Here is a 71,665-nt window from a genome sequence, read left to right on the forward strand (position 1 = left end):
CACAGGCTGCTCCATGTATACGAATGTCTAACGCATCGTTTGAAACAAGAAAACATGCAAGCAAAGATGTGGTGTCTATAGACCTTTAAGGGTACTAAAGACAGTGACAAGCCCATATTACAAAAACACGTCATCCTTTTCAGCCTGAGACATACAAAACATAGAATAATGGTACCCCGCTGTCGATTCTTAGCACAGTGCAACAACGTACTGATATGGACACAGAATTTATGCTTGAAGAGCTAGACCATTCTGAAAGTTACAGCTCACTTTACAGTTGAAACAGCTGCACGCATGCCAACTCTTTTTGATCCGCACTTAGAGTTCTGTGCTGCTTTCCTTTGCAGCATTTCATTTTTTGCACGCAGTGCAAAGCGCAGCCTACACAACAAAAATTCACGCACAACTTTGTCTGCAACATTGTGACATACAGGAAAAACAGTGAACATGGGCTCCACGGCTGCAATGAGGGTTCTGACTTGATCAATGTTGGCTGTTCCCATGACAAGAGACTCTTCATTCTCCCTGAAGTATGTCTCCACACACTCTATGAGGTGCATAACATTTTCAGATGGTGTGCAAAGAGATTGCTGGTCTGGAACGTAGTTCTTGAGTGCCAAAAACCTATTTTCATTCTTTGCCGGCTGAGCCAATAAAGCTGTGCAGCTCTCACAGAGCTTGTGCTTTTTCTTAATGTTGCGTGCTACATAACCAGCGACATACTCTAGAGACTGCTGTTCTTCAGGCTCAAGGTCTCCTACTTCCTCTGGCATATTTATATTCCCTAGTTCTTCAGCCAAGTCAGGTCGGGAGGAAAGAAAATCTGTCAGCTGAACAGAGTCATCAATGTCGTAAGAGCCATGCCTGCTTGGCTTGAAAAATTGTGCCAGGACAATGACTCTCAAAGTATACTTGAATTCCCGTGCCCTGGGCACGGGCGACTTAACTCTTATCGTGCTAAATAGGTTCTCGAGTGCGTCTTGGCAGAGGCGACTCAATAGCAGAAATTTCAAATTCTTGCTTTGCACATACAGTTCACGTAAGTTCAGTGCAGTTGTAGTTGTTATTATTATGCCGGCCTGGATAGGCTTCCATGTTGCATTCGTCTTTGCTTTGTCAATGATGCGGAGGTTCCTGAAGACCTCCATGAAGTCATTCAGGAAGGTCACAGCTTCCTTTCCCTTTTCAGAGCAGAGGTCACTCAACGCCATAGTTGGCGTTCGAGATGTCATGAGGGAAAACCACTTGAACACCTGGTCCACAAACCATGCTGTCGTTAGGGCCTCTTCGTCTATTTTGCCCTGCTCGACCAGAAGCCGTAGGGCAGATGCTACTGCATGGTTAAATACAGCATATGCTGTGCCTACATTCATTTTTTCATAATGACTTGGATTTAAATGTTTTAACTTCAGGCGTGGAGCAAGCTTCAGGCTATGCTTCTCGTCAATCTCGCATAGCTGCTCTAGGTACTTGATGGAGACCTGCAGAAGAAGCAAATGATCATTGTCGATTTACATGTGTAGGCTAATGTAGCATTTTGTATGTTTGCAGGTGCTTGCCTCTCATGTAATGCCCTCACAAAGGGACTCTTGAGTTATCTGAATAAATAAATAAAACTGTAAAACCATATTTGTATTTATTTGAGCTGAATCCTATACATGCATCACACTGAAGTATGCATCACACTTCATTGCAGATGCAAAAGTCGCAACATTTTTCAAATAATTAAAATCCATTGTGCACGCTGTGTGGTGAACAGCAATAAAAGATGGTGTGAGACTTATGCAGCAACTTACCTCATTGGATAGCAACTTGTTCTTCCGCACCGTGTCGTCGTCTGGAAGGATTTTTTGTTGCCGAACCAGGTGCCCGCGCAAGTTCTTCAGCAGGTGGGGTGCGTCCGCAAAGAAATGGAGGCTTCGGTTGTTTCCACATGGATGGGGGCAGGTGGTCCTTGGACGACCATACTTAGTGGCCATGATTCCACGCAGCCTCCAGATGGCTTGATTTCCTCCACCCATATCTGACGTAATGCAGTCCACCAATAGGCCGATGCTTTCACAGCGCCTGATGATTTCAAATAGCAAGTCCAGTACTTTGGCTGCATCAAAGGATTCAGCTGAAATGAAATTAAAATGCTGAAACCTTTCATTTATTTTTTGCACATTTTACTCATAGGGATATACATACTGATGCTGCATTTATTGCATTATGCTGCTATTAGTGGTGCCTCTCACCCGCTCCACACTTGGCTGGCACACAGGCAACATGGCAGGGCACAAGGCCAAGTCGATAACCACTTTCTTGAAGCCTTGCTTCATTTTTTCATGCTATCTTCGTTCACTCATCAGCCGCTTAGGAGGTTTAGCAAGCAAGTAAACTAAGTACCAGCGATGACATGTCACCAGTAGTCGTGCCAAGGATGCTGCTTTAGTTGTGCGAGACATCACTTCGTATACCTATGTAACAGTCTATACAGTACGGACAACTCATTTCGGCTTTATTCTGTGGGTTGTCATTGCCTGCGACACTAGGTGGTCTTAACCAACATCAACTGCACTTTCTGTAAACCTGCCATGTGCATTAACTCGCTACCATCCAAGAAAAAGTAGGCAGTTCAGTAAAGATTCTAGGAGGAACGTTGCCACTCCATGTTACACATCACCAGCATGCAACTCTTTAGGAATTGGCCAAACAGTCCCTGCAGTTATGCACATATGAAAAGTGAAAACATTGTGTTGTTCCCAACTTTACATGAAAATTCACTTAACACTTGAACTTCCAACTGCTACTTACCTGTGAAATGATACGCGACAGTCTGCTTCCATCTTGATGCAATTCCACCAAGCATGAAAACCAATGCATGTGTGGCCAGTACAGGTTCTGCACTTGGGTCCGAGGAAGGAAGAGTGGGGCGGCCTGAAGAATATTTCAAGAATGCTTATTTGGGGCATAGCAGTGCAGAGCTGTCCAGCATACATTATAAAGTAAGCATGCAGTGTGTTTTATTAGCACAGGAAAGCACCAAAAATAGAATCAAAACAAATATTGCTGAGTTGGGTTTAGTAGCACATAAGCATCTAAGCCTGTCATGCAGCAAGCTTAAGCAAATTAAGTTGGACACCACTTTGATAGCTTTGTTTATCAGGTATAACAGGTTTCATCTAAAACTACACAAATATAAGGTATTCCAGGGATGCTTGAGCGGCTTTCTGTGTGTACCTATACACACACATTTATTCATTAACCCTTAGATATTGAAATTAGTGCAGTAAAAAAATTAGTTGCATTCCATTTTTGTTTCCACACTGCTAAATTAAGTATCACATGCCAGTGCTCATTACTGCATTGGTTTTAGCTGCAAGAGAACTACACTGCCTGATATGTGAACAACAGGCCGCATTTGTTTTTGATGAAGCCTTACCTATGACGGAGCGTGTTGTAATATCATAGTCCAAACCAGGTGTCAGTTGGATTTCGTCCAGCATTAGAACCGCATAACGCTCTTCATTGTGGAATGTTGCCACTTTTGATGCCAAAGCTGGAAACACTTCTTCAAGAATACCTAGAATGGCAAGAAAAGAGCCTTTTATTATGTTTGATAGCTTTAACATTAGTTCAAGGGTATTGTAGAGAGCATAATTACAGTGTATCTTTGCTGAAAAACATGCATGCTGGAATGATCACTGCTAGTTTTCTTTGAAATTCAAAATTACAAGCTTCAGCCCAGTGTTTCAAACAACCTCCCTTGTCACTATCAGAGCATTTATAAAATCTTTTCTAAAAAGATGAGTGCAAGCCTTCTGCTGCCGCCTAATATTTGTAGCTGTACTTGCTATGTGATCATCGGTGAAGTCAATAGCTAGTCCTGAGTTGCACCTGCAATTTGGAAAATGTTGTTATAGAGCTGCAAACATTGCTGCATACCTGGGGTAAACTTGATGTCTTCAATATGCTTCTGAAGTGTGCGTTCAGCAGGGAGCGGCCAGCCATTACCTCTCAGGTACTCATAACCTCTTCCCCCACAGGCAAGTCTGACCTTCAGAGACTCCTGAATTGTCTTCTGAGTCCATGATGACCCTCTCATTGTTCCATTTTGCAGGACACGGAGCTGGTCTTCTGCAAGAAGTTCATTAAAAGAACTTCTCAGGGCGTCACACTCCATTTCCGCCCTTGCACGCTTTCTTCTTTCCAAGTTAAGTTGGCGTTTCAGTACGTCAACTTCACTGAACATGTTGGGAGGTGCATCCTCTTGAATATCAGAGGTTATGGGCACTTCTGTTGCCACATCAGCAGATTCATCATGATCATGTGGCTCTTTTGAAGACTTGAGTCCATCTGCTATGCTGTCAGCAGCTGCAAAAGTTTTCATAGCAATTTTTTGGTTTCCAACACTTTTTGTACCAACATATCCAACTGCATTACTTGTAGTGCTACACTTAAAAGGGCAGTGTTAATGAAATAATTGATGTTCCTCTGTTTGGTCACCGTATCAAGCCATGATTCAGATCGTAAAAAAGTTAGAAGATCAATACCAGTTACATTCAAGTACGAAATTGTCCATTTTGCATTACATGTGGCTACATGATAACTGACCGACAAAGCACTGCTGCAGTGTATGTATCAAAAACACATTTTGATTAGGGGGAAAATTACCTATTAGCAAGTTTTCCTCTTCAGGTTCAGCCTGTTCTTCAGCCAAGTTGTTTGCTGGTGAATTAGGAAGGCGGGTGAATGGTGGCTTTCTGATTTTTTTTTGGCACACGGTGAGAAAAAAATACTTGGCACAGCTTTGTGCTTTAGCCTCTTCTTCCCATCCACTCTAGCCTTCTCAAAGTCTTCTGCACAAAAGTGGTCCTGCAAATGTTGTATGGTTAGAAGTGCGATGCTGGTCACCCAAACGCTGGGCTGCCCAAGGAGGCTCCCAGGGCTTTTTGAATGAAGCTTTGTTTCAGACATGTGAAACAAGAAAAACATGGAAGATAGCTGCAATAACAAGTTTAAAGACCAACTCAAGAGACAAAGAATACGTTAAAAAGGTTCAGAAGTTTACGCAACTAAAATAGCTCATTTGGGTGCAAACGCGCACGTGGCCGCAAACACGCAGCTTTAAGGATTGCTAACATTTAACTCATTTCTATTTTTCTACCCATGCCAACACAACTGCACAGAAAGTGGCCGTTATGCGGACGCATGACATGCACTGACGATGTTTTTATTGAGGGGAACGCCGACTGCGCTCGGAGCGAGCGGACGCATCTTATATGCGGTCTGCGATTTTCCGGCGATTTCACCAGTTTCCGGCTATTTACAGCCACCAATTTTTCACAGGACGGCCCGCCACCCATCCGGCGTCACCTGTGGGACTTTTAACTACTTTCAGGCGAGTGTCTTCAACTTTACGGCCGATTTGCGGCAACGCCCGACCGCGGGAGCTAGGCCTAACGGCTCAGCACGCCTAGTGCGTGCTCTGCTCCCACCTGCGGCGGCGACGCCCGCTTCGCCTCGACGGCGTTTCCCTGCATTTAAAAATGCAGTACACAGTCACCGGCACGGATGTTACCGCCGCGGAGCTGGCCGATGGCACTTGGACGGCGCTCGAAATGCAACGCCGCTACAGACGCCCGCCACCACCGGCAACGCCGCCGGCCAACACCCAAACGCCTGCAGCCACCACTGTCCTGTCAGACCAACGACCCCGCGGCCGTCCACCACCGCCGACTAAAAAACGACCACTTCCTCGCCTGCCTACAGAGGACTACAAAATCGTCTTCCGACCGCAAGGTACCGTCGACCTCAACGCAGTCGGCCCGGCCAAATTGGCGATGGCCATCTACAACGCCGCCAAGATCGACGGCCGCCTTGCAATCACCGCCGACCAAGTCCGCATCCACCCCACAAACAACACTGTTACCATCAGCACACCGGAACAAGAACGGGCGTTCCTGTATGCTAAAATACAAACGTTAACCATTGACTCCAATGCCATCCGGGTAGCCACGTACGCCCCAGCCCCCGATGACTCCGTTCGAGGGATCATATACAGAGCCTACAGTCACGAGACCGACTCTGAGATCCTCGCTGAGCTCCAAGCTCGAAACCCTGATCTCCCCGTAGTCGCCGCACGCCGCATGGGCCGCACACGACATTTCGTGGTGACTATCGCCAATGCCAAGCTACCCCGCTACGTGAGGTATCTCGGCTTCACTTTTGAGGTGTACCCCTACAAACGCCGTCCGGAGGCATGCTTCAACTGCCGGAAGCTAGGCCACAGGGCGGATGTGTGCCCCCACCCGCGACAACCGACCTGCCGACGCTGTGGCGCAGCCCATGACCCTCCTCCAGCTGGCCAACCGCCCACGTGCCAAGCCTCATGCATCGTCTGCAAAGGTGCCCACCCTACAGGCAGCAGAAGCTGCAAATACCGGTTCACGTCCTCCACTCGGCCCAAGTCTTCCCCGTCGGTCACTGACACCGATACCGGCTCCCACTTGGCAAACCCCGGACGCCAGTCCCGGTCCCGAGACCGCAAACGCGGCGACGACAACCTACTGCGGGACGGCTCCTTCCCCCCGCTTGGCAGCGACAGCCCTTCCAGCCGCACTCGCAGCCGTTCCACATCCGCCTCACCCAGCTCTCGGGCCAGCTCTCAAGCCCGGCCGGGGACCAAAGCAGCCAAACAAGTTGGATGGAAGACTCCTGCACAAGTCACCGCTTCTCCACCAGATTCACAGGTAAGGGAGCTGGCAGATATGGTCAAGGAACTACAGCTACAATTGGCCAAAGCAAACGCTAAAATTCATAGCCTAGAATCAGCACAGGCAAACCCCAAATTGCAACCACAGCAGGTGGCTCACGCTCCCACATCCGACCCTGTAGGTGATCCACGCATGGACACTGAGCAGCCTAAGCGCACGAAGCGTAAAGCACCTCTCCCCTCCTCACAAGCAGACATAGATGCCAAATTCGAGGCAGCTGATGCGCGAATGGCCCAATTCGAGGGCGCCCTCCTTCGACTCGCCCCCACCATTGACCGTCTAGTAGAAAGCTGCGCCACAATGGCAGCCAACATCCAAACCCTTCATGCCAGGCTCGATACCCTCACGAATCCCCCGACATCAGCAACCCCCTTGCAGTCGCCAACCCCTCCTAACTACCCAGCACCCATTATTGTCGCCACATCGGAGAGTGCAACCGCGCGCTCACGTGCAGGCGGCATTCTTAAATCACCCGTCGCGCTATCACAGCGCCCCGAACCCTACGGGAAACGCGATGGCTAGCTCCCCCTTCACAGTTTGGCAATGGAACTGCAGGGGCTTCAAGGCGAAGCGGCGAGCCTTGGAGCACACCCTGCAGGCCCAGCCGCACACCCCCCACATCATCGCACTTCAGGAAACATACATGGACACGAAACTTACCAGCTACGCCGCATATAACCAACAAACGACACCAGACCAACGGCCCAACACCGCCATCCTGGTCCACCGAAATTTAGCAGCTAATCATATAGACCTTAGTTACCCCGAGGTTCCGCACACTTTCGTAAATGTCCTACCGAACAGTCGCTCACAAGCCCCACTCCACATCCTTAACGTCTACAGCCCCCCTAGCGACAAAAGCACACGAGTGGCAACCCTCGTTCGTAAGGCCTGCGCGACTGCACAAACAGGGATGCTACTCATCTTAGGTGACTTCAACGCGCCGCATACCGAGTGGGGCTACCCCCGCCAAGCATGCGGTCGTAAGGGAGCCAAAGTGTGGGAGACAGCCCAAACACTGGGCCTGACACTACTCCTAGACCCCGACAGGCCTACTCGCATTGGAAACAGTGTCACACAGGACAGCTGCCCCGATCTCACTTTCGCCCGCAACATCCCAGACGCACGCTGGGAAAACCTCGGCATGAACATAGGTAGCGACCATTATGTTCTCAGCACAACCTTCACGGCTACACAGCAAAGCCCCCAACCGAACAATCAGGCACACTAACTGGGACGCCTTCCGATACGTGCGCGCCAAACGCACTTCGGCCCCCATAGACGACCTGGACGCATGTGCCAACGCACTTCTCGAAGACACCGCCAATGCCACCTCCACGACTACCCAGAACGAGGATGGCCCCTCTCCCGACGCCAAACTAATACACATGTGGGAGGCCCAGCGCAGTCTTAGGGCTCGCTGGCTCCGCCAAAAGCACAATCGACCCCTCAAGCTCCGTCTCGTTCGCCTCGAGCGAGAGATCGAAGCTTACTCCGTCAAACTGAGTCAGGAGCAATGGCATCAAACCTGCGACCGTCTTAACGGCCAGTTAGGATGCAAAAACTCGTGGTTCTTGCTCAGACATTTACTGGACCCAACTCACACCAAATCCACATCTCACAAGAACCTCACCCGTGTCATACACGCTTTTCAGGGGACAAATGAGGAACTCCTCGCTACCCTGAAAGACAAATACATCAATACTTCCACTGATATTCCCATCCCTTCAGGATACACGGGTGCTCAGAACACCAACATGGACGCCGACATCACGGCAGGAGAAGTCCGCGCCGCCCTCAACCAGATTAAAACCACCGCGGCCGCTGGCGACGACCACATAACCAACAAGATGCTTCGTAACCTCGAAGATCAGTCCGTCGAAGCACTCACGGACCTCTTCAACCAACATTGGCATGAGGGTCGCCTTCCAGACACTTGGAAGCATGCCAAAGTGATTTTCATACCTAAGCCAGGCAAACGACTCGAGCTGGGCAACCTTCGGCCCATCTCGCTCACGTCCTGCCTGGGAAAGGTCATGGAACACGTCATACTCAATAGACTCCACACTCACGTAGACCAAGAGGACCTTTTCCCCCCACTATGATCGGCTTCAGAACCGGCCTCTCCACTCAAGACATTATGTGGCAAATCCAACACGACATCCTCGATCCGAGACCCATCCGAGCTACACGAACCATCCTAAGCCTAGATGTCAGCAAGGCTTTCGACAACGTGTCACATGCTTCCATCCTGGCAAACCTCTCACAAATGAATGTAGGCACTCGCACTTACAACTACATCGCCGACTTTCTTCATAACCGTACAGCAGAACTTCATATTGCAGACCTCCACAGTGAGAAGATCACACTAGGCACCCGAGGAACACCACAAGGAGCAGTCCTATCTCCGTTCCTTTTCAACACTACAATGAGAGGCCTCCCTCTGCTCCTGGAAAAGATACCTCACATTAAACACTCAATATATGCCGACGACATTACCCTGTGGACCAACTCTGGCTCTGACGGGGAAATCCAAAACTCCCTCCAAACAGCAATCGATAAAGTACACTCCTTTGTACAGGCGAACGGGCTCACATGCTCCTCCACGAAGTCCGAATTACTAGTCATCAGGGACAGACGAGCTCGCCTGCCTGTCCCCGACCCGCAAGAACCTATTGTGCTTCAAGTCGACACACATCCCATACCTCCGGTCCGCACTATTCGCGTTCTGGATATGTTAATACAGAACAACACGCAAAACTCGAAGGCCATTCAGCGCCTCCGCACCACAGCCAACCAGATCAACGGCCTTATCCGCCGCATCAGCACCCGCCGCAGAGGTATGAAGGAGGATGACCTCTGTCGGCTCATGCAAGCTTTCCTCATTAGCAGGATAGTCTACTCCTACCCCTACTATCACCTCCGCCGGAAGGACGAGGAAGCTGTGAACAGCATTATACGTTCAGCTTACAAAGCGGCACTGGGGCTACCTCAGTACGCCAGCACACAGCACCTCCTCCAACTCGGCATCTACAACACGCTCACAGAACTCATAGACCGCCCAAATCCACCGCCTCTCCCGCACTAAACACGGGCGGCTCATACTTGACCGTCTCAACATCAACCCCATAGGCGACGTCCACCCCACGACGCCCATTGCGATAGGGGTCTATAGCCGCCTAGTTATAAAACCAATCTCCAAAAACATGCTACCTGGCCGCCATGATACGCGCCGTCAGCTGAAAGCCCAAGCACTAGATGCCACATACCTTGCCGACGAACACGCAATATACGTAGATGCTGCACGGCAAAGTGCAAACACATACGTGGCTTGTGCAGCCACGCCACAGTCTACTCTCGTCACCGCCGCCACAGTAGTAGCTCACTCTCCGACAGCGGCAGAAGAAACCGCCATCGCGCTGGCCATCGCTGACCCACGTACGCGCACAGTCCTCAGCGACTCCAAAAGAGCAATACAAAATTACTCGGCAGGTTTTATCTGCCACCCCGCTGCACGCATCCTTCACGGCTGCACTCCCGACCATAAGATCAACCTGGTCTGTGTACCCGCCCACGCGGGAAACTCTGGAAACGAAGGGGTCGACCGACTAGCCCGAGGACTAACCAAGCGGGCGGCCGGCCCCACGGACCCAGACGCTCTTGCCGAGGCTCCCCAGACCTTTGCCGAAATTACCAACCTCTACAGAGAGATGAGACGCCAATTCCCGCCTCCACACCCCGACTTGAACCGAGCGCAAGCCACCTTGCTCCGCAGGTTGCAGACACACTCTATCCTTAGCCATTCTAGACTTTCACTCATCACAGACGGGGAATACGACCCCGTCTGCCAAAATTGTTACCAGGGAGAAATCGCCACCCAGGCTCACATCCTCTGGGGTTGCGCGGGAAATCCGCCCCCTCGAACCTTACTGCCAGCTCCCTCCGAAGATGGATGGAACGAACTCCTCAAAAGGCCAGACAAGAGCATCCAACTGGCACTCATTTCGTGGGCCCAGGAAGTCGCCCCCACCTGGGGGCCACACCAAGCCCACCTGCCCTGAATCCCGCCAATCTATGGCAATAAAGTTGTTTCTCTCTCTCTCTCTCTCTTTTTATTGACTGTGATCGTCACGGTCTGCGAAAAACAATTAGGTGCCATGGATCGAGTGACTCGAGGCGAGAGCGCGCTCACGTGCGCGGAGAAATCATGCGAGTACGTGGTGCACGTGAGGACGCGAAATTCTCGCATGGCAAGTGGACTCTAGACAAGTGTTCCTTCGCGTGCCACGAGCACTGAATAATCGCGTGCGATGAGCAACAAACGCGAGCACGTGTACCCGCGTCAAGAGTGCGAGGCGCTAACGATCCCTGCAATGAACTCCTATTTTCGTAGCATCGCTGACACCGCGTGCACTTCGCTTAAATATCCTCTAAAACAGTGCCGAAAAGCACAAACAAGGTGTACTTACCTCGCACACGCGGGTGTTTTTCGTAGGCTTGAAGTTCTCCCGGCCGATTCTGTGTAGCCACGCAGAACGACGCTCTCGGTCATTTTTCCCGGTCGGATTCGAGAAAAACGTCTTTCCAGACTCGGTTCGGTTGCTGCATCCGAAGGCGCAGCAGCCAGGCATGATTCCTTGCAGTCAAACACGAGTGCGACAATCAGAAAACAAGAATCGTAGGGGACGTGCGATGTCTGCGCTCTAACTCAGCCGGCCCGCCCGGCGCTTGGAAGGTATATGGCAGCCCAAGGTCACGTGGTACGGTTGGGCCAATGAACGCGTCGGCGGCGAGGGGCAAACGAATGCGGTACTCTGAAGTTTTTCCGGTGACTCTAGTTTTTAGTGGCCCATGAACACGTTATGCGCGTTCCGCGGGCGAACGGACCGTCGTGTGAATCGGCCATAGCGTCACGACAAGGCCGCCGAGACGAGCGTTGCAAGCAATATTCTTTGAAAGGTAAAGCCTCGTTAAATCAGTTCTGATATTTTTTCCGCTCAATTAGCCCAATTTTTTGTAAATGACCGCAATGAAGTGCTACGGGGTAGCAGCGCGGCGGGGGACGCTGGAAACTGCCGTTTCCGGCGGCGCGTAGGGGGCTGTTTGGACAGCAGGGGCGTCAGGCAGCTGGCGCCACGAAGACCGGCGGTCGCTTCCTAGAGCGCAGGGCACGGGCCTGGGCGAACCGCTAGGAGCTGCAGCATGCGGCATCTTAAGGTACGAAACAGCGCAACTAACACGAAGAACCAGAAAAAGAAGAAACATGGACACGCGCTTTTTCTGGTCCTTCGTGTTAGTTGCGCTGTACTGAACCTTAAGATGCAATACCAACTCGCCCACTTTGCTGTGTTGCTACAAGCATGTGGCAGCTGGACGGGGTCGCAGGAAACCACACTGGAGGGCGGCGCGACGAGGCCCCGCAAGCACCAGTACGCGCGGGGAGGGCGGAGGGCAGCAGGAAGGCCACTCTCTCATCCGGGGTCAGCCAATACCACCTAGACTAGCTCAAGGACTCCGCACGCGTCCGTGACGTCACACACAGCAGATGTGCCTGGAAGTCAGCTTCACCCCACGCGGGTTTTCCGGTTGCCCGTCGGGCACCCATTTCTCAAAATACTGCGTGTTTTGTGCCAGCGTAATATTAGTATTTAACGGTTTCTGATTAGAATATGTATTCTTCAGGAACAGGCGGGAACGCGAAATAATCGACACCTTCCCTATGCATGTTGCTCCAGATAAGCAATGCGTCAACTCCGCTTCGGTGCTGTTAGGGAGAACTGAATTAAACTACCTCAAGATAAGTAATCTTCGGCTGTTGTAAAGGCACGTGTTGTTCGTTTCTATTCTATTTTATTTCTTTCTTCATATCGCTCTTGTCAGTGCGGTGCGGTCTTCCCTCTTCTGCGCATGGTTTGACGTTAACATGTGTATATATATTCATGTTTCTTCATAGAATAAACAGTTGCTAGAAAGCGCTTTGTCCTGTTTGTTCGTCCCTTCTCGTATTTTGACAGCGCTTATCATCCCCTTCAAGAATGCATTTCCAACTAGCCCCAGTTGTAGCTCCTTTGACTTTTTTTTTAATTCTTCCTAGTCAGTTGTCTCGCATCCATAAAATGATTACACTATTCACTTCCCACTCATAACCACTTCAGTAAAAATCGAACATTCCCTATGCTTTCCTTGGTTGCATTGACTGTCAGCTTCCTTCATATGTTATTCTATACTACTTCACGTTGCACGGATGTTTCACAACAAACTAGCAAGATTTCTAAAAAAATTTGCAACGAATACAGTGAATAAAGAGTTTATTTAAGCACTTCACACTCACACACACATACACAAAGAATATAGCTGTCACCAAGTTGTCTGATTTGGTGAGATGCGCACACAAGAATCCAGTACAATTTGTTCAGTGCCATACTGTATGAAACAGGAACAAACATACCCATTTGCATTTACATGTCCATCATACAGAAAGGAAAAAAATTCGGTACACAAGTTACCACTCACTACAGTTCTATCAAATGTTCTAGAGCTGCAGTTGCTAAGTATGAAAAGAACATGTACAGATTATAAAATGCCTTAATACAAAGCTATCTTTATAATGTAATCAGGTGTGTAAGAAAGGTCCGCCATCTCAGAAACACTTGCCATTAAACGATACAGTCATCAATGCTCAACTCTTTAGAGTTTGCATTTTTCGCTGCCCCTTCGACAGTGTTGTTGTTTTTCGTTTTGCACAGATTATTTAACAGCGTGTTGGCAGCATCACTCAAAAAATGGTGCATGACTTTTTCTTGTGAATGACCAGAATCACACGTATCAAGGTCTCCAGAATCGTGGAGAATGGTTGACACAAGAGAAACAAGGGCCTCCTTCTGATTTGGAAGAGCCAGAAATTTGGATGCATACTGCTCACTCCTCAATTTGTCAAGGACTATTTCTGTATAAAGTACAGCGTTCACTACGACATCTCGTGGAAACTTTAATCCTCCTCTTGTCTTGCCTGAAATGAGCAGTGTGTCATCATGGTCCAAACTGGTGTTATCCAGGACGAGATTGTCCTTGCACGACATACACATGAGCTTTTTCAGTGTTGCATGGGCACAGTATCCCGCAACATACGTAACAGCGGGAATCATCAACGATTTTTTTGCTACACCAGCATTGGTCACTGCTATACTGAACTGTGCACAAAGTGATTCAACACTTATGACGCAGATCGGCTCTGCAATAATGTCAAGATCAGGCATGTCCAGTACTTTTTGAAGCCTTAGCTTGTTCTCAGATTCATAAATCTGCCTGATCGAGACATGGTATTGGGCTCCGGATAGCTGGCGATACTTCCCGAATCTATCCTCAAGGCAATCTGTTTGAAATTTTCCAAGGAGCACATACCGAAATCCCAGCTCTTCCAGGCAGTATAAAGCGATCTCATTCAGAGCGTGGCTCGTGTGGCCAAAAGCCATGTGAGTTTCTTTCGTCAGGTGGCCAGCATCGTGTCTGAGGCTAGCCCAGTAGTCTAGCCACTCTGGTATTTTCCTCAAAAATTCAAGCTGTGGACATGTTGTTGACGCAATCGGAGACTGCATTTCATCACGCAGGCGTTCACCTTTTCTTGGCGTCTTTACATTCACTATTCGCCACCATGTCAAAATGGTGTTTATGAAATCTGCTGCTCCTTTAGCATGTTGTACAGCGGAACATTGCAGTGCAGCTGCTGTCGACTCATTAAAAATCCTGAGAGCAAGCTTAACGTTCTGGCGCTCCATATCAAAAATATAATTTTGTACATATGACAATGAAACTGCAAGAGCATGAACACCAGAAAACACCAATTGCACAGTATCTCCTCAAAACCACAGCAAAGTCTAATGTCATCCTTCTTCAGAATACAGAAAATAGCATTTGAAGCTACAAAGCCTTTCATACGAGCCATAATCAGCAGAGTGAGCCAGGATCCTCGTCCTAAGCACGGAGCTGAGCAGCTGCTAAAATACACTCGGCATTTTGCCAAGATGGCCCTGTATGTAGCATCAACTACCACACAAATATGAATGTGTGCCTATAACCCGCCTAAACAATGCAATCCAAGAACATTTCAAATGCATCAAACTGCTTGAATAATTTTTTAAAAATTGTGTACTATGCATACAGCTTCTTAAAAAAATAACAGCAACAATGAACAGCAGAAACTGGGTTAAGCTCACAAATGTCCTGCAGGCATTTTTTCCCACATAGTGCTGCAACAGGGACTAGACAAAGAGCCACAAGCATTCAATATCTGTGCCATCAGACTCCACTAACAAAGACTTAGTCAGGTTTAAAGAAAAGCAGAACCAGCTTGCAGTGATGAGCCAGGAGTAAAAAATCAATAATCTAGAAATAAATAAATAAATATTGCAAACTGGAATAATTTCGCCTTTGACTGATTCTGGAGGCTGTACTCAGCATGGAACATCACATGTGACCAAATTCAAAACACATTTCACACCAAACACGTATGGCCGTTGTTCTTAGAGGACTATAAACACCTAATTTTTTTGCATGTTCTGTCAGACGATGCATTAGACATTAGAATACATGGGTTAGCGGGTAGTATTTGCCTACAACCGATGAATAATTTATATTTGAATTTCTTCTCTCATGCTGTTTCGCTTTCATCGACCGAACAACGAATTTGATGTCAAGTTAATGTTTTGGCCACGTGATTCACTAAAAGTAATATATGTGCTGATGTGGTTTTAATTCACTACGACATTTAATCCAGCCTTTTCCAAGACCTGGAATGACAAAAAATGACCTGTCAGTGAATACATTAGTTTTTCTAGTTGATCACGTGACCAAAAAATCAACTTGATGTCATAGTCGTCGTTTGGTGAAACTGGAACAGTCAGGAAGAAATTCAATTATAAATTTTTTAGCGGTTGTACACAAATACCACAGGCTACTTCATGTGTACGAATGTCTAACGCATCTTTTGAAACAAGAAGACATGCAAGCAAAAATGTTGTGTCTGTAGTCTTTTAAGGGTACTAAAGACAGTGTACCAAGCTCACATTACAAAAAGACGTCAGTCTTTTCAACCTGAGACATACAAAACGTGGAATAATGGTACCCCACCATCAATTCTTAGTACAGTGCAACAACATACTGATATGGACACAGAATTTATGCTTGAAGAGCTAGACCATTCTCAAAGTTACAGCTCACTTCACAGTTGAAACAGCTGCACGCATGCCAACACTTTTTGATCCGCAATTAGAGTTCTGTGCTGCTTTCCTTTGCAGCGTTTGATTTCTTGCACGCAGTGCAAAGCACAGCCTACACAACAAAAATTCACGCCCAACTTTGTCTGCAACATTGTGACATGCAGGAAAAACAGTGAATGTGGGCTCCACGGCTGCAATGAGGATTCTGACTTGATCAAGTTTGGCTTTTGCTATCACAAGAGACTCTTTATTCTCCCCGAAGTATGTCTCCGCACACTCTACGAGGTGCATAACATTTTCGGAGGATGTGCAAAGAGATTGCTTATTTGGAACGTAGTTCTTGAGTGCCAAAAACTTGTTTTCATTCTTTGCTGGCTGAGCCAATAAAGCTCTACAGATCTCAAGAGAGCTTGTGCTTTTTCATGTTGTTGCGTGCCACATAACCAGCGACATACTGCCAAGGATGCTGCTTTAGTTGTGCGACAAATCACTTCATATAGCTATGGAGCAGTCTATACAGTACGGACAACTCAATTCGGCTTTATTCAGTGGGCTGTCATTGCCAATAGGTTGTCTTAACCAACACCAACTGCACTTTCTGTAAGCCTCCCCTGTGCATTAGCTCGCTACCATCCAAGAAAAAGTGGGCAGTTGAGTAAAGATTCTGGAAGGAACGATGCCACTCCATGTTACACATCACCGGCACGCAATTCTTTAGGAATTGGCCAAACAGTATCTGCAGTTATGCACATACAAAAAATGAGAACATTGTGTTGTTCTCAACTTTACATGCGAAAATTCACTTAACACTAACTTCCAACTGCTACTTACCTGTGAATTGATACGCGAAGGTCTGATTTCATCTTGATGCAATTCCACCAAGCATGAAAACCAAAGCATGTGCCGCCAGTACAGGCTCTGCACTTGGGTGCGAGGAGGGGAGTGTGGCGGCCTGAAGAATATTCCAAGAATGCTTATTTGGGGCATAGCAGTGCAGAGCTGTCAAGTATACATTATAAAGTAAACATGCAGTGTGCTTTATTAGCACAGGGAAGCATCAAAAATAGAAAAACAACCCTGCTGAAAAAGTATGGCTATGATCTATGATCTTGGCAGTATTTTTATGACAAATTACAAAATTGTATGACAACTCATTAAAGATGAATGATACATCATACAAAATATATGACATGATGAAGATTCTATGATGTTCGATTCAGATTGCATCATATGTCATACAGTCAGACATGATACCATTGCAGAATTTACGACTTATGATGAAACTACTACGATGTACGACTCAGGTTTCATCGTATATCGTACAGTCAGACACGATATCGTTGCAGAATTTACGACTTATGACGAAACTACTACGATGTACGACTCAGGTTTCATCGTATATCATACAGTCAGACACGATATCGTTGCAGAATTTACGACTTATGATGAAGCTTCTATGATGTGCGACTCATATTGCATGGTATATCATACAGTCAGACACGATATCATTGGAGAATCTGCGACTTATAACAGAACTTCTGTGATGTTGATTCATCTTGTTGACCTGTCACAAAATCGAACACAATATCACTTGATAGCGATATCAGAGTTTGATGATGTATGTTGCATTTATTTATAAAGTTGTATTTATAAAGTCAGTGTCAGGTGGGTGACATGAATATTGTTGCAATTCTTATGACACATCATGAAGGTCAATTAAAATAGGATTTATGCAAGTAAATCAGTAACTGTCTCTGAACTAAATTGTTTATTGCATCATGTCTGCAGTATCTTAACCAACATTTAACTTGGCCGGCTTTCAGCACGCTAGTGATTGGTGTGCTGAATCAAAAACAACTTTCACAAGGTGAGGCTTTCATTTCATGCATGCTATGCCCGACAATGACAATTGTCCTTACGGTGCATAAGCACTACGTGGTGGCATTGTGTCTCTAATGAATGTACTACCAAATACTTCAGAAACACAAATAACGAGTGAATCTTCCAAATTTAATTGTTTGAAAGCAGTCGAAATAAAGGAAGTTGTAAAGACAAACATATTCAGCAAGCACTCAGCCAGAAATGAACTGTAGGAATAGAAGGTACTTCAATATTTACAATATTATTTCATTTCAGCATCACAAAAAAATTGGAAATCAGTACACTAAATCAAACTGGGCAGCTGGCATGTGGTCACAGATGCAAAGGCACAGAATAGAAGCTACTTCAATATAGTGTATGTACAAAATATGCCTTCATTCCAGGATCACCCCAGTGCCACCAGGTACCCACCGGTGATACAACGGGTACAAGCTTTCCCCTGGTCTGGTGCTCGGCTTTAGAGTAAAACGCTTGGAAAATGTTTCTTTGACCCCACCTTGAGTAGAAGAAAAATGCCTTGTGACATGGTGCTCTTTGGCCACAGATACCCTTGCGCTATAAAAAACCCATCGCCATCATCTCAGGATCGCAAAATACGAGCAGTTTCTTTCAAGCATCAGTGTAGTCTCAATTAAGTTGGCCAACATGCACATCAGTAGCACGGCGAGTTGAGCGAGTTGGTACATACTTCAACAAAAACACCGCACGAACAGGATCAAGAAAGAAGAAGAATGGACAAACGCTGTAGAGCCCACCTAGCATGCCAAGAGGCTGTGCGTGCTTTAGAAGCACATAGTGCCATTAGGGACGCTAAGGCACCCTGGCTGTTAAATAGAGCCGGATTATACATGGAACAGGGCTCAAAGTACAAGAAATGAACTTCAGTAACACGTCGAGTTGAGCGAGTTGGTACATACTTGAACATAAACAGCGCAGCAACATGGATTAGAAAGAAGACTGGACAAGTGCTTTTTTGTCCTTGTTCCTGCGCTGTTTTTGTTGAAATAATGTGCACATGTCGTAGCAGTTACCTAGTAGTTTGAGCATCCACCTCATATGCAGGAAGTGCATCTTTCAGTTTCCAGAGACGCCCACTTGCAAGAACGTACAAGCCCAATTAAGGCACTCTTTTGCTGCTGCTTTTGCATCATAGAAATACTCATCATCAAGATGTAAACATCCAAAGTTGCAAAGTTATACTGAAGAGGCACTTCATAACAACCGCATGAACACATACTGTTTTTTGCCAAATGTAACTGAGAAGCCATGCCAGCAGCCAGGACAGGCTAGCAGCAGAGGGGCGGTGCTGCAATCCCCAATACTAGCTCCTGCAGATGTAAACTAAGTGCACGTCCTCGCTCTCTTGGATGATGAGAAAGCGGGTAGCATATGCGCAGTGCTACTGCGCATCTGAGCAGTTTCCAGTGCTGGAAACCATACCACCATTCAGCTGCAAGCCTGCTTCGACTGCTGGCATGGCTGCTCAGTTGCTTTTGGGCAAAGACTGTACATAAGCCTGCTTTCCAGTGCCACAAAAACACAGGTGACTGTCTGAAGCCAGTCACACTCAATTAAGTTGTGGCAAAGTACACACCTAGGATGTGGCCTCGGCTGTAAAGTCTATGAGAAGGCATTGCATTTCCACATCCGACGTGAGAACAGCAAAGGTGGTAAATGGGGACCGAAAGTATGCTCTAATGTGGGAAGGCAGGCCCTCAACGCTATCGGGTCCCAATTTCTGACACAGTGACAATTGCGCAGCTGTTGCTTTTCTTTGCCTTCTTTATTGTTTGCTATGAATTATACTACCCTGAAAACTTATTCTGAAAAATTCATTCACACTGGCACTGCGTGCACTGCTTGTTTAAAAATCCATTCACTGCCTGCTCCTCCTGCAGTGTTAGGCATGGCTTGAGTGGCACCCCAAACAAGCAGATGTCTCCAATGTGAATTGCCTTTTGTGTACCACAATTACCAAAAATTCGACTACAGAATGATTTGACATTATTGGGCAAAGATAGTGAGAGAAGGACTACATCCAGTGCTTGCTCAACAACAACTCTTCCCAAATTTGCATGGGGGCCCCTTTTGCTGCCTTTGCCATCTTCACTACCTTTCTATTTCCAGTCTCAAATAGAAAGGCAGAATTCTCCCACAGTGTTCCAAGGTTTTCGACATTCTTGGCCAGGTGCAGGAGCTAATGGACGTTGAAGGTCATGAAACGCTGTCCATAATACCCTGCTGCCTTGGACACGCAGTCATGTAGTTGGCTTGCTCAAAAAAGTAGGAAGGCTTTGCTATAACATTCGATATTTGAATTATGCTAGGCTCCGAAATAAGGCAGCTTTCAATGCAAAGGAATGTCTCACAGCAACTATTAGACTGCTCTCATTCATTTACGAGGCTGGAGATATGTCATCTTTTACCAGGCTGGAGATATGTCATTTTTTCCCAAACTGGAGTTATGTCCTCAGGTTCCACCGATTAGTGATGGCAGATGCCGGGGTGAGCAAACATCTTTTACCTTCTTTTTGTTATTTTAAATAAATAATCACTATATATATATATGTCCATTTGATTATATTCACTATGTAAGAGCTCCATATTTCATAAAATGTGGTTAAGTCACAGGTTAGATATATCTCGCAATGCAGATGTGGAACCATACCCAGTTCTCCCCTGTTCCCAGAGAGCTGCAATAGCTGTCTGACATTGCGAAGGCAGGTACGGCTCATGCTACAAAGCACTGCATTCTTGCAGTGCCCTACTTAGCGGGAATTCATAAGTAATCTGAAAGCACATTTTTGGCGTTCCTTTGTGAATAGGGTATCTTTAGAGCTAATTCAAAATACTGCCATTGCAGCAGCCAATTTAGGACCTATACATTTCTTGTTTGTAGATTCCACTATGTGCATGTGGCAAAGACACTACTTTTCGCACACATCTGTGAAACACTTTGCCTGCTAGAGGCCTCGTCACTGAATTCCCAATATTTCACAGAGGAAAGGGGTTGAAAACAAAACCAGAAAATAAAAGGAGGAAATACAAAGGAATAGACATTTGGGTGACAGATTAGGAAGATTGCCTTTCGAACATTTGTCTTTCAGCACACAGGTATTAGAAGCAAAAAATTTTTCTGGAAACAACATAATCTTCTTGGAAAGAAACTCAATAAAAGCAAGTCATCAGAGCACTTTAATTTGCAGATGAAAGCAATATTCTGTTCTCAGGATAAATTTTTTGCTGGAATCAATCGGAAAAGTGTGAAATCATCCATGGCACCTAATTTTGGCGACCTAGCTTTATGCATTGTGATGCTATTCGTTTGGTCTCCCCCACTACAAATACTGTGACAGCATAATCATTGTGCCCACTACCCAAAACAAGCTGAAGTTACCTGCTTGCTGAAGGTCTCTAGGCGAGACATTGTCGAGAAGCAGTGCAAAGACACCTTCAACCAATAACACCATGTGCTTCCAAAAACGTGGCTGCAGGACACCATACACTGTTGGAAGGCAGTAAAACAACAGCCAGTTTTTCCACTCGCTGGCTTTCCAGAAGCACTGGTCGTTCAGGGTCCTTGGCAGCCGTGTGAAAGAGTGGGGCGGGCATATGCTCAGTAACTGCCTGTCCAGGATGGCTACTGTAGATGGAGTGCCTGCAAAATTAAGAGGAGGAATTTGGTTCATCTCTCACTTTAAATTACTCTGATAAACATGCACAATCAGCCACTATTCGCTGCCTTTGAGATACCCCACTATCTGTTTTGAGCTCTATTACTTGCACTGTAGTGCTTGTCAGAGTGAAAAATAATTCATAATCATCGTCAGCCTGTCTGTGCCCACTGCTGGGCAAAGGTCTCTCTCATGTCTCTCCAATTAACCCTGTCCTTTGCTTACTGTGGCCATCGTATCCCCGCAAACTTCTTAATCTCGTCTGCTCACCGAACTTTCTGCCGCCCCCTGCTTCGCTTGCCTTCTCTTGGAATCCACTCCGTTACCCTTAGGAACCAGTGGTTATTTTGCCTTGACATTACATACCTTGTCCAAGACTATTTCTTCCTCTTGATTTCGACTAGGATATGATTAACCTGCATTTGTTTCCTCACCCACTCTGCATGCTTCCGGTCTGTTAACGTTACACCTATTTTTTCTTTTCATAGCTTACTGCGTTGTCCTTAACTTAAGCTGAACCGTTTTTGTTAGCCAGCACGTTTCCGCCCCATAGGCAAGTACCGGTAATATAAAGCTGTTGTTTGCTTTTCTCTTGAGCGATATTGGTAAACAGACAATCATGATCTGAGAGAACTTGATATATGTGCTCCATCCCATCCTTATTCTCCTAGTTAAACCCCGCTCTTGATAAAGATCAGTGGTCACTACCTGCCCCAAGCAGACATATTCGCTTACCACTTCCAGCAACTCGCTACCAATTGTGAGCTGCTGTTGCCTTGTGGAACTGTTAAACATTACTTTGGTTTTCTGAGTGTTAATTTTTATACCCATTGTTCTGCTCTTTTTGTCTAACTCATTGATCGTGCATTGCATCTTATGAGTGACATAACAAGGCATTGTCATCAGCGAATCGCAAATTACTCAGGTATTCTTCATTAACTCTTATCCCAACTGTTCCCAATCGAGGCCTCAGAATACCAGCTGTAAACAGGCTCACCGCCTGTTCGTGTCTCCCTGCCTGACACCCTTCTTTATTGGAATCTTTATTGACTTTATGGAGGGCTATGGTACCTGTGCAGTCGTTATAGATAGTGATAAGTCCTGGCCAGTGATGCTACCAGTGCGCCTAAGGTTCTTATAGAGACGACTACTATTGATATCTCTGATCTGATCAGTACATTGGAGCATTTCAATTTTTTTCAGCTCATTGTATAGCACCTCTTTGCATGCAGAAATAAGCTGATGAAGCTGCTCCTTCACATTCATAATGCTGAAGTAGCATCCATTGTCCTTCAGCACTGAAACTCCCGAGTTTTCCCTGCAGAGTGCACAGTGGACCTGGTCCATGCCATGCAATGGGTCCAGCACGCTGCCACAGTCTGCACAGTAGTAGTGGTGCTTTACATGACGATTCAACTGTGGACTCCATAGTTTCGTGAGCAAATACTTTCTCCTCGGCAGCACGTTGCCATTAAAGCCGAACAATGTGTAGATGAGGCGCTAAAAGGCCGACAAAGGTGTCCCACGGGAGACCGTGGGCGACGACGAATGCCACGATCATGACGATCGCTGCTGCTGTTGTGGTAGTGGAGCCAGGAAGAGTGGCGGTGCCATACTCTTGCAAAGCTTCACTGAGTGCCTGGTGCACATTTAACGTTGGGCCAGGTCCTCAAGGCTGATTTTCATTTTCGCTGGCACACGGCGGCATGTCGGGAAGAGCTTCCGCTGAAGGGTCGCCAGTACTGTGGTCCGTACTGCTCGCCGGGGACACAGGGGGCCGGTACAAGACGGCATGTCGTGAACACCTTCCGCTGAGAGGTCGACATTACTGTCGTCCCCAACTTCTGCGTTCGCAGCATTGCCCGCTGAAGTCGGGTCCGCGGCGGAACTAAAAAGTACTGTCGTCCCTTCAGCGGAAGGTATCCACGACATGCCGCCTTGTACCGGCGGTAATGCTGGCACGAACGTAGAAGTTCCTGCACCTGTGTCGTGGGTGCGAGGAAACGCAGGATGGCCGTCATATCCTGCATCTGTCAGATTTTGCGTAACTGACGCCGACGGTAGTGGCGAGTTGATAGCGGCACATCAAATGGTTGGCTCTCGTCTTTCGTTTTTTCTGTGCGGAGGGGTCTTCCATAGCTCAAAAACTGGACGTGTCCATTCGGAGCACACTTCGTACAGATATATAAATCGAATGCACTAAGGTAGAAAGAACGCTTGCAATATGGAGCCTAACCAGGTGGTGGGGAGGGGAGAGCGGGGAAGGGGAAGGAGGTGTTCTTGGAACCCGTAATTGTTGGGCCTGTTTTGTTGGAAAAAGTGGTATTAATCATGGTTTTCATATGTAAAGTAGTTCACTTTTGGAGAAAATCCCCCCACCCCCTTCCTTAAACCTACCTCCGCTTCAGCCAGGCAGATAAATACTATTTTTTTTCTCCTGCTGTTGATGAGGCGATATATATAACTCGTTTATTTCGTAAATCCATCATTCGACGACGCTTTTTTTAGCTTCTCGGATATATCTCAATGCAAACGCCAGTGTACCAGATGGCTGCTTGTTTGCTGTGCCTTTGACTACGCAGGAATTCCACCGGAACGGTGCTGGATTTGAATGGCACTGGAAACTGGAACGCACGGCCTGGAGGCTTTTAGCGCTGCACTTTATGTCGAAATGCGATTTTGTAACAGTTCACACTATTTCCCGTGTCAGGCGTAACGCTAAAAGCCTTGCGCCCGCGCCTCGCGGACTTCCTAACACCGTTCATATTTAGCGCGCATGCTGTCGGGTCACGTGTCAGGACGAAGACCTCCTGCATGTTTGCAGACAAACGAGGTGGCGCTGCAGTCGCTAGCGGGCTCGTGGTAGGCAAAAGGCCAGGGAGTGTCGTCGCGGAGAGGTGTTGAGCGCGGGTTTTCAAGGCTTTTAGGTGCGTTTTCAGTTTCTGCTAATCACAGCAATGGTTGATGTTTTCAACTTAGTAATTTCTTGATGTACACGAGCTCGCGGTGGCCACGTGCGGCGTATTCAGAGAAATAGTTCGCCGCTGTGTATTGTATATATAGTTTGTAGTAAACAGAACGCGTTTCTGGCGTTGCATGATTTCTACACTAGGCATTGAAAAAATAGGAAGTTTTTGACACTCTGCTCTAGCCAGAATGATTTTACTTCGGGACAGTAGTGAGAGGATGTGCTGGCGTTGTTTCGGCGGAGAGAGAATGAAAAACATTATTTCGTCCAATAAGGGTTTAGCGTTCGGTCTTAATCTTCATCGCTGCAGACTCTTGACCTTCAAAGCAGGGTTGGGCCCCTAGTCCAGGGCTCCACTGATTCACACTGCTTCGCTTGCGTGCTGCACCATTGCCCTTTGGGCGGCGAGCTCGCAGCTGGTGAGCCGGCTCTCTCACTGCTCCGCACTCGGGGTTTTGTGTTGGTGGAACGTGGAGTTTCGCTTACACTCCCAGGTTATATGGTAAAGCGTGGGGGTTGGCCCGCACCACGGGCATGTGTTTCCAGCTTGTACTAGTGTTCGTAGGTTGCTTGGGAACAATTAATACTGGCGCTGAAAAACTCATTGGCAAGTAAACCTGCGGTATTACGGGTAATGAGCGCTAGCGAGTTCGCACTGCGTTTTTCTTTTTGAATTCTTGAATGTGTCTTGCCATGTTTCCACGCATGAGGGGGTTAACAGGTATTGCTTGGTTTTATCAGGGATACGGCCAATGTGCAGGGGGTGTTCACATGATCACACACGCTTCACTTTGATCGTGACTACTAAACGTTGGCCAGGAACCTTCTCTTTGGAAGCTGGAGCTCTAAAACCGCAATTCCGCGTTTTCTTTTTTTGCGGGAAACCTTTTCCCGTCGATGTAAAATCAGCTGGAATCATCGCGCCAATTTGCTGTATTTACGAAACTTAAACAATCAATAATGATTGTGGTTATGGCGTAAAAATAGGGGAACATTTTGCGAGCAACTTTGCGAGTTATTTCAATGGTATGCAAGATTTTTTTTTCATCTTGCCTGAGTGGTTAACTCGTCGCTCTATGTTCTAGCTCTATGTAATAGCACGAATATTACACGAACTTGGCAAAAAAAAGCTGAGGCTCAACGCAGTTCCGACAATTTTCTCTCACCGACCTGTCCCGAAGCAAAGGAAGCCTCTTCGACGGAGACATGAACCTCCCGCTGACAGCAGTAAGTTATTTTTGTGCCTTGCTGTTTTCCAATCTGCATTTATGAAATAAAAAACAAGTATAAGAAATTAAAGTAAATGTACAGATGACTCGTCAGATGTTATAATAGAGACAAGACTGACAATGTAACCCAATGAAAATTGAGGTATATCAGTGGGTCACGTGACGGCATCAGATTATATAGTGATGGTTATGAATTGTGATAGCTAATCATGGTGACTGTTACGGATATTAAGAGTAAATGATAGTAATAGGCCCGGATAGTGATGTGATAGTGACGGTTATGATAGATCACTTGACGGAATTACAGTAGATAGTGATAGATAGAGATAGCGATAGTTAACGATGTGGCAGTTATGCTCTCGCATTTCCACACGTTGGAGACTTAAGTGCACCCTGTAATTTTTTTATTGTTGCGTTCAATGAAATTACTCTCTTTTGCATAGCGCATGAGGCCACCGCATGCTTGCCCCATCACTGCAGTGCGCCGGCAATAGGGCCCGCCACTTCTCCTAGTGTACCTTGCTGTAAGCTGCTTTCTCCTTAAGCTCATGCAGCTGTTTAATTTCTCCATCAGCACCATCTAAAAACTGCCGTGGCGAACCTGGTGCGACCCACGAACCAGCTTTCATCAAAGGTAAATTATACATTTTATTTATTTCGTTGTTGAATTTTTGACACTGCGGTCTTTTACACAGCGGAGGAGGCCACCGCATGCTTGACCCATCACTGCAGTGCGTCGGCAATAGGGCCCGCCACTTCTCCTAGTGTACCGTGCAGTAAGCTGCTGTCTCCTTAAGCACACACGAAGTCAGTGAGTGGCCGCGTACTCATACAGTTGTTTAATTTCTCCATCAGCACCATCTAAAGACTGCCGTGGCGAACCTGGTGCGAGCCACGAACCAGCTGTCATGAATGGTAAATTATGCATTTTATTTATTTCGTTATTGAATTTTTGACCCTGTGGTCTTTTACGCAGTGGAGGAGGCCACCGCATGCTTGCCCCAGCGTTGCAGTGCGTCGACAATAGGGCCCACCAATTCTCCCAGTGCACCCTCCTGTAAGCTGCTGTCTCTTTAAGCACACACGAACTCAGTGAGTGGCCGTGTACTCATACAATTATTTAATTCCTCTTTCAGCACCATCTCAAGACTGCCGTGACGAACCTGTTCCGAAGCGGTTTTGCCCAATGGTAAATGGCCCCTTTTATGCATTATGTTGCGGCAGCCAACGATACAGTGCTCTCTAACGCAGTTTCTGCTGCCACCAGACCTTTCTTTCATACTTAGTCACAAAAGGGGGGCTTTCCGCGTCTGTTAGTAAATTCGCACGCGATGTTTCTCGTTCTTCAGTGCACGCTTGAACTACACGTACATTGCAGATACAATTTTTTTTTCAGCATCGCACCAGGCACTCTTGGAACGAATAGCAGAATTGGAGCACAATCAAGAGGACACAAATAGGAAATTACAAGCTGCAAGAAAAAGATACTTGAAGAGCGAGGCGGCTGTCAAATCAGGGATCGCGTTGGGAAGCTGACACACTTCTGAAGTCACTGAGGTTGCGGCTGGCATGTGGAACGCGGGGCTACAGTGTCCCAAGAGAATATATTTACCCTTTGCCCTCAGAACGAACCCTGCAAAGGCACATCGAACATGCAAAGCTTCGACCCGGACTTCTTACTGATATTTTGGAACCCCTCAGGTCGCTTTGCGTAGTTGATTTTGACGGTTTTACCTTTCTTTTTATTGTTACGAAACTAATATGCTGAACAGCATATTAGTTTGGCTGCGTTTCTGCTTTTTTTTTAGTGGTGTCTCCTGCGCGTCTTAAATCTGTATGTTTACTTAACACATTAATACTATCGCGAGCTTTCAGTCATTCCTAACATCGATTTGCATTCTACAGGTGAATCTCATGAAGCCGGAGGAACGCCACGCCATTTTGATGGTAGACGAGATGCAGATCACGTCGGGTCTCGTATATGATCATTCATGCTGTGAAGTTTTGGGCGCACCCACACTGCCTTTGTCCGATAGTTCGCTTCCTGATGACTGCTTAGCCACACATGCTTTGGTATTTATGCTGGGAGGTCTTTCTACCAGATGGAAGCAAACCATCGGATATCAACTAACCGGCAACTCTATCCACACTGCCAGCCTTAAAGCTCATGTAGTTGACCTAATTACCGCCTGCGAGTCCATCTGAATCAATATTCATGTTGTTGTTTCTGACATGGGCAGTGCGAATCAGGCACTTTGGAAGTTCTTTGGAATCCCCGTAGGAAAGTACAGCAGGCCGCGAACCAGTTGCCCTCACCCCTGTGGTTTATGACTGACGTACCACACTTGTAGAAAAATCTAAGAAATCATTTGACGAAAGGCCAGCTCATTTGCCTTCCCGACGAAATTGTGAAGAAACACGATTTGCCGACAAACTGCGTGAACGTCGAGGCATGACGAAAAGGATGACCTCAAGCTCGCGCCGCACTTGAACGCGTCTGTTCTTGACCCGAATCATTATGATAAAATGAAAGTAGGCCCGGCTTTTTCTCTTTTTCATAACGACACGGCTTCTGGTTTGCGTCTGCTTGAGGAAAAGACAAAAATTCTCAGAAATGTGCGTACTACCGCGTGGTTCATTGAAACAATATTTAGGTGGTTTCGCCTGATGACATCACGAACGACAAACCTCGCTTTCAGCCATGCGGTTGAGGAGGCTTATCATGACAGCGTAGCATTTTTGCATGCGACAGCCGAAATGTTATCTGAAATTGTTATTGGCAACCAAAACAAAGCGGTTTGGAAGCCTGTACAAACAGGCATCATTTTAGCCACAAGAAAATCTCTGGAAGTCCAAGATGTTCTTCTCAACAAATACAACTTTCAGTACGTCTTCCTAAGCAGATTAAGCCATGATGGTCTCGAAAATTGGTTTTCCACCCTGCGTGCGAAAAATCCTGTCCCGCGACTGTATGAATTTAAATGCAGCTTGAGGAGCGCAACTCTAGCGCAATTCCTCAAGCCCTGCAAGCATGGTAGCTATTCTGCTGAAGAGGAGGGCTATTTGTTGATGAGTTTGCGGGATGCAAGTGAGAAAAAAATCACGACAAGCAACATTCAAGCCCCAGAAGACCTTGTAGATTTAAGTCCTGAAGTAGAGGAATCGATTGCCTACCTCGCGGGTTACGTTGTCTCCAGGCTGACAAACACTGTAAAAACAAACCGTCATTTTGACGGCCACCTTTTTATCTATTTTGACGAGCCGCCGGCGTCAAACGGGAAAGACGGAGACTTCGCCGTGAACGAGCGAGCGAGGAGAAAGAGACGGAGAGTGCAACACAAAAACGAGAAACTCTATTGGCTGGCGCGTAGGGGTACGTCATGTGAGACGTCGTTCAACGCGCGCTTCCGGCCCCCGCTGTCAAGGAAGGAGTCCGGTTGTCGTGGTTCCCTCTCGCTTTTCTTTGTGCGCGCTGCTTCTGCCCGGGTGTGCGTTCTGATTTTTGCGCCATTTTGCCTTTTTGTGTGTGGCGCGTTAGAAGGCCGCGAAGACGCAATCAAGGAGCGTATGGGCTGCAGCCGAAAATCAACTGCAGCGGGTAAAGGTAAGTGTTCTGCTTATATGCTTCGTTCGTGCAGTACGCGTTCTGTGAGGCACATAGCTACGAGGAGCATGCTAGTTCTCACGCGTAAAGGCTGTTTCACATGGTGCGACGCGAACGAAAAATTACGGCCCGGTCGCACTGTCGTTGCGACGGTAATCGCAGCCGCCGTTTCACATGACAACGATTTCAGTCGGTGCCGTCGGCACCCTAGCGCCCTCGTGTCGGTGCGGCCTTTTGAGTTGCTGAAGATTCTTCAGCTGCAATAAATGTCGAACATCGTGGCAGGCGTTGATTTCGTAATCATGAGTAGTAATATTGAGTTGTAATGTATTATTATGTTGAAAAAAGAACGTTTTCGAGATTTTCTTTTTCGCTTTTGTTACCAGATACGCGACTGCGCGCATCTGGCCGCAAAGCTGGCGCGCGAAGTGTTGCGCGCGGGTCGACTTCCGGCGCGCTAATCACTGAGTGACCGAGCATTCAACCGTTGACACCCTAGAGGGACCGTTCTCCGTTTCTTTCGGTATGGACCTGTCAGTAGCGCAAAGTACTTTGCTTCTCGAGGAGTACTACCTCCTCGAAAAGAAAAAGCTGTTGCTGAGCGGTACGCCAGGGAGAGTTTCGGTTCTAGCAGACGACCGAGCGGGCGCTCTACCACCGTATTTCAGCCCGCAGCAGCTTTTGCTAATGGAAGAGTATCTCCTTCTGGAGAAGAAAAAGATTCTATTGAGCGCTCCTGTGCCCAGGCGGTGGTGGACGCGGCCGATATGGCAAAACCGCAAGGAAGAGTCAGTGTTCTACACAGTGGTGAGTTCATACTGTCAAAATTCATTTTGTGGCTATTCCTCTCTTGCTTGTGTTCTCATACTAGAATTTCTGTGTGCAGATGCCTTTGCTTATATCTGGCGACCCCGAATACTTCAAGAAATATTATAGAATGACGCCTGAGAAGTTTGAGGGGTTGCACTCGCTCCTTGAGGAGCATCTAACAAAGCCTTATGTTGTGCGTGAGCCACTGCCGTCGCGAGCACGGCTGGCAATAACGCTCAGGTACGTACACAACATATCAGTACGTTGAAATTATTTTGCTTTAATATGTCATTCTTTTTGTTTGCTGCTCTTTTCCAGTGTTCTTTTAATTTTATGCTCTTCCCAGATGTAGATTCCTTTTAGGCCCTAATTTGCACAATAATTAAAAACATTAACATCTAGGAAATAAATTTCAGTGAAAGCCTCGTAATTGTCTTTTTTTTTCAGATACCTGGTTTCAGGTATGTACATGCAGGATGTGGCCTTGGAATTCCGTGTGGGGATATCTACAGTATCCGCTACAGTGCATTCGACATGCAGACTGCTGTGGACAACATTGCAGCATTTGTATCTCAAGGTATATATTGTATCTACATTTTTAAGCACAAGTAAGCCAAACTAGATTTTTGTGCATTTGAAGATCGAGTTCTGCATGCAGGAATGCAGATTTCACCGCTTATCTCCACTATAGTCCCAACAAGCAGTTTGGTGCTTGAATTTTGAAAAGTATCTAATTTAAAGAGCTTCCATTTCAGGTGGCAACAACTGAAAAATGGGAGGAAGTTGCCAGGGGTTTCAAGGAGAAGTGCAACTTCCCAAATTGTGTCGGAGCAGTAGACGGCACATTCAAATCCAGGCCCCTCCACACTCAGGCAGCCTCTACTACAACTACAAAGTATGTCGTTCTTGGTGCGTCATATTAAGACTTGACTGTGTTTGCAATACATTCTCATTACAGGGAACCTACTCCATTGTGTTGCTGGCGGTTGCCGATAGTAACTTAAAGTATGTAATGATTGACGTGGGTGCTTACGGTCGGCAAAGCGATGGGGGCACTCTCAGCATGTCTTGATTTGGCAAATGTCTTGAAGGAGGTGGTCTTGGGTTGCCTGGACCAGAACACCTGCCAGGCACACAGACAGCAGCACCCCATGTATTTGTGGGAGATGAAGCGTTTCAGCTTCGGCCGGATTTTCTCCGGCCTTATTCTGGAAGGAGCCAGAGTGAAGAAAAAAGAATCTTCAACTACAGACTCAGCAGAGCAAGGTGATTGTGGCAACTCTGCGGTGTCCTTTTTATACTCAGGTTTGAAGTTATCATTTACCATTTCATTTTCAGGAGGTGCGTGGAAAATACCTTTGGTGTTATGGTGTCGCGGTTTCGCGTCTTTCGACGCAGCATCAACCTTCTACCAAGCAATGTCGACTATGTTGTGATGGCATGTTGTGTGCTTCACAACTTTCTTCGAGACGATGTCGTGTACATGTCTGCAACTTCTGATGACGAACCTCAAGATGCAGCCAATGTTCAATTGTGTTCAGATGGCGGATCGAGTATGCTTGATCTTCAGCCACCATGTGGACACAACTACAGCCGGACAGCTGCAGAAACCAGGGATTTGTTTTCTTGTTATTTTTCAAGCCCTTGTGGTGCTGTGCCGTGGCAGCGAACATCTGCTGGCCTGCGCAATTAGTGCGTAATTCACTTGAAACAATTCCTATGTTTTGTACCCTTCTTTGTCCTCTGTTTTCATCATAATAGAGATGGTACCTTCATTAAGAATTGTATAATGATGATGTATCTTTTTTTTCTACTCTGTGTATGATCAATGAGTTAGACATGATCCTTTGCCCTGCAGTGGGTGTAGTAAGGCTGATGATGATGATATATGTATTGTGCTTATGCTATCTTCCGACATGAAAATGCAATACTCTTACTTTGTTACTTTAGCTTCAGTTCGTGCAGTGGTTTTGCACATCTATTTTTTGTGTAACGAGTGTCCGGAAAATAAATCACTACATATGTAAATACGTTGTACAACCATTGTATGCCTTGTAAAGAGGGGCTTGAACCTCATCAAGTGAACTATTTTTCACTTTTGTTCGAGCCCCTACCGCTTTGACGGCAAATAAATCATATCATATGATATCATAGTGAAATAATCCTCATTTTTGACTCTATAAAAGTTCTCCGTATATAATTCATTTTACTGTGCATTATATTTCTTCACTATTTATTAATGTTTCACCATGAAAACACTTGTGTTAAGATTGCCCTGACGTACAGCTATAATTAGCCTTGTGCTTGATTTTTATAATAAAATTGTTTATAGCTGTTCTCTTTTTTCTATACATTTCCTACTGCACCTAAGCATACATTGCTTGTGGGTGGGTAGGCAGATGAGCAGACATACCGGGAGCATGTGTGTTACAAAGAAACATCTTACTGCTTCATATAATGGCATGTTTGCTTGATATAATGGCACACTAGCTCATTTTATAAATAATTTATCACAGCACCCACAGCATCTTAAATGGCATTACAGTGGGAGGGAGGGTATTGCAATGAAAGAGAAAGAAAAAAGAAGTACAAGTGAATTGCCATGGGCACGAAAAAACATGATTAAAAAAACACTGCAACAATGAACCACAAAAACAGACAGCAACAACTGTACCAAAAACACATGCCATACATACATATAAAAGGAGAAGAACCAATAAATGGCAAATAATACATAAACACATAGTTATCACAGTACACATTTCGTTCAAGCAAATAGGGAGTTTTAGAATAGGAGGCCACAAATGGTTAAGTGGATAGGGGAACAGCTGAGCGCCAGTGTGCATGTGCAGAACAACCGAGGGCCGCAATTGTTCTCCACATGCGCACTGGCTCACTGCTATTTCCTTATCCCTCCAACCGGTTGAGTCCTCCTATTCTAAACCTCTCTAATCTTAATCCACAATTTGTGAACCTGCAACAAGCAGGTTTGCAGGATATACACCTCTAGCATAGTCTGAGACTATGTGTAGCAATTCCATCCTCAGATGGCTTTGCATTTGCTGTGGCACCCTTGACATTGCTGGGTGCAGCGACAATAAAAAGTGTTTTGCATCGTCCATAGACTGCTGAGCCGCAAAGGCGGTTCTAACAGCATCGAGCCTCGCATCAACAGCCTCCAGTTCAGCTGCCCGCTTATGTGGCCTGTGTGAAGTGCTGTGCGGGCGCTTTTTTGTGCTTCTTTGCACATGGGGCACACCAGGGGCAGCAAATATAGCCTCAAGTGGCTCCGGTTCATCGGGTGAAGCTCGTTCTTGCGGGGCTTCCTCTCCCGGACACATTTCATATTGGGAATCATCCCCCGGCGCTTGCTCCTCATCGAAGCTGCTTTCTGGTTGCATGTTGCCATGACTACTGCAAGTAAAGCAGGTTGTCAGAGGCAATAAGTAAATGAAAGCATACGATCAAGCTCAGCAGATCTAGCTGCTCAAATGAAATTATGAAACTGGGTTTTATTTAATGGGAATATTGTAGTCTTGGTCACGCAATACGTTGTAAAGAAACAAAGAAGCAGAGGCAGCAGCTCCCAGGGAAGAAACGACAAGCTGTGGGAAAATGCTACCAAACAGGAACAGACGGCAGCGGAAACGTGGGGGCCCTTGGAGACACCCGAACCGCGGCACTCGAAAGAGAGCGGACAAAAGGCCACCAACTGCACGGCGCCTTTAATTGGCAGCGACATCAGGGGAGAGCCGCGCGGGCGGCTACAGACTGCGCTTCAGCTCTACACGCCCGCGAGCGGTCTCTCCCGAACGAACTCCAGATGTCGGCCACGGCACAAGTGTCGGGGTGGGGACGCGACCATCAAACCATGTGCACGTGCGGGGGAGACAGAAAGAGTGCCTCGAGGACATTGAGGGAGAAAAAGCGGGCGGAACAGTTTTTGTCCCCGTGTGATTTGTCCGCTATTAATCGAACCCTTAAGTTTAAAGTTCAAAGTTGTAGCATTATCGCTAGATTCAGAAAAAGCTACTGCACATTACATGCGTTATTCATTAGGCAGTACATGTATGTGGGTGCTTACCGACGTGGTTCTAGGATGTCTTGCATGAATCTCATTCGTTCCATGTAGGGCCACCGGCTCTTCACTGACCCGCCGCTGGACCCACTCCGCGTGCAGTCTTTTAAATCCTTCAATTTTCGGCGGAACGTATCTTTCAAATTGCGCCACCGCGCTTGAAGTTCGTCTACTGTTACTGCGTAGTAAAGAAAACAAGACACAAAGTTCAGAAGGCATTTTTCCTTCGGTTTAGAAAACCGTAACTAGCCACAATTAAAACATGCATAACATGCCAGAGCTACAAACATCAGACTGTAATGCGAACACAACGGCTTCATTTAATAGTGCACGGCTTTTTTACATGCATGCTGGCAGATTAGAAAGCTTTAGCGCAACGCTACAACAGTTGCTGGCCTGCAGCGGTGCTTCACTTTTAGGACGCTCGGCCTGCGCCCGAGGACACTGGTTCGATACTGGCCGTGGCGGCGGCGTTTCGATGCAGGCGAAATGCAAGGCGCCTGCCCGTGTACCAACTAGACAGTGATAGCGCCTGCAAATCGAAACGCACGGTGATTTCTAAGCATGCGAGAACAGCAAAAGTACATACCTGATTGATCAATTTCCTTCAAAACATCTAGCACGTCTTGCCACAGGTGGCTGCGGTTCGTCTTCCGATATTCATTCAATGAAACGTTCCACAGAAGTGGTCGCTTCTCCATTTCATCTATCAAAATTTCGTTAAACAACGTGCGCGACATCGTAGCAGAGCAGAAGTTCGCGGCGCGCCTTTCCGAAGCAGACAGCCGGAGGATAGTAAAAATAACGCCGCCGCCAAATTTCGACGGTTTCCCTTCCGTCATTTCCTGTCATGTCCCTGAACTCCTATTGGCTGACTACTGTGGCCGTCGCTGCTACAGCACCGACGCTGCGACAGTGCGACCAACATGTTGAAAGTCTGTCGCAGTGGCCCTGCGACAAGAACGACGCGCATTTCTGTCGCACACCGGCAGAAATCGCACTGCGCTGCGGCAACAATCGCACCATGTGAAACAGCCTTTAATGTATACACGCACCGATGGCCGTGGGCCCGAGATTGCCGTTCAGAGACGTGCTTCTACGTAAAGCGGAAACCACACAACCGCGATTTTTCGCGCGTGGTCCTTCTTGCGTGAATCGCGGCCTCATGGTTCAGCCACGTGCAGCGATCTTCAGGGGCTGCGTGCGCCCACGTGTAAAAAAAATCTTCCTGTGAGGAACACTGAAGCGTACGAAGAGCATTGGCGCACGTTAATTGAAGAAAGTCGAAGCAAGTCGTTTATAGTATCTCTATCATGCGGGCACATAAAATCGCGATCGAGCCTGACTTTCGGGTACGATTACTGCTACGCGGGCCAAGGATCGAAATCGAGTTGGTCGAGGTCTAGCGCGCCATGCGCCTCTGTTTACACGCAGAACACCTTATGAATGGGCTTAATGGGCAGTAAAAATAGTCGTAAAAACCATTTTTTACATTTTCAGTTGTAATTCAGGCCAAGACATGTGCTATGACTACCATGCTGGCCATCTGCAGCTCTCTTGAATACATGGTGTCGGCACTACTGTCGCAGGTTCGTAAAAGTATTCGTCAATAAAAAGCAGACTACTTTTCGTGCACTGATCAGCTTTTTTCTGTTTTATTTCTTACGCTCTCTCTCTTTTTTGTTGTTCCTCGCTTCCTGGCACACCGAGCCCATACGTCCGTGTCCGGTGGCGATGGGGCAGCTCGGTGTTTAGTTTGTGTACTGATAGTGTGCAGTTTCATTCTTGTATAGCATTAAGATATGGGCCTAATTATTTCAGCAATAGTTATTTCCAAATAAATTCTGTTCATTTTTATAGCTTATTGCCTATAAGCCTCAAGAACAAGGGCCAAAAATTTCTTTCGACTGGCGTATCCATTAGCTGGGATTATTGAATCAAGTAAATTTGTAGTCTTGTAATTTTATACCGCATTTTCATTCATTTCTGCTGAAATGATACTGTACCCGAGGTGTAGAAAGTGCCTTGATGACAGCAGGATCGTTGGAAGTATGGTTATGATTTATTATTGAGATGCATGTATCTGATCACTGATGTTTTCCCTGGAGTCTAATAACATGTGGCTTGTGAATTCCCAGCATGCAGTTGAAGGGGGGCTGGAAGGACTGCCAACAACACCGCACCTTTGCTGTGATTGGTGTGTATTTGTCATTTATCGAACTTTGGCTCAAAACATGGCTTGTACAGTATTTTATTATTCTACGATGTAACCTGATTTTGTGTAACTTCACTCTACTTAGTAGGACATATTCAAAACTTAGGAATGAGGCTAGCCCTGGATGAAAGGCTTAATTGCTGCTTCATCTTATGTATGTGCAGTTTGTTTAATAATTAAACATGATAACAATGTGCAAGTTTGGCCAGTAGTTTCCCATTCTTATTAGTGTACAAAAAATTTGGAACTCAGTAGCAGTACTGTTGATATGGGGAGGGTGGGGCAATCTCCGCACTATAAGGTGATATGCCAGAGTTCATCGAGACTAATGTGCGGCCTTTTGACTTGCCAAAAGCATGACGTTTTGCTAGAAAGCATGAACGAAGCTGAGCTTGGCTTTTCTCATCAATGTCATGGCAGGCTAGGTACAAAATGGAGGGCCTTTGAAAAGTTGCCTCGGTGCTTGCCCAAGTTTCGTTACCTCATCACTATTCCCCATTATTTAAAAAAAACCAAAGTATTCTGTCAATATTTGTAAAGCTTTTTTCATAAACAAGTTCTATGTAGTATGTTTACATGAAGCAAGCGTCTTCAACAGATATAATTAGCGGCATGTAAAGCACTGATAAGGGAGGGCACGTTGCATGTGTCTGTCTACTGCCAGGGTACCATAAGGCCTAGCAACAAGACCCGGTATGGCTTTTTACGAGTACATTTGAATTCGGCTTCTCTCAGTGTACACATCGAAGGCCATAGAGTTACTCGAGTTATTAGATCACCCCTTTAGTGGGTAGCGTTTGCGTGTGACTAATTTTTTTTCCTTGCAGGATCAAGCATGGGGGACATAAAGAAGATCATCGTTGCAGTGGATTCTGTAGAATTCATTTCTACAGGAAGTCTTGAGAAGGCCATTGGCCTCCTCCTTGGTGCCTTCTTTGTGTTCAACGTTGCGTACCCTCCCGACTGCCCCCTCACCATGGAGTTTTTGCAGAGGTAAATGAGTGAATGTGGATGATGCGTTTGATAAGCAATCGGAATCCGAGGCAATAGTGTGAGCAGCAGGCTTCTTTTTCCTGAGGAAAGGCACTCGCCCTCCTTAGCCAGTGCCTGCAAGTGATCAGTTCTGCCCTGTTCCCCTGAAATTCTGATGTCGTCACATACATTCCTCTCGTGCATTTCTTCGTTCTCTGGCACAGCACCGTGTTGCTTTTTTGGCACAGCTGTATGGTGATTTGCCAGTCACAGGCGTCTTTAGAAAGTAGAATGGCAAGATTATTGACATAGTGCTGCTTGCCAGCAGTACATGCTAACAAGCCTTGCACATTGGCTGGCTCTGGCAATTGCGAGATGAAGGTCGGACTTTTGATTTTAAATTGCACCCAGTTCTGGTATTCTGACACTTGCAGAACTGCGGATTTGATCATTGTCATGTGATGAATGCACCAGCCTGGCAGTTTGCATTGCCTAAACTTGGTCACGTGTCCTGTGAGTGCATCTAGACTTGGTCACGTGTCCTGTGAGTGCATCTAGATAACACTTTTCGGTGTTTTGCTTATTATTTTGGTTGGCTACTGCAAGAAAGGGGCTAGGACGAAGAACCAGATAGGACAGGCGCTACTGTCAATTATTGCTAAATGTAATGTGTGCAGCACTTTTATAAGTACCGACGTCAGGAAAAATAGGAGCGAGGATTAAGTGTAAATGCAGTTCTTTTAAGTCGCTCTACTATGTATCGTGTCCACTGGCTAATGTCCTAGTGCAACATTACAGTGTGTCTGACTATGGGTTGCGTCCACACATGTGGCACTAAGTTGCCGGATGCCTGTCTGCACTTTTACAGGCCTCAGGTTCCCTCGTTACCATTGATGCAGTGCTCGCTCTAGCCTGTGTACAATCAGCCCCTAGAAAGTAGAGCTCTCTACCTCACCTTCTGGGCACTCAGCAAACCTTTTGCAATGGTGAATGTCAGTTTTTTCATTTTGCATTGAAACGGGAGACGTGACACATAGGCAGGACAGCTTCACAGGTACTGTCACAACCATTACATGGCACTTTCCCCTTTCACCTGGTGATCTTTTAGGGGCTGGCAGGGTTATTAGCCCCTTTAAAAAAAATGCTGTGATCCCATATTTGTCCAGAATTGCTCAGTACTTGAAATGGAGAGGTGAAAGAGCCATTGTAAAGTCTGCTATGTCGGCACCTGAGAAGTTGGCCACCCTTTGTGTCAACAGTTGCAGTGTAAAAAAAAATTAAGACATTCATCATTGTGACAGGTTTGTTGATTGCTCAGAAGATTTCAGGTGTGAAATTCCGCTTATTTGTGGCCAAGGGCACAGAAATTAGAATGAGCATTGTGCAAATGGTAAGATGATGAGGCATGATAATGAGGTTTGTAAATGTATGCATGGCTGCCACATGTGCAATTGCAGCCTATACCTGGACATCAGGGTGTTACATCAATACTGACCTATGTTTGTGGCTGACAGCAGAAAACACTAAAATGCAGCAAAATGCTATTGCATAGTTATGGTTTCTAGACTCTGTGCATGGTCCCTGTACATGATGAGCACCTATTGTTACTAGAAATACTATACGGTGTGTATGTGCAATTGTAGGCTGTTTTTATGAGTTATAATAATGGTTGCATTTAGGTACATCATCTATTGTTAGTGCATGTATATGTAGCTATTTAAGCGCACTACTAGTGTGCTCACATTTGTTGCTACCTGATTTTAATCTCGTCTTTTCATTTCGTAATACTGTGTGTTGCAGAAGGTAGTGCAGTTCGCACATTCATGGCATTTCACGCGTGTAGGCAGAGTATGTGATTGGCACAGTTTATGGAGCATGGATTTATTCTATCCTCGTTTTGTTTCCAGGTACCTTGGGCAGATCAACCCAACGAAAGGGCGCGGCAAAGGCAGGGCCTGCGGAATCGCACCAAAGTTGCTGAGCCTGCTGAAGGCACCTTAATTTATGAATAAATGTGCAAGTAGAAATGTAAATGTTTTTGTTGCATGGTTTATGAGGTACTGCCCACTGCAAGTGACTGTCATGTGGTCAGGTTCACCACACTATATATTGACACAGAATTATGTTGAGACGTCGTGTTGGGCCATCATACTGACAACACAGTTGCATTTCATGTTGACAAGCCAAATTTTGGAATGGTTAAAAGCATAGTCATTTTGAAATTACAGCCTGCTATTACCTTGATGGCCAAATGCTGTACTGACAGTTATAGATAATTTCAAATTTGCAGTCTTGAAGTCATAAAAACAGTTTTAAAATTGACCGCTTGCCATCGCACACAATCAGTGGTATAATTACAGTTTGGCTATAGTTTCAAATCGATAAAAAAGACATCGAAGTCAGGAAAAAACATTGTCATTTAGAAATGACAGCTTGCTGTAACTGCTACGGTCAAATGCTATCAAATTGACAGTTTGGCTGTATTTCACATTGACAAGAAAAACATCAAAATGATGGAAAAACTGTCATTTAGAAATGATGTTCTGCTGTCACTTTGATGGTCAAATGTCATCAAATTGACGATTCAGTTGTATTTCAGATTGACAAAAAAGACGTCAAAATGATGGAAAAACTGTCATTTAGAAATGTTGTTCTGCCGTCACTTTGATGGTCAAATGTCATCAAATTGACGGTTCAGTTGTATTTCAGATTGACAAGAAAGACGTCAAAATGATGGAAAAACTGTCATTTAGAAATGATGTTCTGCCGTCACTTTGGTAGTCAAATGTCATCAAATTGACGGTTCGGTTGTATTTCAGATTGACAAGAAAAACATCAAAATGATGAAAAAACACCGTCATTTTAAAATGACTTGGTGCCGTCATTTTAACGGTCAAATGCTTGGAAATAGAGCTGCCAAGGTATTTCCCGTCATTTTGAGGAATTTTTTTTACAGTGAAGCGGATACAGTGTGAATATTGTCATAATTCACTGGTTGATAATGGCATACCTTCAAAGTTGATAGAATTCAAAAAATTTTTCTGAGCACCGTTAGTCTCTGGCTACTCCGTCTCAAGGCGTGATTGAGGTCATCAAAGTTGCTGAAAACTTCTTCCGCAACAATAAAGAAGCGCTGATACATAATTCTGTAAATGTGACTGAGGTGCAGCAAAGCGTTTCTCGAAACATTTCAGGGCAAACATGCTTTCCTTCTTGTCACAACGTGATTCCTAATATTGTTCAGATATTCTGCAATCTGCGAATGCAGATTCTTGTGAAAACTGAAGTGTCAAAAAGATTTTCTGCGGCTGAAAGTGCGAGATGCGCCAGCAAGAGCATTGGCATGCGTGCCGCAGTGTCAACCATCAGGTGAGGTGGCAGTAAGCAGTTGCGCAAGACGTAAATTGGATGAAACTGCATCTGTAAAGTTTTGTACGTAACCTAAGTTTTAGGAGAGGGCGCAAAAGTCAAACGCCACAGTCGCTACCCACTGATATTGGTTAAGGCAGACTTTTGCGTGGTGTATGAAGCCAAGGTTACCAACATTCACTGCAGATATACTGCTATTTTCTAAGTATCACTTGCGCGTTTTATCTGCTACAGTCAGGTACAGCTCAAAAAAGAAACCAGAAGGAGACCCTTCGGCAAATGACATCGACCAATCACCATGACGGCGCGGTTAATCCTATTTCACACAGAAACCTACCAGCCACATGCGATGTCACGTTAGGGGATTAACCGCGACGTCATAACAAACGGTTGACGCCGTTCGTTGGAAGGCATCCTTCGAGGGTTGTTTGCTGCTTCGTTTTTAGGTTATTTTGCAAGCGAGGACAGAACGCAACGAATCACCAAAGCATCCGCGCATTGCATCTTCTCTGCAAATAGCGTCTGGACTAAAAACATGCTAGTTCTTGCTCCTGCAGCGTCGCCTTTGTAAAAACAATTCGGCAGTTTTTAACAGACAAGCTTTTAGCGTAAGATCCCATTGTCCGTCAACTTTCAGTTGCATGAAATTGCTGTATACATGTACAAAGTGATGTTGATTTGAGCTATGACATACACCACTGTTGTATTTCCATGAGCGTGTTTTTTCTCAACTGTCATCAATACTGCATAGCACATTTTTGTACTAGAGTAGATGCTTAATATTATGTGATACTCCCGTCTGTTACGTGTATCTTGTCAATCGATGTCCTTGTGCGTGTGCGAAAATAAATCATCCTGCTGACCATGCTCTTTTTCTTTAATGATACATTTTTTGTGATGCCTAATCAAAATACCAGCTTTATATCCCCTACTACATACTGGAACGAAATTTCGGAAATTAATTCGGGTCGATAACTTGCGCAGCTCATTTGCATTCAACCTAAGCTTTCGAAAGGTATATGACTCAATGCTATAATGCCAAGGGTAGTTTTGATTGCATATAGCTCTGTAACGCTAATTAATAGGGATCGCTAACTGATTCAGAGCATTTGCATTCATTTTAAGCTTTTCAACGATATATGACTTGATCGTATAGCTTAAAGTGTGGTTTAATACAAAATAAACCAATTAACGCAGATTAATCCGGATCGCTAACCAGCACAGTGCCACTACACTTGGCCTAAGGTTTCCAACGATATATGACTCGATGCTGCAGCGCCAATTTGGGTTTTAATTGTAATTTACTAAATATCAATTAATTTGACTTGGTAATTGGTAAAATAAGAGTATAATTAACCACTTATCCAAACTAACGGTTGATCACGTGACATATACTATGCTTAGACAGATAGCTTGGCAGTAGCGAAATAGACCATGTCCCGCTTTGACCTCTGATCTTGAAGTTCAAAACACCAGCCTGGGTCGTTTTCCGAAGTTTTACCGCGGTGACAGAGTTCACGCCCTAAAAAACAAACACAGACAAAGTCAGAGGCAGTACTAGATAAAGTGCACAAAGTAAAACACCTTATCATGTTACTTAAAAAGCGTCTGCAGTGCCGAACTCGCCTGAAAGATTTGTTTACATCAGTATTCCCCATTCAAACAGTCCTAAGAAGAAACCGATCTCTTCATGAACGTTACTTTGGGCATTCTCAATGCTTTTCTCGCAATTTTTCAAATATTTTGCGCTCTTGGAGAGCAGACCTGGGGCGCGATGATGGATCAGTCTCAATCGAAATTGTCTCAAAAAGTATATCATTTGGCTCTCTCCTATTGGTCGGCGGCCATTTTGAATTTTTTCGTCACTGACTGACGTCATAAATGGCGCAGAAGTGGTGACGTTGGCCATCTAATTATGCCGGCAGATTGAGACGATTTTTTGAGACTGGAAAAAGTAGTATCAACACGTTTGAGACAGAAAATGGCGGCGGTTTATTTTGCCATACGCGGCTTGCCGCGCGAGCAACAGCGTAGGAGAGTGCACGAAGACGGTTTTGACTTGCCAGACGAGCTGTTTCGTCGCCAATTTCGACTCAGGAAGGAGACTGCACAGTGGCTGTGCGACCAACTCGCCGATGAACTGGGAGGTGCGCGGGCGAGTGCGCTGTCAGTGCAGCGACAGGTGTTGTGCGCGCTGCGCTTCTTCGGCACCGGCGGATTTCAAGGCGCCGTGGGCAACGAGGGCAACGTTGCCATAGCCCAGCCCACTGTGAGCAAGTGTGTGCGGCGGGTGTCAGCAGCTATTGTCAGAGTGGGGTCGCGTGACGGTTGGGTGCGGTTCCCGGCGACCCCGGAAGAGAAGGCGGCGGCGAAGGAGGGCTTCCTTCGCCACGGCAGCATCCCCGGCGTCATTGGGTGTGTGGATGGCACACTTATCGCCATCAAGGCGCCACGGGGCGATGCTGCATACAAGGCCGCCTTTTGGTGTCGCAAGGGCTTCTACGCACTCAACACAATGATAGTGAGTAGGCTTGGCTCTCCGTTTTTGACTGCATGTTCGGCCTTAAGCTCAGGCCTTGACGGCGGAAGTTCACAACTAAGCTTGTGCTGTGCTTTCTCTCACAGGTGTGCGACTCCAACATGCGAATTATAGCTGTTGACCCCCGCTGCCCAGGATCGGACCACGACGCGTTTTCGTGGCGCTATTCGTGGCTGCGGCAGGAGATAGGGCAAGGACTGCTGTTGCAAGGTGGCGAGTTTCTTCTGGGTAAGCAATAAGAAACCCCCACCGCGGTTACAAATTCCGTGGTGAGGCAAAAATGAAAACCGAAAGAGGTTATCGAGGCTTACTTCACCTCCAAAAGGGGTGACAACTGTGTCGGTTCGTCTGAATTATGTCTAGCAAAGAAACATCGAAATCTTACAAGGGTACATTGGGGCTTTCCATTCCCACTGATCACACATGGCCCTGTCGATAATGTATTCGCACTGCACACGGTGTCTTTGCCTGTGTACCTTGTTTCCTGATCCTTTATAAGTGTCCCTGTTTCCACAAAATAGTCAGTCGCAAGTTGTACGCTTTGTGTGTGCGTATTTGTGCCTCTTGTGGACCGGTCGTCTTCGCTTTTTTTTTTGGACATTGCTATGAATCTGCTGCCATTGTATCAAGAGTGATGAGATTGAGGACGACAGAGGCTACGCTTAACTGCACACCATTTCTGTTATGCAGGGGACAGTGGCTACCCTTTGGAGCCCTGGCTTTTGACACCTGTGCCAGGGCATCCCAGTGTGGCGTCTCCAGAGGGGTTGTTCAACTCAGCGCATGGCTCCATGCGATGCGTTGTGGAGCGTGCCATAGGCGTGTTGAAGAGCCGCTTCCGGTGCCTGCAAAGGTACCGGACGCTCCAATACGAGCCGGAGCGAGCGGCCCTCATAATCGGCGCATGTGCTGCGCTCCACAACCTGTGTTTGAATGACCCCTTGCCAGAAGAAGGGGACATAGATGCCGCTGACCCGGACGACGACGAGCCACCTCCGGCTGCAGTCCACACGCATTGCGCTGCAAGCCGCCTTACCTACCTGCGGGGGAGAGCCGTGCGCGACGGTATTGTCGAGCATTTTCGGAGAACCAGTCTCCAGAGGCTGGCATACCTGCGCACGGTGCGTCATCAGTTGCGGCGGCAACTCCAGCGTCGCCAGCACTGAGCCCATCGACACCACCTCGCAGGGTAGCTGTCCAAGGTGTTCATTTGTGCAACACAGCAGCCACGGTTACTGTTGGCAGCGTCATCCCCTCGTGTCAGTGTACGTTTGTGTGTGAGCAACTGTGCATCGTGCCCCTAGCCGCAGCCCGCAAAGTGCCGACTTTTATTTCTTTGTTTCGTGTGTGTGCCTACAAGCTGCCGGTGCCGAAGAAGCGCAGCGTGCACAACACCTGTTGCTGCACTGACAGCGCACTCGCCTGCGCACCTCCCTGTTCATTGGCGAGTTGGTCGCACAGCCACTGTGCAGTCTCCTTCCTGAGTCGAAATTGGCGACGAAACAGCTCGTCTGGCAAGCCAAAACCGTCTTCGTGCATCCTCCTACGCCGTGTGTGTGTGTGTGTGTGCGTGCGTTTAAGTGGGTGAATAAAAAGTGTACTGTGAAACAAAGCACCGAATGTTTGTGATGCTTATTGAAATGAGGAAGTCCCATTGAAGCAATCTTTTTGCTCGATATGCATTCAAGGCCTGACATGATTGCGATGGACATATTGTAGTACAAGAGACATCAAGTGCTCATTGTTGGTATTTCAGTTAAATTTAAAAGGTGTACTTGCACCCTGTAATTTAGGAATAAATAAAAAAGACACAACCGAAGAGGACAACACACCTCATAGCGCATCCCCTACCGTGATGACATCAGTGGGCAGAAGGGCCATCCTTCAAGCTTACCCAGTCTGCCTACTAGCGTCATCAAGTTAGGGGACGCGCAGTGAGGTGTGTTGTCCCCTTTGGTTATGGCCTACTGCGAGGAGGACTTTTTTATTTATTCCTAAATTACAGGGTGCAAACACACCTTTAAAATTTAACTGAAATACCAACAAAGATCACTTGACCTCTCTTGCACTACAATATGTCCATCGAAATCATTTCAGAGTTCCTTTCAGCATGCACTTTTATTTTTTTTACCAGCATTTATCATAGGTGTTTTTATTTGAACAGATAGGTGCAAAATGCACTGCTTGCAATACCATGAACAAGTAACATCTTCACGTGTGGTGCACAAATTGCAACATACAAACATGATAAACATGACAAGACTAGCGGCCTACGTGTTACCACAGCTTCTACGCGAGTTATGTGAACATAAAACACACTTCAGCCCATATTAAACCGTGGTACACATCTAAAGCAATGCGCTGTACGTGTGTAATACATTTCGCCTGACTAGAGAAAGTGTGTCACCCACAAAATGCATGAATATCAAAACGACAACGTGTTATGAATTTCTGCTCAATGGCAAAGCATAGCAGTTCCAAGAAGATTGACACACAACGGAATGCATCATGAATATGGCAAGTTGTGCTGTCATAATGACTGTAACATGACAAAATTCTCATTCATCATCAGCCTCACTACGCCCATTACAGGGCAAAGGCGTCTTCCATGTCTCCCTAATTAACCCTGTCCTTTGCCAGTTGCGTCCACTGTACCCGCAAACTTCTCTCATCCGCCTACCTAACTTAGTTCCGCCCCCTTGCTGTGCTTTCCTTCTCTTGGAATACACTCCGTAATCCTGAAGGAGCAGCGGTTATCTTGCCTTGCAATTACATGCCCTGTACACTGCACACAAGTTAAAAATTACAAAAGGAAAAAAAAACATTCATACACAAGCCCCATGCACCTGGCAGGGATACAAAAAAATGTTTTGCACCTTGCAGAAGGAAAATAAATATATACATAACACCTGCACCTGGCAGGGAAATAAAAAAATGTTCTGCACCTTGCAGGAGGAAAATAAATATATACATAACACCTGCACCCGGCAGGGAAATAAAAAAATGCTGTGTACCTTGCCGAACGCAAAAAAAAACAAAAAACAGGTAAAAAAGAAAAAAAAAGCCCCACCGAACAAGTTACTGCGGTGGCTGTACCTGATTGTTCAAAACACGCACAATCAGGGCCACCACAAGTACCACTTGCTCGGTGAGGCGCATCGTATCGGCCCTTGCTGCCTCAGCAGTGTGCAGCATGTGCGCCCCGGTTTCTGTGACGGCGGCAGTCAACTGTGTCACTGCCGCCGTCAGGCTGTGCACTGCTGTTGTTGTTCGCCGCTGTTCCTGCACATGAAAGGAGCTTCATTTGCACACTTCACAGACATGTAGGGCTCGTTGGACATAAATATGAACTAGTGAAATGTCTCTACAGGTCACGCATTGGTTTCGAACTGTGAATGTAGATACAACATGTTGCATGCAGATGCTTCTCCTTCACTAAATGTGGTGGGTGTTGTGTGCACATACCTCTAGGAGGCGCACATGAAACGTGGCGTCCTCAGCAGCACGAGCTTCGTGGAGGTCATTGGTCCGCCGCGTCTCTGTCAGCAGCTGGCGGACCTCCTCCGCCCGCGTGCTCCGCTGCTGCTGCCTTGGACGCCCCGCCGCCACATCTCGCCGCTCCTGTGTAGCTGTCAAGTGACTGAATGTACACTTGTCATATAGTGGCGCACGATGTACAATAACTTGACTGTTTGGTGCAATATCTCAGAGGGCTGTTGACATGCATACCGGGGAGCAGTACATAAAAGCATTCATAATCAGCAGTATGACAAAAACAGCATTGTTTCAATGTGCACATTTGTGTAACCATCGCAGACACCACAGTTTCCGCTGTAAGAGGGAAGAAGCGTGCACAAGGTACCAGTGGTGCATATGAAAGACACTTCTGTGGGTGGCTGCCACGGTGGCTGAGTGCTTATGGCGCTCGGCTACTGGCCCGAAACACGCGGCGGTCGAATTTCGATGGAGGCGAAATTCTAGAGGCCCGTGTACTGTGCGATGTCAGTGCACAGTAAAGAACCCCAGGCGGTCCAAATTCCTGGAGCCCTTCACTACGGCGTTTGTCATAGCTGGAGTCGCTTTGGAACGTTAAAGCCCCATAAACCAAACCAAACTTGTGTGCGTATTGTAAAGTGATACTGATAGTCTGCTCCTGCGAATGGTATTATTGTTAGGTAGCTTGCGAAATGGATAATGTGCAGCATGATATTGGGACACCAACTCACAGGCTGTGTCACAAGGTGCGCCCTCGTCCTCCTCGTCCAGCTCCTCCAGCTCTTCTTCCGGGGGGGTGCCATCTATGTGAATTCATTCCACAAGACAGCACTGCTTAGTGGACAGTTTCAGCAGAGCGTGTATTGGTGCAAAACACACGGTTACTAGGTACTGACACACAAGAAGAAACATAGCAGTACCGAGACGGCAATGTAGTACAAGGTACATAACTCGAGGTTGCATTTCTTAGCTCAGCATTCGCATCCCTCCCTAACTAAAAGAAAAACCACAACGAAGTCAACAATGTGCACAAGTTGTTAGGTGTACACATCAAATGACGAAATTTTCACTTACCAGATGGAGAGCGCGCCTCTGCCTGCTGCAGGCCGCTCGTCCGTGGCATCTCCCCCACGGACACACGGGGCTGGTTCTGCAAGAGGCACAGCGCCCCACGTTCATGCACGAGTGTCTCGAAGTTCATTATGTGTGTGCATTGCTCACAGTACATGGCCCCGAGGTTGACATTCATTATTCTTCATTAGCCTCCCCTATCATTCCCCCCTCATTATTACTAACGTCACCGCGGCTTACAACATACCTGGCTGGACGAAGAGAACATTGGAGCTGCGACGCCTAGAACGAGGCCCGGCGACCGCAGCTTGGACACCCGGCCTGCCAGCCCCGGCAGCCTGCCGCCTCCAGTGCCCCTGCGACAGGGTGTGGAGAGACATATTCAAGGGCCATTCGACAGACCGTTGTTGACACGCTCACCTTCCCGCCGCCAAAAACTGCGCCTCCTGCTTTTTGCAGCGGGTGCACCACACTTGCCAAGTGTGGCGCCATTGAAGCGCAGTTTTGGCAGCGGGGCCCGCGGCGTTCAGCAGGGCCGCAAGCTGCTGCCACAGCTCGCGCCTGCGAGCCGCCGTGAAGCCCCCGGAAAGGGGTGAGGCAGCGTGGGCGAGCGCCGGGTGCTGTTCCATAAATTCAACCATCATGACGAGCTGCTCTTTGGACACACGTGCTGTCGTCATCATGGTGGATAGCCGTTTCAAATGATAACGGTAATCGCAGCCGATGAATTCAGTCGGTGTCGTCTGCACCAGCGCACTAGCGTCGGTGCGACCTTTCAGTGGCCGAAAATTCTTCGGCTGCAATAAATGTCAACCATCGTGGCAGGCGTTGATTTCGTAATCATGGGTAATAATATTGAGATGTGATGTATTCTTAAGCTCAATTAAACGTTTTCGAGATTTTCCTGTCATGTCGCTGACCTCCTATTGCCTGACTACTGTGGCCATCGCTGCGACCGCACCGACGCTGCGACAATGCGACCAACTTGTTGAAAGTCTGTCGCAGTGGCCCTGCGACGAGAACAACGCGCATTTCTGTCGCACAGCGGCAGAAATCGCACTGCGCTGCGGCAACAATCGCATCATGTGAAACGGCCTTAATCGTTTTTCTCGTCCTTGATCGTTTTTCTCGTTCCTTACTTACACGCCTACACACGATGAACTGACGATCACGCAGCCATACAACTTTATTTCGCCCCATATGTCACACTTCCCCGTCGTTTTGTATTTAGCAAACAAAATACGGAACTACACATCCCACACGTCAACCGAAGAGCATCTATGGGCTATTGGTGTCATCGATAATAAGCAAATACACACTTACCACAATATGTTGTCTTTGTCGATTTTCAAGCCCAGCGCTCCTTGTAAGTTGATCTACGCAGGCCCGTAGCATTCACTGCCTTCAATCAGATTTTTCTGCACACTTCAGATCCGCAAAGTGCCTTGATTTTAGACGACACGCAAAAAATCGGGAACTAGCCGTGGAATCAGCTGTTTTCTTGCACGCCGCCATGTTCACGCGATACCACTGCCAGCGCGCCCTCATGGCAAAAGCAGTTAACCTGCAGCAAATTTCATTGCAAAACTGAGAATTCTTCTAATTTTCCCTCGTGTTGTTGAAATTGCAACACAGTTTACTACCAAAATAAAACATTGCTTGTTTTCTTCATTGCGTTTTTGTTCATTTTCAGACTAACATGTTCACGCTATACCGCTGACAGCACACCTTCGCGGCAAAAAACGTGACTGAACAGCAAACTTAATTGCAAAAATGAAAACACTGGTTCTTTTGCTTGGTGCTGTTGGGTTTGAAATACAGTTACTTAGCAAAATAAAACATTACTCGTTTTTATTCACTGCGTTTTTACTGCAAAACATTAGTCTACGGTCCCTTGTCGTGCGATTAGTGGTTTCGGGGCGGAGCCCACCGCCTCCTTGCTCCGCATTGGCCGATTCGGCGGTCGGCATTTCTCGGTGTCGTCATTTTGACGTCACTGTCTCAATATTGAGACAGTTTTTTGAGACTGATCCGTAATCGCGCCCCTGGCCCAAAAACACGCGCTTCACTCACTGCTGCGGCCGACCGGCGAGCGCCAAGGAGAAAAAGCGTGTCGTGCGCAGAGCTCGCAGCCGCCGCGCGAGGAGAATCGAGGAGGAAAGCGCGGCGCGGGGGAGAGCGTTGCTACTTTCCTATTATCAAGGGGCTTTAACCCAGCAGCTCTGACGGACGGTTCGACACGGCTAACTGAACGACAAACCAGCTTTCTCGCACTGCTAACAGATGGCGCGAAAATCGCACCCGGCAGAAGACCCAGCGACACAGCTCTGACGGAACAGACAGTTCGCCGTTCGGCACGGATCACTACGCTGGACTACGGTCCTATGGATCAGTGAGCCGGATCTCCAAAAGAACCGCCGCTCATTTTTACTGAGCCAAGGCTCACCCGCTCTTTTAAAAGAGCGGCTCAGAAGATCCGGCTCACTCCTGAGCGACCCATCTCTATCCCGAGGTTGCCGAGCGGCTTATCCCGTGGAAGCAGATGACCTCTCGGGCGCGGCGGCGACGCGGGGCTGCCCTCGCTAGGGCTGCCACCGCGGTGCAGGTGGCTGAGAACGTCCACGGGACCGTCCTGTACCGGCAAGCCCAGCGGGACGCGGCCTTCTCCCGGGAGCAGGGATGGGAGCTGGCAGAGGAGCTGGGACCACGGCCTGGTGTCCTGGCCGTCCGCGCCAACACTCGGCGCGGTGTTGTGGCCGTGGACGTTGCGAATGCGGGCACCCTGCGCGAGCTGCTCGCTCTCTCTGTCATCTGCAAAGTGGCAGTCACCGCAAGGGAGCCAGCCCCCCGCAACCACTGCTCCGGCCTTGTTTTCGGGGTGGACGGACGCCGGACGGCGGCCGAGCTGCTCGCCGCGACCGAATCAACGGTGCCGATCGTGTCGGCGTCGCTATCTGACAGCAGCCTGACTGTCAGATTTGTGGCGCCGGTGCCACCGGCACACATTTCTATTTGCAGGAGGCGCCTGGCTGTGCGTGCCTGCAGACCTCGCCCACTGCAGTGCGGGAAATGCGGCGGGCTGGGCCATACCACCGGAGCCTGCCGTGCTCCACACCGCTGCATTCGCTGCGGGGGCCTCCACGATCAGGGCGCCTGTCCGAGCCGCAAGCCGCGCTGCCTGAATTGCGGCGGGCAACACGCGGCCACGGACCCCGCGTGCCCCCACTGGCAGCGCGAGAGACATGTGGCCACCCTGCTCGCCACTTCGCACGTGCCACTGTCTCGGCGCGCGGTTCGGGCCGTGGTGACAGCGGAAATGGCGCCCCAGGCCACCCAGCAGCACCGCACTACACCGCCTGGCGCTCTCTCATATGCGCAGGTGGTGACCAGTGGACGGAGTCAGCACAGCCAGCAGCCCCTGCAGCGGGGCCGGCAGAGACCGGACTCGCGCACATCCCGCCAGGCACCAGCTCCTCCCGCAGCAAAATTCCCAGGCCAGCCTCCGGATGCACGCGACACCGAAATCGCGAAGCTGAAGCTCGCCCTGCGGGCGCTCAGCTCGCTGCTCCCGGAGGGCTCAGACGGACGCCGGGCCTGCTTAGAAGCTGCAGGCTCTCCTCTACAGGATGCCAACAACCATGGCTAGTCGCCGGGCTTCGCCCCGGATCCCCACAGTCCTGCAGTGGAACGTGCGCTCCCTTGCGGCGCGGTACTCTGAACTCCGCGTGCGCATCGCGGAAAGCGCACCGGAGGTTATCGCGCTGCAGGAGACGTACGTGCGGGTCCACGAGGAGGAGCCCCAAAGGCGGCTACCTGGATACGTTGGCTACCATTGGCCAACCAAGTGTGAGGAGAAGTCCTGTGCTGCAGTGCCCTGTGATGACCACTCCCATCGGCCTGGGAAATCGAGGTGTGCGGTGTATGTGCGGCGGGAAGTGAAACATACTTTCGTCGGTTCGGCGGCGGCGACAACCGATGCTCAGGAGTGTGTGGTGGTGACAGTGCGCGTCGGTGGCCTGTGTTTACGTGCGCCCAGCTGTCGCGTGGAACGCGCTGTGTTTTCGTGCAGTGTCTTCGTGCTGTGCCCCACGCCAAATCATCTGCGGTGATTTTAACGCCCATCACAGTGCGTGGGGCAGTGCCCACCATTCAGCGCGAGGAGACGACCTGCACGACGCAGCAACGCAGCTGGGACTCATCGCCTTGAACACCGGCGAGCCCACCTTCCGACGACGTGGAACACCCGGCTCCTGCATCGACGTTGCCTTCGCATCCAGAGGCATCGAGGCGACATGGCACCGATCACCATCTCTCTGGGGCTCGGATCACTACTCCATCCTGATCGAACCCACTGCGGCGGAGGCTCGCGCTAAACGCACCTACTCCATCGTGAACTGGAGCGCGTTCAGGCAGGCTGTAGACGAGGCGGCTGCCTCAGGCGCGCCCTTCTTCACCAGCTTGGTCCGGAGCGCCCTCGCAGCCACCAGAACAGCAGAGGTGCGGGCGGGCCAGCCCGCACCAGACAACAGACTGCTTGAGCTGCGCGAGCAAAGGGACCGCGCAGAGCGAAGGGCACGACGGACCGACAGGGCCGCCGACTGGACACTATACAACCGCCTGGACGCGAAAGCGCGGCGCCACTCCAACAAACTTTACCGTCGCCAGTGGGCTTCATTATGTCAAAGGATGGAGGAAGACGCAAGCTCGCGGAGGCTATTCGACACCTTGCGGCGCATCACCGAACCTCAGGCAAACCCGCAGCCGCTTGCTGCACTGGCAATATCCAGCGGGCTCAGTGACGAAGAGCTCGCTGAGCGGTTCGCCGACCGGTTCGCGCCGCACAGCCCCGCAGGCGCAGCTAGCAGAGCTGCGCTCGAGAGCCCCGGATGCGGCGCCACTCCCTCTCCCGTTACCTCGGAAGGCCCCTGCGACGCGCCGTTCACCGCGGCGGAGTTGAATAACGCGCTGCAGCGCTGCCGCCGTCGGTCGGCGCCCGGACCGGACGGGGTGACCTACCAAATGCTACGAAACCTGGATGCGGAGCAACGACAGATCCTCCTCCAGCAGATCAACCTCTTGTGGGAACGCGGGGAACTACCGGAGGACTGGCGCACAGCGGTCGTCTGTCCCATTCACAAGCCAGGGCGCCCACCCACGGAGCTGAACGGATACCGTCCAGTGGCGTTAACATCGGCAGCGGGTAAGCTCATGGAGCATATGGCGTTGCAGCGTTTGAACGAGCGAGCCGCGGATGCTGATTTGTTTGACGAGCGGCAGACGGGTTTCCGTGGGATGCGGTGCACGGCAGATTCGATTTCGGACGTTGTCACAGCGCTGGAGCACGCCAGGGCGGCAAAACAGGTCGCGCTGCTGCTGCTGCTGGACATCTCGAGCGCTTTTGACAACGTCCACCGCGCACAAATTCTCGCGGCGCTCGAAGGAGCCGGTGTGAGCGGGCGCTTGTTGCATTATGTTCGCGGCTTCCTGACGGGGCGCACTATGCGCGTGCGAGTAGGGGGCAAGTTCTCCGAGCCTCGCCCGGTGGAACTGGGCGTGCCGCAGGGCTCTGTCTTGTCACCGTTTCTGTTCAATGTGGCCATGTCGGTGGTGCCGGCCTGCCTCCCCGCGAGCGGCCGACACCATGTGTACATGTCCATATACGCGGACGACATAGCTCTGTGGTGCCGGGGGCCACCGGGCGAGGCGCTCCGCGTGCGGGAGTGTCTTCAGGGAGCGCTGACAGCAATCGACGCCCGCTTGGACGGCATAGGTCTGTCGCTGAGCGCGAGAAAATCGGTAGCCATGGCTTGCGTTTCGAGCTCGCGCGCGCACCCTGCGCCACTGTCGCTGGGCGGGACTCCGATTCCTTGGCGCAAATCGGTGCGGTACCTTGGCTTGGACATCGACTGGCGCCTTTCCTTCCGCCCCGCGGCGACCAAGGCCTGTTTGCAGATGAAGAGGATCACCGCCGCCGTACACAAGCTCACCGCTCGAGGCCAGGGCATCAGCCAGCAAGCCGCGCTGCGACTATACAACGCCGCAGCATTGGGGGCGGCACTCTACGCGTTGCCGCTCGTCTCGGTGCGCAAACCGTGCTGGAGGAAGCTTGAACTCCAGCACCGCAAGTCCCTGCGCGTGTGTCTCGGCCTGCCGAAGGACTCGCAGTGCGCCGCAACACTGGCCGAGGCAGAAGCGGGGCCGCTCCAGCTCCCAGCGGCGCGCAGGGCACTGCACCACATTGATCGTCTGCATCGCGTACCGGACGGCGGCCCGCTATTGCAACGAATACGCACGCACCCACGCTCGCAAATGGGTGCGGCGCTATTGGACTACGAGCGCCTCACAGAAGCCGCCCCCCCCCCCCCTACGGCCCCTGCCCGCCCTGGCCTGCTGCCTCGGAGATACAGCGCGAGATCGTCGGCATCGCGGGAAAGCGGAGCACACCCCTCTGCGCTGTGCAGCAGCTGACCAGAGCCGTCATCCACGAGGATCTTCAGGGCCATGTCCTCGTGTACACAGACGGCTCAGTGGTCCGCGACAGCCGCTCCATCGCAGCGGCGGCTATCATCCCAGCCCTGCGACTGCACAGCCAGACTCACGCCAACTTCCTGGGTTCCGCTACCACGGCGGAGCTGATGGGGATAAACCTGGGCCTGGACCTGCTGCTCTCCATCGCACCTCCGCCACCCAGGAGTGCTCTGCTCTGCGACTCCCGCACCGCCCTCACCCGCCTACAGTGCATCGGCCGCGGTACCCCCTAGTGCGCGGCATTCGCGCAAACATCGAGCGCCTTGCACAGCAAGGATGTGTTGTGCGCGTGCAGTGGGTGCCCGGTCACTGCGGCATCGCGGGAAACGAGGAGGTCGACGAACTTGCGACCGCCGCACACCAACTACCTCCGAGCGATCCCCCGCTAGCGCTGGAGGACGTGCGAGCGGTCATTCATACACGATCATCTCCGACGGCAGCACCCCGACCCACGCATCGCGGGAGGTGAGCGCATTCCAAGCATCAACGGCTGCCGCGCCCTCTCGCGGGCGGAACGCGCAATGATCCTCCGCGCGCGCATCGGCTGCGTGTGGCCTGGGGAACGACGGGTGCGCCACCGACTAGCGACGAGCGAAGTGTGTGTTGGATGCGGTGCGGTGGAGACACTGGAACATCTGCTACTTCGCTGCACCGCGTTCGCTGACGCTCGTGATATGCTCGCGGCCTACAGGGCGCTGGGCATCCTACCAGACTCGCTCAAGACGCTGTTGTGGCCGCAGGGCAGTGCGCGCACCCGCGAGCGAACAATGGTGAGCTTGTGTGTTTTTCTCGAACAGACGGGCCTGACGTCCCATCTGTTCTGCGCCAGGTAGTGTTATGCAGTGACTGAACGCTCCGCTTGTGCTACCTCGGACGCTTAAGACAGCTGGCCGCCCCACACCAGCTGTTGTGTGCAAGTGCTGAGCGCGTGTGTCGCGGTGGTTTCTGTTTGTTGGCGCACGCGCGCAGCCATCCGCATTCCAGGCGGCCCGCAGCACTACCGGCCGCCCCCCCCCCCTCGCCCTCCAGGCGGCGCCTAGCGGCGACGACACCACCGACGTCACCGGCGACGTCACGGGCACCGCGGCGCTACCCCTGATGCCCCCCTTCCTTGGAGACGAAGCGGCGACCCAGCGCAGCCCGGACCGGCTGAGTGCACCGGGCCATATCCTCTCCCGCCGCCTCCTCACCGGCGCCACCCCCTCTCCCACCCCGGCGGCCGGGGCGGCAGAACGCGCGCAGCCTGAACAATTGAACTATAATTTTGTAAATAGTGTATATATGCCCTCACCCCTATCTCTTTCCTGCTATCCCCTCACCTCTTTCGTTTCACTTCTTCAAACTGCCTGCTATCCTATATTTCCGCTACCCCAGCTCAGGTGCCGCCGATTAGTGATGGCAGATGCCGGGGTGAGCAAACATCTTTTACCTTCCTTTTGTTATTTTAAATAAATATTCACTAATAATAATAATAAATATGACACAACGTGGAGGTTTGGGACTATTCAGTACCTGGCTGAACTGGGCATCCGCGGCAGGATGTTGAACTGCCTTAAAGACTTTTTGTCTAACCGTACATTTCACGTCCGCCTAGGCTCAACCCTTTCAAGAAAGTTTATCCAAGAAAACGGAGTACCCCAAGGATGTATTTTGAGCACAACACTCTTTATTGTAAAAATGAATTCTATCAGGAAAATAATCCCAATGTCCGTAATGTATTCTGTCTATGTAGGTGATCTCTAGATAGCTTACACATCCTCGAATACATCAACATGTGAACGACAGATACAGCTAACAATAAACTGGCAATATGGGCAGACCAAAATGGCTTCCGTTTTTCTCCACAGAAATCGGTGGCCATTCTTTTCTCACTCAGACGAGGCATGCAGATAGATCCCACCCTACACCTGAACAAAATAGACTTACCCGTGAAAAAAGAACATAAATTTCTAGGTATAACATTCGAAAGCTCACCTTCCTGCCTCACATAAATGCGCTGAAAAAGAAGGCTTCTCGAACCCTGAACATACTCAAAGTGCTGTCGAGAAAACACTGGGGAGCTGATAGGACATGTCTGTTACAAATATACCGCTCTGTAATACGCTCTGCCCTGGATTACGGATGTGTAGTGTATGGGTCAGCGAGACCATCGTACCTCAAACGGCTAGATCCAGTACATAATTTAGGTTTACGTCTCTCCACTGGTGCATATAGGACATCACCCATAAACAGTCTTCATGTAGAGACCAATGAACCATCGCTTACAGATAGAAGAACCATACTCACATGCTCATACATTCTAAAAATCTGTTTACTGCATAAAAAATCTGTTTACTGCATAAACATCTACGTTACCCTTTTGCCACTAAGTGCCTTTCTAGAACACTCTTCAACAGCAAGCCAGCCGCAAGCTACTCGGGCTCTCCTCTTGCGATTTGAAGAGATGTGCCGGAACCTTAGCATATTAGACGTATTGCCAAACATTGCCCGAAGGCGAGGTCCACTGCCGCCATGGCACAATTTCCCTGAAATCTGTGATTTCACTCTAACACAGTTCCGTAAGAAACAAATTCCGCAACAACATATAATACAAGAATTCGTCAAACTCGAGGAAAAGTATACTACTTTCACAGCACTCTTTACCGACAGTTCAAAAACAAATGCATACGTTGGAAGTGCAGTTGTACAAGGAAATTGGAATAAAATAGTAATACTTCCACAGTGCGCTTCCATCTTCACTGCGGAATGTTACGCCATTTGTGTAACCATAGAAAAAATACAAAACGAGAACCTACCCAACAGTATTATTTACACAGACTCACTAAGTGTGCTCACAGCCCTTCATCCTCGAAATGCAATAACCCTGCTGCTTGGCGACCTCATTCACAACATTACAACAGCCATAGCTCAAGGACAAAACATAAGACTCTGCTGGGTACCAAGTCATGTCGGCATAAAGGGCAATGAAAGAGCAGATTTGTGCGCTGCTCAAGCTTGTGACAAGCAAAGTTGAAAACATAAATGTGCCCTATAGAGATTGCATGAACTTAACACATATTAATGCAAGGAAAAAATGGCAGTCCACTTGGAACAACGAACTAAATAACAAACTACGGTTAATAAAACCAGTCCTAGGTGAATGGAAGTCATGTGTGCACCAGAAACGTTTCAAAGAGGTCATTATCTGCCGCCTCCGGATAGGTCACACACACTTTACACACAACTTTCTGCTAAGGAAAAAAGACATACCAGTTTGTACATGCGGAGATGAACTTACAGTGAATCACATTTTAATTTCATGCTCTAAACTGGAAAGGCTACGGAAAATGTGTTTTTGTCCGTTTTATAACCAATGCATCCCTTTTCTTAAAAATATTTAAATCATGACCCAGTACTTCGCCTGATACACCTCAGCCATTACTCATTCCTGAGAAAAAGGGTGAGGTCTGTATTTGATTGGTTGGAAGCCTCGAGGTAAGGATGGCCGCTGAGGTGACCTGACCCCCTTTAAAAGTTTTTAATAGTGCCCATTTTTAGCATCTTTTTCCGTCATCATCATGAGATAATTTTCACTATTTAACCACTCTGCAGCAGCAACCATTTTCACATTTCTATAAAATCATCCAGAGATTTCTCCTATACCTCGAGCTTGGCGCATGATGGCCTTAGTTGCCTATGCGCCGTAAAAACCAACACAACACGACACAACACTTTCACACATGACTGCACATGCCAGGTTTGGTGTTTTCAGCATACCATGTGGGCTAAGATAAGAAATCTACCAGCACACATTTCTGGTAGATAAACAGCCATGAGAAATGCGAGCACAAGGCAGTTTTCGGTCTGTGGAGTTTGTGGACCTTGTAGTCGTCAACTGTGGAAAAGTGTTCATGTAGACATAGAAAAGGGGGGTGCCATAATATGGCACAAAAGCACAGTGCTGTGTCGCCAAGGGCGCAACCAATGCACACACACTTGCAAGTCCTGTCGTGCTGTGGAATAATATGTTAATCTGGCGCCAGAAAAATTTGCCCACTAGGCTGAAGCCATGACAGTACAGCCCATGAAAGAAGTGCACCAAATTTCTGAGCAGCGAGGCAGTGGAGTGTTGGAAGGGACTGCTCTGAAGTCTTGCAAGAAGCCGGGTCTTTTTGATAAATTAAAATTCATACTTAACTACCTGGCCTATACTTTTCCTTCTTCAATGCTTTGCTATAATTTGGCCCTTAATTTTTAAGCAAGCAAGCAGAGAAGCGGTGGAACACTCACCTATCACGGCAGACAGCCGAACAGGGTCTAAGGCCTCCTTCACAGGAAGGCCCTTTTGCACATTATTTTTCATCCCATAGAGGGACTTTCTCCTCCTCCGTAAATACATTCCGAAGGAGCGCCCTGGCGAATTTCCCAGGGATGTTCTGACACTACCGCTCCAACATCTGAAGAATGGTGTGGTCGACAAGCACACCACTCCCAATGTCAACCTGCAAACAGCACAGCAATCAAAGATAAAGGCAAGCAAGCAAATTCAGCTGTCTCAATGGAAATGCTAGCTTGCCCATTATCCTCTGTGCAGCTGGGATGTCAGCAGTTGTTTAATGTGAGGAAATTACATAACTGTACTGCAACTGCAAAAAATTTTCGAAAGCGATCCTGCATTAATGGGTTCAATGCGAATTGAAGTGCTGTAATAGCCTAGCAACTAGATGAAATGCCTGCAAGGAAAGCATGGACTCTTTCATGTTACCTGAGCATATTTCACTATATGACCATCTACTTAAGGGGTCCTCAAATTAGATCTATGGTACACCGAGGTATGATGGAGGGCTTTTTGGGGTTTCCTGAGCATCTATTTACATGCATGCCTCTACAGTAACCTTTTCAATTGCCAATTTTTTTAGGACTGATCACACTGCAACTGTTCACTGCATAGCCAGTCATAACTGAATTTGGTCATTACTTCAATATGTGTTTCATAACCTGTTGCCAGTCATAATTGAAATCGGTCATTTCTTCAATACGTGTTTCATAACCTGTTCGTGCTCAGCACTTCGCGGCAAAGATTTGAGGAATTTATGGTTGTAGACGGTTTAGCTGGTATACTAAGGCACCAATGCGTGTATGATTTAGCATTTCGTCTCTATGCCTTGAGGAAGCAACAAGGATGATTGCGCGTGGCTGGCTAAGCGAAAAACATGCATGTGCTGCTGATCACCCGCAGTGCCCTCTCTGGCGTTTCTCCCTCTCACTGTCCGGTGGGGCAACGGTCTGCAAACATGCAGACATACATTTTAGGACATGCCCCTAATGTGCTCCTGCATGAATTCAAGAAACCGTGATAACTTCTCTATCGAATGCCAGAGAAAATTTCAAACGCTGAAGAGTACCTCACTTGTATATTCAAGAGTATGTGCAACGATCATATTTTAGCTCACAAACATTTGCACATGGCACCACAGGCTGACCTGGGTCCTTTTTAGACTCCAGCATTCTCTCCAGCCGTTTCACAATTTTGGCTGGCACTGCAATGGACAGGGAAAGAAAATTGTTAGCATTCTATTAAAACAGGAAGACTGTGAACACACCACTCAAAGCCCAGGCAGCAACCCGCAAGTAGTCTATTTTCCAGTTGTAAACAAAACACACCTATAAACATCTACCATTATAAAAAAGTATGGAACCAGTTAAAAGGGCCCTGAAATAAATTCGATGAGCTTATTCTTGTGCAACATATCTGCAGAGGTGGTCTTTGTAAGTATAAAATAAATATTTGAAAGCTTGTATGAACCCTATATTTTAAATAATTTTTAAATCTCTGCTCGCAGTAGCTCCTAATCGATTAAGGAGACGCACATCATCTTGCGTCCCCCACCCCAATGACATCAGTGGGCAGAGGCGGTGAGGCGTGGCTCCGTAATCGGTTGCAAACTACTGCGAGCAGAGATTTTTTAAATTATTTTCAAATGATAGGGTCCATGCAGAGCTTTCAAATATGACTCGAATTCCCACAGAGACCACGTCTACAAATCTGGTCCACTAGAATAAGCCCATCAAAATGATATCAGGGCCCCTTTAAAGCCAAAAACACTGGTTTCTGGGCATGTTGAGGGCAGCCAATGCGTTTCGCAGAGCAGGCTTCGTACATTTTCCTTTTCAAAATACACAAATATTCAAGAGGCATTCCTATCGCAGGCCTATATTTTAAATTTACAAGAATAAAAATACTGCCACAAGGTTTCGTTTCCTCCTTCAAAAAGCGCTGTAGCATCTAAGCTGTAGCATTTGCATGGGTTCTAGGAAAGTTTTTTATCATTATTAGCGAATATTGCTCAGCAATGTGTGGAACCAAAGGCTTATAGCTAATTAGAATAAAGCTGAAATTCAACCCAGTTCATGTACAAAATGATGAGCCATCTCAGTGGAGTGTACTGCATCAAGGCTCTCTCAAAGATTTTCCAGAAACTGGGTGTTAGGTTAAACACTATCTATCATCTATACAACTGGCCGACAAACAATTTTTTTAAAAATGAAGAAATGATTCCTTCGTTTTCCTGAAGCATTGAATAGTTATATCTTCGGTCCGTACTCTTTTATGAGAGCGATCAGGTTTTGAAAGGGGGGAGCCATAAAAAAAGTTTGGTGTTTGGCAGCATGAGGTCAACTCACGGGATATCGAAGCCGTATTAGTAGAAATTATCAACATATGCACCTTCTGCATGCAGGTTGCGAATGCACGCGGAACACATTTTTGTTTCCTTGCTCGTCAAGAGGCACAGGAACAAAGTTATTAGTAAACCTGATACAGTAAATTGCACCCGCATTAAAAGCATGTTACAATAACAGCATCTGTGGTGAAATGCCCACAGTTATCCTTGATATTGCGTTCGCCACCGCGCACGCACCAATATTGAAACGGCCCCCCTTGAACTGAAATCGCTTTGAAATGAACGACAGTGCAAAGAACACACATAACAGCATCATTGATACGCACATTGCACGTGGCCATCCCGGCGGACGGTTGGCTGTCCTCTCTCCGCCTGTCCACGCATTCTGGCGCTTCCGCGGCAAGCTTCGCCCTTTTTTTTCTAGCGAGGCTTGTTTACCTGACAGAAACAATGCAAATGAACTCCACTAGCTTAAAAGGCATAAAATTGACTAAACACGCAAAAGAAATACAAGTAAGTACTCACCTAGGTACAGCAATTCAGCTTTCGCCGGCTGCTCGCCCTCCTTCCAGAAAACGCTTACAATTGATCCTTTCAATTTTTTATGGCACATTCTTTAGTTAAAAGCCGGATTCCGATGGCAGGGACAGCGAGGGATTTAATAGGACAAACATCCCACTTAGACTGCTCCACCCATTTTATCGAAATGTAGCTCATTGTCACGGACTGAGAAGAAACACGAGGATTGCCGTAGCACCTGCTGAACCGACTGGACCGCACACATGGCTTGGTGGCTTGGCTTGGATGGTTGGGATTACAGGTGCGGTATTTGGCTTCACTCATGCCTTTTGCCGCTAGGGAAGGTCACCTACGGTTAGCGTGGCGCTACAGTCAACCTGTTGAGCCAGATTGCATTTGCCATTACTTTACTTCAAGCACGCTTCATTACTAGATTTCAAAATAATAAGACAGGAAAAATGCACCGGTACGCATTGAGAGGAGAGGAATCATTTATCCTAGCGCATGCACTTCAAACCGTGTTCGAAAATTGCATACGCGAATGCCAGTAGTGCCGTCATAAATAGCAGACGTTGACAACAACATCCGAGCGCCCATGCGAGCGCCCTTCCTTTGTTACTGGTAGAAGTGACCGACGATCCTTTGAAAGCTTCTTGGAAAGCACAGGTGACCATAACACGGAAGATATATATAGCTTCCTGTCCCATATAATCTCCAGTTAACCTGGTACTGTGCCTGCTGCCACCATGCCTCCGAAAAGGCAGTACAGTAAATACTTATGGGACTCGTCGGCCGAGGCTGCGCATCGTTCAAAGTGCAGGTTCAAGCAGTGGGAGTTCCTTGGCGCGTCATCAGCTTCTCGAGCTGATAGTGACTCGGATGAATCGGGTGATGAAAGCAGCCCCTATGCAAGTAATGAAGAACAGAACACAGCCGGCGTTACAGATTCCAGCTCTGGTGCCTGTGCTGGGGAGACTGCGCACAGCCGCTCACGTTCTTGTGAATCTTTTGAAGGCGCTTTTCCGGACGATGTCGCATCGGACGAAGCCGACTCATCGGATGAAGTTGACGACGTCTCGTCCGAAGAAAGCGAACCTGAAACGCATGAACCCGAAAGTCACGAGGCCTCACCGGATGAGCGGACTGGTGAATTGGTAACAGCCCTTGCCATTTGTTTCTGCATGTGCGGTTAACTGCTGAATTAAGGGAACATGTGATCGCGTGACCTCCGAGTTTCGCGAAGCGCTGCTGGGAAAACTGGCGAGAAAAGACTTCAGGAGAAGAAGCACGCGCCGTTAGTACGCTTGGATGCTTTTTCTGGGCATGCGCCTGGTGCTGCTTTCGCCGTCAGTCGGTTGTAGAGTATCACGAAGCGTGGAGGCCACGCAGTCGTGTGTATTCTTTAGCCACCGTGGTGGCTCAGTGGTTATGACGCTCGGCTCCTGAGCCGAAATACTTGAGTTAGATCCTTGTCGCAGCAGTCGAAATTCGATGGAGGCGAAGTTCTAGAGGCCCGTGTTCTGCGCGATCTAAGTGCACGTTAAAGAACCCCAGGTGGTCGAAATTGCCGGAGCCCTTCACTATGGTGTCCCTCATAGCCAGAGTCATTTTGGGATGTTATACCCCCATAGACTGTAGACCAGATCATTTATCAGTAGGCCGTACTGTACTGCAGTATGAAAAGGGATAATGGATTATATGTTGTATGAGAGGAGCTTATAGCAGAACCTTATAGTTAGGTTATTTTCAGTTTATGTGCTGTTTCTTTTTAAGAGCCCCCATGTAAGGTTGACAGGAGATTATAGTATTTTTCAATTTAAATGCTTTTCCTTGTTTAAGAGATTAGGAGCCCACAGAGTTCTTATCCCTTTGTAAGAGAGCTTAACACGTGTTGCACTTGCTTCAAGTGTCAGCAAATGGACAACTGTGCACCTATGTACTGTCGGGAAGAAAAGTCTGCAGGACCAGCGAGTGACAAAAGAAATGGAAAAATTATTATTATCCGGTTGCTTGAGGCCGCACTTCTAGGTGTTGAAGTCTGGCTTACGTGCTCTTATATGCAGCATTTAAATGATGTGGCAGTCATAAGAGGCTCCTCTGTGACTAGATTGCTTGTTGCACATAAAGTTGCGTCTCGATAGTACCACATTTTTGCATGCTGAAAGCTACCAAACAACAAAACATCACTTAGCATGTTTCTATCTGTCACTAATAGGCACCCTTCGTTATCTCCATTTACAAGTGCAGGTGCACCGTTCATCATATCCCATTAAGACAAAGAAAAAATTGAAACGCTTTTGAGCCTCTTCCATCAGTAAGCTGCCTTACAATACTTTCTGACATAATTTGCAGTAATAATGCAGGCGTTTTTTATGTCGAGAGGACTGCAGTATGGCCGCACAGCACACTTGAGGTCTCTTCACATAGTCATTACCACAAATGGGTACTTTTTTCTACAAACTAGTGGTTGAAATGCTTTAAAGTGATGTCATTTAATTTCTAGTCATTCTGAGTGCAATTTTATCTTTTGTTGCATTGTAATGTCATGAAGACGATTGGTAATGCAGTAATGTACAGTTACAAGAGCGTCTTCGACGCACAGCGTTTTTCATGAAACCTTGCTTGTTTTCTCAGAACACCCTCGCATTGCACTTGAAATGGATGACTTGCTGTTTCCAGGAGCAAATATAATGCAAGCAGAAAGCTTGCTCATGGTGATGGCTCACAGTTTGCGACATGGCTGCTCCAAGGAGGCGACAGAGAGCCTAGTATGACTTATTGGTGCCCACTTGCCCTCAGGGGTGACATATCCAGGATCGAAATGTGCCTTATTTAGGCATTTTATTGCCTGTGAAAAGCAATACAAAGAACACTTTTATTGTACTGCTTGCACTGAGTACATAGGTGAGGCGATGGAAGGAGAAGATATTTCATGTCCTAAATGTAGATTAGTGCACACACATGAGAGTCTTATCAAAACTTCCTTTTTCCTTGTCATGGACCTCAAAAGCCAGCTCCGAGAGGTGCTAGAGTCTACAGTGGCTAAAAGAGAGGGAACCTCGGTTCAATACGAAGTGGCAGACATTACAGTAAGCATTCATTATCATAAATTGCCTTTGTCTGCCGATGATGTCACACTCACCTTCAACACTGATGGTGTGACTTTCTTTGAGAGTTCAAATCTGAGTATGTGGCCACTGCTGGTAATGGTGAACGAACTGCCTTACAAGCACCGGAGAGAGAAGCTTCTTTTGGCAGGCTTGTGGGTAGGGTCTGGGAAGCCAGTAATGAATACATCTTTTTATTCCATTTGTGAAGGCAATGAATGAGTTGTCTGCTGAGGGAGTCACATGGCAGGAGAGATAGAAATACACACTTGTCGAAGGCATTTCCTGGACCCGGTTCAGTGGACAACGTCGCAAGGTGCGATGTAATGAATATGACCCAATTTAATGGGGCAAATGGTTGTGCTTGGTGTGAGCACCCTGGCCAAGTTGTAGCTAAAGGTAATGGCTTTTGCCGTGTGTATCCACCAGCCACACCGTTGCCCAAGCCGAGGACACAAGATTCTTTTGCTGAGCATGCCAGTAAGGAAAGGGTCAGTCAGCAGGCAAGCTGTGGCATTAATGGTGCAAGTGTTTTGACAATGCTTGCATCTTTTACATTTGGAGGAGGGTTCGCAGTTGACCATATGCACGCGGTGTGCTTAGGCTTCGTTCGAAGCACCTTGTTCATGTGGCTCAAATCACATCGCTGTCAGAAGTTCAGACTGCGCAAGCACCTTGAAGATGCAAACAAGTTGCTACTAAGCCTGGCTCCTATATGGGAGATATCGAGACTCCCAAGGTCACTATCACAGATCAAAGAATGGAAGGCATCAGAGTGGAAGAACTGGATGTTGTTCTATTCGCCTGTTGTGCTCAAGGACTTTGTTCCAGAAAAGCACTACAAGCACTGGTTAAGGTTTGTTGCCATGATGCACTATCTGCTTGGTCCGTCAGTACACATAGAAGAACATCTCTGAATTCAGAAAGAAATGGTACATTCTTATGGATTATGATGCCTCATACGGCACAGAGTATATGACATATAACTCCCATCTCCTGCCTCACCTTGTGGAAAGTGTGAAAAACTGGGGGCCATTGTGGGGTTATTCCCTTTTGCATTTTGAGGCAATGAACGGGACACTATGTAGATTTGTGAAAGGAACCCGATACGCTCATTTCCAAATTGTTTAGAAGTTTTGTATTCTGCAGGCACTTTCAATCAACACTATGGTCAGCATGCTCACTAAACCGAAAAGGGCGCCACAATCTAGAATCTGACTTCAGATGTCTGATGAAAGGGTATACTCTGAGAAAGAACTTCACTAAAGTGGGGTGCGTTCTGCTTTTGGGCAAAGCTGAACGTGTGGAGGGTGGTACAGTGTTCCGAAAAATGGTGCTTGGGCCTTTCAAATTCTGCACTGCAGGCCTCGACAAATCTCGCAGAAGAAATTCCTATGTGTTCACGAACGGGCTTTTTGGTCGCATTGTCAAAATCCTTTTCCCTCGCAGTCATTCTTCAAACAGAAGTGATCATGTTGAAGTGTATGTTGATGTCCCTGGATGAGAAATTGCAGTTTATGAAGACAGAGTGTACATCACAAAGTTGCATCGTGGACGCAGAGTCTTTAAAATTAAAGTGCATATGTCTGAATGACACCGAATCTCTCTACTTGTGTGTAGTGAATGAAAATGAAATGCTAGAGTCTGTATGTCCATATGTAGCTTTTGTTCTGTCATAGGTAGCAGCTGTTGTAGAGGTGCCACACCACTGACACCTCTCCTTGATAGACATAAGACCTTGTCCATTACCTTGATGCCGAAATTTTCATATGTTTGAGAGCGTTGGTGAAGGGGCCCACAGTATTAGTTGGCTACCAGGCATGTCACGTCAAGTCACAGTTTGCAATGTATGTAATATGCACTGCCCATATTATTTGATAGCATAAGGATCCCATTGATGCGTCTTATTGGCGGTGTTGTGTTACTGTCACACTCAGTGAGATGGCAGTTTCTGGAGAAAAGACTGTGAGCCCCCAAATGTTGCACCAGTGCAGGACTGACCGTGTTAAAATTTGTGTGACATCTAGCACAGAACTGCTAATCATAGCTTGCACCAGCCATCGGTCAGCCGTTGAACTGTCAACCAATAGATGCAAGGACATGTGTAGTACGGGTGTCCATGGGGACCTGCTATGCTATCATTTTGTCACATGTAATTAGCAATTATGTATCCCCTTTGGGGGTAATTTTCATATGAAAACCTGTGAGACCTTTGGTCACAAGCTGCTTTTTTCGAAACATTTAGGGTGTTAAATTCATTCTTCAAGGCTGCTGCTTTCTCTTCACATGATGCAGATAGTGGTTCATGCACTTCTTCAGGATCTTTCCAACTTTGCTTCGCTATGCGATAGCCATTATATTCCTTTGACTTTGAATGTGCATACTTGTTTACCAGCCTCACTGGGTGCCCAGTACCAAAGTGCTGTCTGTCTGAGACGATGCCTGTTGTTGGGGCCTATCATCTCCATTTGTAGATGAGTCAACTTCTTCAAAGTTGCGATCATCATCACTACAGTCTGGTCAGTTCATATTCATCAAATCGCTTGAGCGGTCCTTCGCTGCAGCACTTTGCACGTTGACACTTATGTACAGTAAACAGTAAAAGAACACGTGCGTTTTGCTCCAGCTGAAATGATGTGCACGTGCATTGAGGCTGGTTTATGGCAAAATTCATATGGTTCAAGATATTGCCAACCATTTACGTGGGTGCCACGCACCTGGCTGCAGTTTGTTGTTGACCTGGCCTGCACTTGACCATTTTTTTTGAACAGCCAGTGCGAAGTTGCATTTTAACTACCAGGAGTTGCACTGCACGCTTATAGCTCTGCTGAAGAAATTTAAGGAACTGGTGCAGCGAGTGTACTTGAATCAAAAAGACCTAGTGTGAGCAGAATGTGAAATATACATGTGGAAATTGCCATTTAAATGCTGCCCTTAGAGTGTAAATATGTTTGGAGCACTTGGCAGCGCCACAGTTCGGTTTAAGGCAACTGCGGTTACGTCGGGTAACTGCGGTTAAGACTGCCCGTGTGACAAGGGTATTAGTGTGTAAAATTTTCTTCATGTGCTTTGTACACAAAACTAGTTTTTGTATCAGTTCTTGTATATATGTTTTTTTGAACATTTTTTGTTGTTTGGATATGTTTTCGACGTGGCCTTTTCACGGTTACGCAACTGCTACACACTTGTAATGATCTCATGACAGCTTTGGATGGGGGTGGGCAAATCCCTCGACTTCGAAAAGGTGTTTGACCTAGTCTGTCACAAAAGGTTATTGTTGAAACTAAAAAGTGTATTGCAAAATGTACAAATTCTGAACTGGCTTGATTGTTACTTATCCCACCGACAACAGTATGTCTGTGTAGAAAACTCGAGTTCTTCATCTTCCCGTGTATTACAGTCACCGACCGATTTTTCAGACCAGAAGGGACCCTGAAAATTATCCGAATAATCGAACAGCCCGAAAAATCCGTGAAGTACAAAAAAAAAACCTATTGAGATCAAATCGACTTAAGGTCACTGATTTTACCTCGCAACAAATTTCTCTTGCTGGCGACGATTTGAGCCAAAGTTGTCCTTTCACTGTACACGCTAGACAGCAAGGTCACCGCATTTAGTTGGAACTTCCCACACTTCTTTGTCAGACCCGGCGGGGCCATGTTGTCCACAACCCGAGTGTGCACGACATCGCTCCTCAAACACACGCAAAGATAAGGCACTTTTCGTTCATAGTGGCGGAACCGCCGGACGCAATCACAAAACGACGAACGGATATAAGTTCATGAAGACTGAGCGCCACTCGGTCGACGCGGTCAGAGGAACACAAGTGACGAAACGACGAATGGCAAGCGTATGAGACCCGCCGCGGTGGCTCAGTGGTTAGGGCGCTCGGCTACTGATCCGGAGTACCCAGGTTGGATTCCGACCGCGGTGGCCGCGTTTCGATGGAGACGAAATGCTAAGGCGCCCGTGTGCTGTGCGATGTTAAAGATCCCCAGGTGGTCGAAATTATTCCCTCCATTACGGCACCTCTTCTTTCTTTCAATCTCTCAGTCCCTCGTTTATTCCTTCCGGCCGAGATGCGAGATAGCTCCTGCACAATTTTGTTCCCCCAACAACCAATTTTCAACGTATGGGACAAGCAATAACTGCCCGCGACAACGTCGGCGGCAAAAACAAGTTGACGGCGATGACAATCCGGCTCCCACCTCGAAGTGCCAGAGATCGCAGGGACCTTTACTGGCAACGATGAGGTACTGAAAGTATGGCAACCCAATCCAACTGCAGCGTAAATGCACCTCAATCCAAGATGGCACCTTTTGCGCCGGCGAAAAGCCGATAAGATGGCCAATTTTGGCCCGCAGGCGACTGAAATTAGTCCGAAAAATCGAGCTTTTGGACTCTTGAACTAAAAGAGCAACGCCTCTAGAGAGCCTGCTTGCTTGCTCACGGTCACGGTGAAACACTTCATACTTTTTAAAAATATTTTTATGAGAAGGTCCTAATATGGTCCCCTAAAGACACAGTGCTACAGGAGATAGAGAATTCCGGATGACTGTTGCGTCACTATAGTCATTTAGAATTCCACGGCAGTTCCAGTGGGGGACCTTAGGTCCCTTCTTGCTGAGGGCCTGTTATTAAGGTTTTTTTTCTTTGTTGCGATCAAGGGAGCCCCGCCGCCGTTGCGACCGAGGCGAGCTCTGAGTTGTATCCATCGCCTAGGTGGAGGCGCTGGAGTTCCGTGGGGAACCCACGGGCAGGGGCATGGTGGACTTCTCCCGAATGGCAGAAGACTTGCGGGCTGCCGACTTGGAGGTCGACGGGCCCGTTTGTGGGGGTGGCATAGCAGCTCTCGCTGCATCTGCCAGGGGCGCGGATGGCTCTGCCTCAACCTCACTTAGTGTGAGCTGGGCAAGTGCCGAAGGCCGCTGTGGTGCGCCGCGCCCACGCACCACACCGGCGAAGTTTGTATGTGCGGTGAAAAAATAAATAAGCTCCGGGTCATTGCGTAGCGCTGTCTTCCCCCGGTCGGGCCAGGCCGGAGGTGCCGTCTACAGGAAGCTGGGCCAAAGTGGTGTGTTGCCTTCGCCGAGGGGCCTTAAAGGCCCAAACGCTCGGCATCGGCTCAACCACCAGGATCCCCTTTTCCTTGGACACGGCGATGCCAAGCGCGGCGAAGCGCGGGTGCTCGGTTCCGTGGTGATGAACGGTTCACCATTATCCCCTTGTGGGGATGTCCCTGCTGATGCTCGGGAAACCGCGGTGTCGCCTCTCACCGACGCCTGCAAGCTGCAGACCCCCCCTGCGGGGCCTTAGTATGTAGGTGAAGGTTTGTCATAAGGAGTCAGGGACTCCGGAACAGGGGGGGCAGGGGGGGGGGCGGTCGCCCCCCCAACATTTATCCAGGGGGGGCGCTGCCCCCCCCTCCTCACTTTCCGACCGCTTACGCTGAAATCGAATTTTCGATAAGTGCTGAAGTTCTAGTGCTTTATAATTTTAAAGAATATTGACATAGTACAGAGATGGCCAACAAACAAACAAATATCATTCAGCACACACAAATGCCAAATTCCCATCATAGGAAACAAATGTAACCTTCCCCCCCCCCCCACGAAAAAAAAACAATATATCCTCGATATATTGAAAATATTAAATATACTAAACTCTCCTTTCCTATCTCACAACGAATCCAAGAAAAAATCTCAACACTAACAATTAACCTCAGCCGATTCACAGGACACACTTGAGGTATGGCACCAAAACACCTAAAGGACGTTTACACCAGGGCGACTGAACACTTCGTTCTGTACTCCAAGTCTGGTACAAACAAACATCACAAGTGCGCAGGAAACTACAAACTATCCAACGCTTCCCTCAGAATCACCAAAGCCTTCAGAATAACACCTAACATAGCCCTCCCAATACTTGCAAACGTACCCACCATTCACAATATTCGAAAGATAAAACGCACTTTTCAACGCCCTTAATAACAACCCTTCCTTTACAAACGACACCCTCACTATCCCCCCTTCAGTCATCACCAAGAAAACGGACCTCCACCTCACCCACCCAACGCAACGCATCAAAATCAACTACTCTTCCGGGCCCCTTACACCATCAGACCTGCATATTTACACCGACGGATCGAAAACAGAGGCATGCTGTGGCCTAGCATATCACGTTCTCACAAAAAAAGAATCGAATCACACAGTATAAACTATTTAAACTTTCTGAATACAGCTCTAACTTTGAGGCCGAGGCTGTGGCCATCATCAAAGCCATTGAATACACAAAAGCCACCACTTCCCAATCAAAACACCATCCTCGCCGACAGCCTCTCAACACTAAAAGGGGCATTTGAAAAGGGGCAATCGTGCCAGGGGCTTCTGAACTCGGGGCTTTTGAAAACGGGGCAAATGCAGCGGGGCATTCGGCGCGGGGCATTTGACACGGGGCTTCTGACATCGGGTGCTTTCGTGCACCACCCGGTGGAAATATCAAGTGCAGAGATACGTTTACAGCCAAGGGCCCCATCAGGCAGACTTATCTTCCTTTAGCTCTGGGCTCCAGGATTCTAGATAATTCGAAAAATAAAATTCATATTCCAAGCAGTTGAGGGTAGCGAAGATGTCTAGGATACATTTATTAAAATTCAAGTATATACAGTGAAAGGGGCCATGTACGTCGAACGGGAGTTGACGTGACGGCATCCGAGTGCGTCAACGTGCATGTTTTCTTCCCCCAGTTACCGCGGCGTCCCTTTGTAATGCCTCCCCCTCTTGAGAGGGGTCCGCGCTGAGCCGCCGCAGGCCGCGGGGTGTATGCACGTACGGTAGCGTTTCACTTAGCCGACGCGACAGCCCGGCGCCCAGCCTGATGGCATAGGTGATTTCCTGCTCTGGGCGCAGGTCGTCGCTTGGCATCCGCGGTACCTGGAAGCGTTGGTGATTGAGGGCTGCTAGGGGACTGCG

General features: G+C 47.9%; 3 protein-coding genes across 4 annotated transcripts; 2 read left to right on the forward strand and 1 right to left on the reverse strand.

Annotated features, from left to right (window-relative positions):
* The first annotated feature begins 28,916 nt into the window (after window positions 1-28,916).
* On the forward strand, window positions 28,917-39,433 carry LOC144128108 (uncharacterized). Of its 2 annotated transcripts, none has more exons than XM_077661188.1 (4): window positions 28,917-29,413; window positions 35,253-36,414; window positions 37,260-37,425; window positions 39,312-39,433. In XM_077661188.1, the coding sequence occupies exons 2-4, from the start codon at window positions 36,357-36,359 to the stop codon at window positions 39,403-39,405; spliced, it is 318 nt and encodes a 105-aa protein (XP_077517314.1). In that variant the 5' UTR covers window positions 28,917-29,413; window positions 35,253-36,356; the 3' UTR covers window positions 39,406-39,433. The 2 variants fall into 2 exon arrangements, with proteins under 2 accessions (XP_077517314.1, XP_077517315.1); XM_077661189.1 differs by having other exon boundaries at window positions 28,917-29,329; window positions 36,356-36,414; window positions 39,312-39,431.
* Window positions 29,391-32,297, forward strand: LOC144128107 (uncharacterized). The gene is made up of 5 exons (XM_077661187.1): window positions 29,391-30,136; window positions 30,216-30,379; window positions 30,587-30,716; window positions 30,895-31,034; window positions 31,478-32,297. The coding sequence occupies exons 1-5, from the start codon at window positions 29,855-29,857 to the stop codon at window positions 31,830-31,832; spliced, it is 1,071 nt and encodes a 356-aa protein (XP_077517313.1). The 5' UTR covers window positions 29,391-29,854; the 3' UTR covers window positions 31,833-32,297.
* Window positions 39,434-46,390: 6,957 nt separating the features above from the next.
* Window positions 46,391-48,561, reverse strand: LOC144129632 (uncharacterized). The gene is made up of 6 exons (XM_077663749.1): window positions 48,299-48,561; window positions 48,126-48,234; window positions 47,882-47,957; window positions 47,539-47,610; window positions 46,778-46,941; window positions 46,391-46,594 (listed from the first exon to the last, which is right to left on the reverse strand). Exons 1-6 carry the CDS (start codon window positions 48,559-48,561, stop codon window positions 46,391-46,393), a joined length of 888 nt encoding a protein of 295 aa, XP_077519875.1.
* Between the last annotated feature and the right edge of the window lie 23,104 nt (window positions 48,562-71,665).

The sequence above is a fragment of the Amblyomma americanum genome, chromosome 4 (genome assembly GCF_052857255.1).
Source record: "Amblyomma americanum isolate KBUSLIRL-KWMA chromosome 4, ASM5285725v1, whole genome shotgun sequence".
NCBI classification, from domain to species: domain Eukaryota; kingdom Metazoa; phylum Arthropoda; class Arachnida; order Ixodida; family Ixodidae; genus Amblyomma; species Amblyomma americanum.

Excerpts from the sequence above, each read along its gene's own strand:
- LOC144129632 (XM_077663749.1), bottom strand. The coding sequence starts at position 48,561 with ATGATGACGACAGCACGTGTGTCCAAAGAGCAGCTCGTCATGATGGTT. Across the intron at positions 48,235-48,298 it reads CAGTTTTTGGCGGCGGGAAG|GGGCACTGGAGGCGGCAGGC; the intron begins GTGAGCGTGTCA and ends ACCCTGTCGCAG. Across the intron at positions 47,611-47,881 it reads AGAGGCGCGCTCTCCATCTG|ATGGCACCCCCCCGGAAGAA; the intron begins GTAAGTGAAAAT and ends GAATTCACATAG.
- LOC144128108 (XM_077661188.1), top strand. The coding sequence starts at position 36,357 with ATGCAGTTGAAGGGGGGCTGGAAGGACTGCCAACAACACCGCACCTTT. Across the intron at positions 36,415-37,259 it reads CCGCACCTTTGCTGTGATTG|GATCAAGCATGGGGGACATA; the intron begins GTGTGTATTTGT and ends TTTTCCTTGCAG. Across the intron at positions 37,426-39,311 it reads ACCATGGAGTTTTTGCAGAG|GTACCTTGGGCAGATCAACC; the intron begins GTAAATGAGTGA and ends TTTTGTTTCCAG.
- LOC144128107 (XM_077661187.1), top strand. The coding sequence starts at position 29,855 with ATGGACCTGTCAGTAGCGCAAAGTACTTTGCTTCTCGAGGAGTACTAC. Across the intron at positions 30,137-30,215 it reads AGTCAGTGTTCTACACAGTG|ATGCCTTTGCTTATATCTGG; the intron begins GTGAGTTCATAC and ends TTCTGTGTGCAG. Across the intron at positions 31,035-31,477 it reads GCCTCTACTACAACTACAAA|GAGGTGCGTGGAAAATACCT; the intron begins GTATGTCGTTCT and ends TTTCATTTTCAG.